Source organism: Apteryx mantelli, chromosome Z, assembly GCF_036417845.1.
Source record: "Apteryx mantelli isolate bAptMan1 chromosome Z, bAptMan1.hap1, whole genome shotgun sequence".
In the NCBI taxonomy this organism is placed as follows: domain Eukaryota; kingdom Metazoa; phylum Chordata; class Aves; order Apterygiformes; family Apterygidae; genus Apteryx; species Apteryx mantelli.
Window position 1 is genome coordinate 26792579 of NC_090020.1, and position 72089 is coordinate 26864667.

General features: G+C 40.3%; 1 protein-coding gene across 1 annotated transcript; it reads left to right on the top strand.

Moving 5' to 3' along the window:
- Positions 1 to 16024: 16024 nt before the first annotated feature.
- Positions 16025 to 51217, top strand: GDA (guanine deaminase). Its single transcript, XM_067315598.1, is given in 15 exon segments — positions 16025 to 16113; positions 16115 to 16247; positions 21734 to 21822; positions 23533 to 23704; positions 26843 to 26930; positions 28223 to 28328; positions 31190 to 31217; positions 34881 to 34988; positions 36070 to 36177; positions 38347 to 38444; positions 39220 to 39287; positions 39728 to 39874; positions 43705 to 43823; positions 44927 to 44954; positions 45748 to 51217. Coding segments are annotated over 15 exon segments (1452 nt in total). The 3' UTR covers positions 45819 to 51217.
- Positions 51218 to 72089: the final 20872 nt, after the last annotated feature.

The window sequence follows — 72089 nt, forward strand, 5'->3', positions numbered from 1 at the left end:
GTAAATCATACCCTCTGTTCATTAATAACGACAGGAACTGTGTTATTTCAAATGTATATTAACTCAAGAAATCTACCTTGTGCATAAATAAATAAGGGATTCTACTGAAGTAAACACCTATTGAGATATATAATATTTACATATGCTGTGAAACACTAAATTTTATTGGATGGCTGGAAAGTAGGAGCCAATACCAATTTTTTGTAACTCTTAAAACTAGATGGAAGATCACCTGACTCGCTTTTTTTCAATAGAAAGGTTCTTTTATTTTTGTTGCTTTTTATTCTTTCGTATGCAGGCTGTGTTGTGTGGGCTGCTGAAATACTTGCACAATGTATGAATGCTTAGGGTGAGTATTATGCAGAATGTGTCTTTTGCTACTTTCTACCCGAGTTTCCCTGGATACAATGAATGATCATTCTGCAGAATAGTCAATATGTACCATCCTAGCAGCACTAACCACTCTCATTTCCATAGTTACAGGTAGGAAAAAGCAAAGTGCTTTTCCATTATTTCTTCATGTTGAATAAGAGCTGAGAACTCATGATTCAATAAAACGCATTAGTTTGTTAAGGAAGACAAAGTAAGGATCCAAAAGGAAAGAAATGTAATGATATTTTAGGTTCTTGAATATATATGTGTCCTTTAGCATTCAGGGAATCTTTGAGATGACTGATTACAAATATAAGGCCTAGTGTTCAACTGGTGGTAGTCTGCTCAGCTCCATGAAGTACCAATCTGTAAGGCAAGGCAGCATTTGAGTGTTAGTCTAGTACATATGCAATACTGAGGGTGAAATGCAATTCTGACAGTCTCTTGATGGGAAATTCAGTATAGCCATGAAGATGATCCCTTTTTTTATAGAGCTGTTATAAGTCATAAGAGAAGGATTAACTTTCTCCATTATTAAGAACTGAAATTAAAATGTAATCATGCTTCCCAAACAGCTAGATAAACAATGCACAACTAAAATTAAGTCACAGTGAAATACAAGAATGTTATGGAAAAACTTATTACATAATCAACAACTGTAGGAGATTCCTTATTGCAGAAAGCAGTCCCTAAAATTTCAAGCACTAGATTTCAAACATAAAATCAGCCACTTGCTCAAATATCTATGTCTGCATCTGCAGAAGTCAGATGGGGAAGAATAAACAAGCAGTATTATCCAGCATTCCAGGAGAGAAAGAAGAGAATTGTATTAATATGTATAACTGTCCTTTCATTTGTTTGAGAACAGTGGATCGAATTTTCTGGAACAATACACCTAAATTGTTTATTTGGTCCTTTTTTGTTCTACTATTCTTTTCACAAATCCTACAAACACAGCCTTAATCAAACAACTCTTACTACTATGGCTGCAGATATATTTGATATATATGCAGAGCAGATGAAAGAATTGTGTCACAATCTTCATTTATGGAACTTTAATAGGAAATAAAGCATTTATTTTTTATGTGAAGGACATATAAATAGCTTTTCCTTTTCTTCCTTCCCTTCTCTTCAAGCTATTGAAAAAAACAGAAGCTTAATATATGTTCTTTCAACCCCAGACTGTTGTAATTAGGGTCTTGAAATGAAGAATGGCTTAAGGAACAGGCATGTGATCTGAAGTCAGATCTTCACATGGCAGAAATTACTGTCGCTTTTGATTCTGAGGAAACATAGTGATTATCCTTAGCTGAAAGAACAACTAATTTGGAAGGCTGCTTAGTTAAAAAGGGTAGAGTGACCTCAGTTTTGTTGCCCTTCACAGCCCTTGAACTTTCTTGCTGAGGTAAAGCTAAACTTTCAAATTCATAAGCAGAAACCTTACAAATCCTTTAACAAAATGCTGTAGAGGCAGAAGTCACAGGGAGAGTACAATAAGCTGTTTCCCTCATTCACACCAAAATCACCTTTCTGTAGCTTAACTACTTATGACTCTATCGACAATCTGCTAAGCAGAGCATTAAAACTCTTCTTTTTTAATTTTCTTTTTTAGGAGAGGTGAAAGAAAGTACCCAGTGGAAATTGGACAAGGCCAACAAAAAGAACTGTTGCTAAGTGTAACATCTAATCAAAAAATGGAAAAAAAACCCAGCCCCGAAAGCACTAATTAGACTCAAATGTACAAGCTTAGCTACGCCCTCTGTGAAATTAGATATTTCGCTAGCAGACAGACTTCCACTGTAAAAGTACATAATGTGTTATTGCTCTTTAAAGAACTCAAGACTGTATTTAAGCTGGTGCATCTGAGCATGATTTAAAGGAATGAGTTATGAACAATGCGGGTGGCTGCATGTGGGAAGTGAATGAAAGTATTTGGAGGTGAGGAGTTGTACTTGGGGTGTTGTTATTCTTGTTTGTTAAGGCAGGTGAACTGAGATTGCTATTACTGTTAATAAAATCCTCAACTGGTGAGTTGCTTAATCTTTAACCACTAGCGATTGTTAAAATGGCATCTGCCAAATCTTAAAACTAATTCAATTGACCTATTTAGCAAATGAAATACAAGTTGTCTCTTCTGCTTAGCTCCTATACAAAATCATTCACAATATAAACATTCGTCATGAGTCTTCTCTCTGGAGAAATAAATGGGTTTCTATGAGTAATAACAGATATATTTAACACACATGCAATCTCATATCTCTACGCTAGATCTACCACTGTCCATGTCAAAAGTGTAGACAAAGATATACCTTTTAAGTTTCTTTTTATGATTAAAAACATTAAAATGAACATTAATGAGCATTAAAAGATCATCAAATTGAGCATTTTCTTTCCTTTTGCAATTTGCCTGTGGCAATGTAGCCTGGCTCTTTCAGGTCAAATCTGACCATTGAGATGCAACGGCTGATGCGAGTTAGGCTCCCTGGACAGGCCAGCCTTCACTGTAAGCTGTTATTTTGTTAAACACACTTTTGCAGTTACATAGCTAAGGTAAAATCAGAAGGTATTACGATAATCAATTCAAAGTCACTACCCATTATTTTAGTTCAGTCATCTCCAGCATCCTTCAGGATTCCCAAATGTACATAGAACTTACTTTTTACGACTGAACCAGAGGGTGGAGAGAATCACCACTCACCTCAAATGTAGGAATAGCTGAGAGTTCATGGAACTCTCTGATCAGAAAGTTTGCCTGACTATTTTACATTTCTGTTTGTGACTCCTCTGAGGTGGCACACTGAAGCTGGCATTACTGAAACATGGTAATTCTTCTGTTTAATGCACTCTAGGGTTTACTACTATGCGGCTCTGGAATAGCCCAGGCACTTCTAACTTCTTCAGTGTCCTCTGGCACATTGGTTGTGCTGTGCAAACACTTCTGACACATACTACATTATGCCTAGAAAACTAGAATTTACCACAGATTTCTTGATCTCAGACCACCAAGTAGCTGATCAGTAGCTACCCGGGATGGCTGTTTCCCACTTATTACTTCTGCATGGCAAAGATGGTCCTCAATCTCATGAACCATTGCTGCAATATTGGAGTCCAGTTGTATTACGTTTTCAAAATCTCCCCAACTTTATCACAGAATCACAGAATCACTGAGGTTGGAAGGGACCTCTGGAGATCATCTAGTCCAACCCCCCTGCTCCACCAGGGTCCTGGAATTCATCTACCTGAGCCTCCACTAAAGTTCCTGGCACCTATGTGACTTTTCATTTAGCAGCTATTGCCTTGTAAGTCATATAATTGCTACACGAAGAGCTGTGAGATGTTTGTCTTGCTCTCCAGCTTTTTAGCTGGTAGTGTTTTATCTAAATCTCTTGAAAACAAACCAGTTAGTTAAAAAGCAAAAAGTAGAGTTAAGCATTTTCTCTAGCATTCATTTTGAGACCAAAACTAGAAATTGGTACTGATATCATGGGAGTTATGGAACATCTCCTGGGAATTTATGGGAGTTTCCTTTCTTCTCCTTCAATGCAGGAGGTCATTCTGCTGCACACAGGGTCTGCCTTGGGAGCTGTAGGGCAGGGAGACATCAAAAGCAGTGTAGCAGTAGAGTGTTCCTTCTCAAATGACACAGCCAGTGTAGAAACTGTATTTTTTGTTGGTGCTTGCCTGCTATTGCAGAGATCCATTTCTCTCACACAGACAAGGCCATAAGATAAAACTATTCTTCCCCAGAATGATGCATTCACAGCGAATCCATGTAGGTGCCTGTGCGGTGTTTCTGTAATTCAGACTATATGGAGGACTGAGAAACAGGAGCTCATTCTATTTGCATAAACTGACTGCCTTTTGCAAAGGTTTAGCTTTTTTTTTCCCCTCTGTGAATTCTTTGTATCATCTGACTGAAAAACTACAGAAATACAGCATTTTAACACTTGAAGTGTGTAAATGAGTGTGGCTTACCAGGGACAAAGATTCTGAAAGAAAACAAGCCACTTATGCTCTGCCTTTCTGTCACAGCTTGCTATTTAGAGCACTGTACTTATATATCAAAAGGGCCTATGAGTCACGTCAATACTTCTGAATCACAAAAACAACCTTGCTTGTGTCATGAATGAAAAAAACCCCTTAAATTGTGAATGCTAATAGGCAGCAGATAATTGGGTATATGTGTGTGCAGGGGTAAGTGTCCGAAATTGAACTTCTACACTGTCAAGCAGAAGCCTGCTCTTGCTAGCCGCAAACAGTACAGGCTGATTGTAAATTTTGATAATACCTGGATTAAACAGAAATGGCCCATCCTGAATTCTTGATTTAATAGAGAGAGAACCACCATTTACAAAGCTGATCATGTGTTATGCTTCTCATGTAGACTATTGAGACTGGGAAAGCTGGGGAGTTGGGAGCCCAGAAGGAAGCAGGTGAAGATCCTGGCTGGAAGGTCCTTCCATCCTGGAAGAGGGGGAAGATCCTGGAGATCAGGGAGCTGCATGGAGATGATTGCCAGTGGATGCTCCAGGACTCTGGGTGGTAATGCCCGAGATGGGTAACTCCAAGCAGTGGCACAGCAGGAACCAACACGACTTTCTGCCCGATCTCCCTGGACCAGTGGTGATATCCTTGCTTTGGAGGGAAGGCAAGACCTAGTGAACATAGCGCTGGTGGGGAGCAAGTGTGTGAAATAGTGGTATAAAAGTCTTCATCCCACTGATTTTTCAATAAACCCCAGCATCCAGATCCACTATGGGCTGTTGTTTACTCTGTGTCATTTGTGACAGCTTGACAGGTTGTTCCACATATTTTTTAACTGATTCTGAAGGCATTTCTGAGCTGACATTTACTAATGTGCAGATTGATGCACTCAGATGTTTTGGAGTGGAGATGCCACTGCTGTTCTCTGCAAGCATCAAAAGACATGATGAGACAGAAAAAAAAAGAAGTGAGAGAAGTCTCAATTCCCCAGTGTTTTTTGATGATTGCTTATTTTGAATTCAGAATTTTCTGCTATAGTGAAGTGGTAAAATATATATTAAAAAGAAAAACAATAACTCTTTTCAAAATATTGAAAATTCAGAAAAAAACATTACACTGAATGATTAGCAAATCTGTTTTATCAGATAAAACACAAGATGGTATACCATTCACAGTCTGCTGTTGACCACCAACTCTTATTAGAAAGCAGACAGATCTTGAGGCATACCATAAATGGGGAAGTACATTATGGTGTTTTCCTAGTAGAATTGTGCAGATGCCAGTGCTTGGCTCCACACGATTTTTATCAGCCATTTAGAAGAGAACACAAAATCGTCACTAAAATCTGCGAAAGACATGAAGGTAAAGAGAATAGTAAATAATGAAGAGTATAATTCTCTGATCTTGACAGCTTAACCGACTTGCCTCAAAGAAATAATGCATATTTCAATATAAACAAATATAATATATATGCTTAGGAAAAAAGAATGTAGGTTGTATTTATTCAGTTCACTACAGGATGTGATCACAGGACTGTGATCAATAATCAAGAGAATAGGATGTCTCAGTGCAGCAGAACAAACAAAATGGCTAATACACTAGTTTCAGATGTATAAACAGGAATGTTACATAACCTCTGCTTTTGACATTAGCATGACTGGTTCCGGCATATTGTGTCCAGTTCTCAATGTCCATGAAAGACACTAAAATCAGAGAGACTCCGGAAAAGATCAATTATGAACATTTAAGAATGGAAAAACAAGCTATACAGTGAAAGATGAGAAACACAATCATTTTAGCTTGTCAAAGAGAGAGTGAAGGGATCTGCTTGACCACAATCTAACTATAAGCATGGATTCTTCTATTTGGTACAAAAATACTGAGTGTCTGAAAATTCAAGGTAAACAGATTCAAACTACACATAAAATGCCTTCTTTCTTTTTACCTTCTTTCTTTCTTTCTTTGGCCAGGACAGATAATTAGCAATAATAATATTTGGTATAACTTATTAAGGGTCATAATGAATTCCCCATTACTTGCAAATTATACATCAAGATCTTTCCAGAGATATATCCAAGCATGCATAAACTCAGGCAGAGCCAATGATGCATATTACATAGATGATCAGACTACAGGATCACAATTACACCTTCTTCTTTACCCCTGTAAATTTAGCTGCACTTATGGATGAAGGGAACAGTATGGAAGTGTCTTATAAACTGTAATGCTGTAAGAACCTCGAGTACATTGTGTTTCAGCTTAAAATCTGAAAGAAAAAGGAAATCTCTTAATACCATGAATGTGACAAACTGAAAAATATACCTCTCTGAAAATGTGAAAATTTTAGGTAAGGTTTTAAGAAGGTCTGAAGAAACTTTGTACAAGCTATAGAAATCCCTCAATACTACAAGCCAAAAAACAACTTTGGAAATAAACCTGAGTCTTGTAGTGTTTGTAAGCAACAAAAAGACGGCAGCATAAAATCGGAGCTATGTAAAAATAGAACTGCAAGAGAGCTGCTAGTTACCATGCTAGTCAATAAATGAAGATGAAGAACTAAAGAATGCAAGCATGACAAAACCATGCTCTTGGCAGTATAGGACAATGCTTGGCTGAAAAAGACCACTGATCCAATGCCTTTTACCAGTGACACATGCCCTCCATCACATATCTCTGCATTATGACATTCTGCTCCAGGGTAGTCTGCTGTCTGCGTAAGTGTTTATAATGCCACAGTCCGTATGGTTTCTCTGCAGCTTTTCCAGGTGCATTTCCAGCATGGCTATTTTGCCTTGGTGTTGGTTTTGGGAGATGTCTTGCGATGCTTTTGTGAATTATGTCAGGATTCCCTTCTGGAGGTGTCAGTGATGGCATGGGATTCCTGTTTGTGCCTCCCAGATGTTAACTTAAGATTGCAGAGAAATAACAGCTTATATAATTGTGAACACTGTTACTGCCTTGGAAGAAAAAGGACTGCTATCTTCAGAAACAGGTAGATCCTTATGGCTTAAGGATCACAACTTACTGACCAGCATGACTCACGGGAAGAAAAGGGGTTGATTTGGTGCTATCTGTTGCGGCTCTAGGACCATATGCCTACATCATGTGTTTACCAGCAGTGGAGTTCACGCTGGTTGCTGGTCCCAGGAATGCACCATGTGTCCATACCTAGTGATTCCAGATTGAATATTTCTATACTTAATAAGTGAAGCTGGATTTTTGTACGGCCATCCCAGATTGCCTAAATATTGCCAACAGAATCCCCTGCATGTTTAGAGAGTGGACTGCTGCAGGACCTTGCAGATACATTGCAACTGGGGACCTCCTTGTGGCTCCTTCAACTCAATGTCACCATGGATTCCCTCCCACCACAAGGGAAACCATGCCAAACATGCAAGCGGTGCTCATGAACTCACACCACATGACTCCAGCCATAAACACAAAGCAAACCTGCATCTGAATTGTGTGAAGGAAATTTGCCTATCCAACACAGTAAATTGCTGATATAGACATTTTTGTTGTGTGCCAATATGTCATACACTTGTGGTGCTCTGAAGTTACACCACAGAGTGCCTGAGAATCATCAAGCAAAATAAAAATAGTATTTTTAGAAGACCCACATCAATAAAAACCTAGTGGAAAACTGAGGCAAAAAGTAGATGATAACTAGGACTAGGTGCAACAGATGTGGGAAAGACTAAGGCCTGTCAACATCTATGCCTTTGCAATCTTAGGAAATCATTAATGTTTTTTGACATGTCCACATGATCCCTACAGAGGATCCCTGCCCAGTACTCTAGGTTACATAGTACTTTCTAGCCAGTGGGCAGCAACCCCATAAAAGCCTACCAGGAGAGAGGCGAGGGTGGGAAGTCTGTGAAGCAGTGAAGATTTTCAGCAACCTTAGGTGATGAAAATTCTTAAAATTATTCTTTTTCCTACTCATTGTATAAATATGTCCTTTCTGGGTGGTGGGCTGGTGACTCTTACCAACTTCTCAGACTGAACAAGGGTAAATAATAGAGACATATCACAGTTACCATTGGTCTGTTCCTTCCTCTCTCCCTCATCTTTCCCTCCCTTTCCCCCTCTCTATGCCTCTCTAAAAGGAACTATCAGGAAGCTGGAAATGTTGTATAATTCAAATAAGAGACTGCTACTTTTAGAAGGCTTAGAAATCCTGCTCTGGATGGAAAATAAACTTTCTCCCAACAGGGCATGCAAATAAATTCCTTTTCAATTCCAAAGCTGGTAATCCATTACGCTACATACCTGTCAATAAATTAATTAGTTATTTCAGTTTATACACATCGCTGTTACCACTGGAATTCAATAACTATTCAGAGATTTTTTAAAAATTCTCATAGTACACATATATTCATGTTTTAACATCTTCTGAGAGTTAATGATAAAGTAATTATAAGGTGATACTATTCTCCCATTTCTAGTAGGCTTCTTCCAACCTGATCACAAAATCTTCCAGAATTATTTTACTACTCAACTGAATAAAATTATATATCAAGAGGTCCTTTGTACACCTTAGAAATACAACTGCTTTTTGTTAACACATTGCAATTATTAAGCAATTTTACAGTCGTAGGTTTGGATGTATGCATTGTTAATGACATTTGTAACTTAGATTACTCAGCTTGGTTTGAGGAGCACAAATCATTAGAGAAGAAAAGGAATTCCAGAGTAACTGGACACACTGGACAACTGAGCCTCTCAGGATTATCAGTCACCAGTGTCAGGCAAGGTTAGGGTTGTAAGAAGTACTCATTTGTTCCCCTTTAATTCAGGAAAGGAATTTATTTGTAGATAGCACTATAAAGAGGAAATCAATGATAACTGCACATTTCAGTTCCTTATGACAACTACTTTTTGTCTATATGCGTTAAGAGTTTTATGTTCTGCTAGCAATGCAAAGTTAGACACATGTCTAATCACATCAATAAAATGTTGAAGCATATTATTTGGTTTTACGGGTTTTGAGCATGAAAATGAGACTAACAAGAAAGGTTTTTAAAATGGTTAATTATAGTGGTTTATGATGATGTCATGACTAGAAACCAATAGATCCTGCTCTCTCTATTATGTGTGTTGCATTTGCCCTGCAACAGAATTCTCCAGATACAAGTTTTATAAATGAAAGAGATCATATAACTCTGCCTAGTTCTGCTTTCATTTATTCACAACAAACCTCTGTTACAACAGCAGACACTCACGTTCTACTCTATTCCCTCTTAATACAATCTAGCAAATCTACTGATTTGTCCTGTGTATCTTGTGGAAACTGAAAACAAGTTTGCCAACAAAATCTTTGGCATGTTTCACCCATTTGCGTATGTATTTCTAGTAAAGGATGAATGTTATTACAGAATCACAGAATGGTTGAGGCTGGAAGGCACCTCTGGAGATCATCTAGTCCAACCGCCCTGCTCATGCCGGGTCACCTAGAGCACGTTGCACAGGATCGTGTCCAGGTGGGTTTTGAATATCTCCGGAGAAGGAGACTCCACAGCCTCTCTGGGCAACCTGTTCCAGTGCTCTGCCACTCTCACAGTGAAACAGTTTTTCCTCATGTTCAGATGGAACTGTCTGTGTTTCAGTTTGTGCCTGTTGCCTCGCGTCCTGTCGCTGGGCACCACTGAAAAGAGTCTGGCTCCATCCTCTCAACTCTCTCCCTTCAGATACTTGTACACATTGATAAGATCTCCTCTCAGCCTTCTCTTCTCCAGGCTAAACAGGCCCAGCTCTCTCAGCCTTTCCTCATAAGAGAGATGATCCAGTCCCTTCATCATCTCAGTAGCCCTATGCTGGACTCTCTCCAGTAGTGCCACGTCTCTCTTGTACTGGGGAGCCCAGAACTGGACACAGTACTCCAGATGTGGCCTCACTAGGGCTCAGTAGAGGGGGAGATTCACCTCCCTCGACCTGCTGGCAACACTCTTCCTAATGCAACCCAGGAGACCATTGGCCTTCTTGGCCACAAGGGAACATTACTGGTTCACGCTCAACTTGTTGTCCACCAGGACCCCCAGGTCCTTCTCTACAGAGCTGCCTTCCAGCAGGTCAGTCCCCAGCCTGTACTGGTGCATGGCATTATTTCTCCCCAGGTGCAGGACCCTGCACTTGCCTTTGTTGAACTTCATGAGGTTCCTCTCCGCCCACCTCTCCAGCCTGTCCAGGTCTCTCTGAATGGCAGCACAGGTCTCCACTGTATCAGCCACTCCTCCCAGTTTTGTATTGTCAGCAAACTTGCTGAGGGTGCACTCTGTCCCTTCATCCAGGTCACTGATGAAGAAGTTGAACAAGACTGGACCCAGGACTGACCCCTGGGGGACACCGCTAGCTACAGGCCTCCAACTAGACTCTGTGCCACTGATCACAACCCTCTGAGCTCTGCCATTCAGCCAGTTCTCAATCCACCTCACTGTCCACTCAGCTAGCCCACACTTCCTGAGCTTATCTATAAGGATGTTATGGGAGACAGTGTCAAAAGCCTTGCTGAAGTCAAGGCAGACAACATCCACTGCTCTCCCCTCATCTACCCAGCCAGGCATTCCATCAGAGAAGGCTATCAGATTGGTTAGGCATGATTTCCCCTTGCTGAAGCCATGCTGACTACTCCTGATCACCTTCTTGTCCTCCACATGCTTGGAGATGGCCTCCAGGATGAGCTGCTCCATCACTTTCCAGGGATGCAGGTGAGGCTGACTGGCCTGTAGTTTCCCAGGTGCTCCTTCTTGCCTTTTTTGAAGACTGGGGTGACATTGGCTTTCTTCCAGTTTTCAGGCACCTCATTGATCATTTGTGTAGTATTTCCTGGCGCTCCTTAAGAACCCCTCTGACAATTCCTGTTAGAGATCAGCATTGGTAATAAACAGAAAATATTTATCAGTGTATGACAAACACAGCCAATCTGCACTTCAGATAAATATACACAGTGAACAGGTAAGATGTAATATCTTTAATCTCTAATAATAAGATATTTTATGATGGGACTGTTCCAGGACTGGCCCTTTTTGGAGGCCGAAAACATCAGAAGGCCCCTCCAGCTTCCCTTGTGGTGTCTCAGCCTGCCTAAACTGTTTTTGTAGATTGGAAATCAAAGGCTGATAGCTCTATCCTGTACTTGCATATTGAATCACCACAGTGGGAAATGAAAGGGAGCTTGTCCACGTGGTCTTCACTTCTTACCCTTTTTAAGTGGGGTAAGTTTCAGTTTTAGATGGAATTAGAAAAATAAAGCATTAGAGACAGACCTAGTGAGATAAACATATCAGGGAACAAGAAGAGCTTGAATTAGACAGTGCTGGATTAGCCTTAGCTCCCAACTTATTCTGCTTTTCTCTGTGAGTAGATATACACCATGCTGCACTTTCTTTCATTTTCTGAACAGCCTCAAGTATCTGCTACATATTTAGTGCTTTCATTTTCAGGCAAAAATCAATCAATAAAAGATAAATCAATTTTATTTTGTTTCTCCATTGATTTAGTTGCTATGTTACAACATATACACAAGGTACACTTTGGTAATCAAATGCAAATGCAAATAACAACATTAACTTCTATATCAGATCAATAATTATTGAGCCCTGATGCTCAGGCTCTGAAGACATGTATTTTAGCAGTGTCCTGAAGACAGGAGCTTCTGTTCAGTGGCATGTACCCATTGACTATTTTTTGAAAGCAGGGGATTAAAAATAAGTTCCTTTTTCTTACATTTTTCATGTATTACTGGATCAACAGAGCTGCTCCAAACCTTTGTAAACAAAGCATTGAAGTCTTGTTTTGTATAGTGTACTAAGTGAAAGAAAAGATCAAAAAGTGGGAGTGTTAATGAGAAGTTAGCATGACATTCTAATCCTGCTAAAATCTACTCTAACAGTCCTAAAAATACTTTGACTGAATTCTACTGTTGTTCAGCTTCAGAACTCAGCCTAAACCTGATTTTCACTTAATTTTCACTTAATTTCTAAAATTGAGTCAAAATTGAGTCTAAAGACTCAATGATTTAAAAGACAAAGAGAGACTGAATGGTGAAATGGAAATTTTTTTTTGAATAGCAGTAGGTCAAAGTACAATGATTGTGTGCTTTAAACTTGTTAATCAAGGCATAATGATTTCACAGAGTTTCTAAAGCTGAAATTTGTTTTAAATTGTTAGTCAGACAAAACCTTCTTATGTAATTTGTAAGAAACTAAATCTTTCACTATAGACCCTTAATCATTTAGTGAAATCAAGAGCAGGCTATTGCAATTACTCTTCAAGTTAATTAGTAAACAACAATCATAACAAACCATTAAATTTCTACCCCAGCCAAACCAAGCATATTTTTGAGCAGTCCTCTTACAGTATCTTGGAAAAATGACTCAGTTTATCACAGCTGGCTGAGGTCTCATCTCTAGCCATCCCAATATTTTGGGCATGCAGCTGTGAGCTTCACAAACTAATAATGAAAAAAAGTCTGGGAGGAGGGAAAGGGTTTTAACCATTCTTTTGTCAGCCCTCCTAAGAGTTTCACATGCTCTCTCACAGCTGGGAAAAGTGGAAGAGCACTCTAGTTCTTTTAATGGTTAAATTATATGTCTTCATAGTGCTAGGAACCCACTTATAGCAACAGATTGACAATTAACAGTTTTTATTATTCGTATTTCTTGTGAAAAGTTCTAAAGAAAGAAACTGTCAGTGTTTCTGGATCTTTTCTCATGCATAATTACTGGCTGGATTAAATCTCACTGAAACTGTTGGAATAAGTATCAACCTTTTTGTAAGGCAGTTGGAGGAAATCCCTGAGATCCCTAATGGAGGAGCATGGTTGAAACTGAAATTCTCAGAAGCAGCACACATCCCCCCCAAATGCGAACCAAGGGCTTCTCAGGAATATTGAATTAGCACGAGAGTATGAGTTCTGCTGAACATTGCTGTGGCCAGCTGAGCATGTGGGTCTGGGTAACAGTCAGCAGGAGAGCTCAGGATGAGAAGCAAAGAGCCACAGGCAGCCTGGTGTGAGTGTGAATAAAGCGCAGACACCTAGGGCAGCATACTGCAGAGGACCGCATACCCTGGGGCCTTGCCACCTACCTTGCCCTGGGAGCTCAGGCTAGCTGTGGCTACAAGGGCAGAGCCGAGCTGTGTAATGTGCAGTAGCTATTGCTGGGGAAAGTTGTCCTCATTCTCGCATTGACAGGAGGAGTGGTGAGTTTAGCTCTCCATGGCTCTCTGTCAGACTATTTCTCAACTCCACTCCCTCCACCTTTCTGTATTCAATGGCTAAAACAACCTAGCTCTCACTCCTTATCCTTAAGGCAGCAAAATACCATTTTAGTTGCCTGGGATCACAACTTGGAATACAGATAAAAAGTGGTTTCAGCTGCTGCTTTGATAAACACAGTAGTATCACCCTGAGAAATGTCTGTGTAAGAGGGCTTTTGTAAATGCTAATTCAAAAGATGCTTGGTGCTATTTTTTAGGAAACTACCCAGTGTTGTTTTATTACTCTGTTGTTCAAGGAAGCAGGAAGTATTACAATCTTGTAAGCAAACTGAATTGCAAGAAAGATCCTCATGCCAATTTCTTCTCTAAACTAGATTAACCTGTAAGACCAATATTTGTTTTATTGGCTTCTCATGTCAAAGAGATTAGAAATACAGTGAAAAATTGCGGCATTAAAAAAAAAAAAAATTACCTCATTAGCATCTTCTGGAACTATGAGACCTCTCACAAGAAATGAACAATCTCAGCATGCAGGAGTCACTTTCACCTGTCCATTTTATTCTGGACATTCTTTACAGCCTGGCTGAACTGCTAGTGAAGTCAAGGTAAGAGCTTTCAGTTGGCTTCAGTAAGTCCACTTTTTTTTTTTAAATTTACTTCACGTGAACCCTGAGGTATTCCCATTCAAAGACAGCATGACAAAGGTAGATGAGGTGCATGGGGCAGATTAAAATTACCTTTGTTCTGTGCTTTCCCATTGTGTCTTTCTCTCCTGCCACCAATGATCTGGAAAACTTAGAGAAAAGATTATTTCTTGCTATATGTTTGTATAGTGTCAGCACAGTGGGACAGCAAAAGTCTTAATGATAAACTATGTAATAATAAACTCGGTAATCCATCTTTGAAAATGACAGTGCTAGAGCCTTGAATGCCAAGTTCATTTACCACTTTTCTGTCTGATGAAGCAAGGTGACTTTTAGTGGGAGGACATTTGTAGTGTTACCCTTAATTTTGGCTTTCTCACAGTAAGAAAGGGGTCCTACTATGTCCCATGAACTCTTATCCCAATATTCTCCCTAGAAATTGTCTTAGCCCATGTTCATATAAATAACATACAATTATAAATAAACAATGCACATATAATATACTTTGACTTAGGTTGTTGGAGCAATTCTCTGAGTTAACAAATTTCATTTTTCTCTCCCTTTCGTTTTCCCAAGGCCTTTTTCTCCTTTCCTGTAGACCATCTCCACTGAATGAGGCAGTTGGCTGCTTTCTTCTGGTAGTTGAGGCATGTCAGCTGGCATCGATTTTTTGCTCTTATATCCTAAAGGATGTACAGCATGGGAGTCGAGGACCTAGGAGACGTTCTGTGGTAAGGGAGCGATTTAAGTACTGAGTACAGCAGAATAGACAAATGCAGCAGGAACTACCATCCCAAAATACACATTTAAAGATTATAGTATTTTAAAACTAGGTCTATTCTTCTGAAATTGTCCAATAACGTCTAAGGTACGGGGCAAGAGCTGCAGTTACAAGCCTAACCAAAGGCATTCGGAAATGAAGTTTTTGAAGCTGGTTGCAACCTTTGGTTTAGTTGTAAAAATTAGTCACTGGATACGCTAACTATTGTGATCTAATTGGGTCTCTTATCACTTCCTAGAAAAACTTCAAAAGTGCCCAGAAGGCACCACTGATACTGTTTCTGTAGCTGGCAGTCTTCCTAAGAACTATTTCTTGTAAACTTGCAACTCCTTATTTTGTAAATGAAACAAATCTATTAAAAACATGTTACATACAGTTTGATAAAGTCCATAGCAAGCTATCTTCTATTCTGAGAAAACATACGCAATTCACATGGACTGTGGCATGTTATAATTGTGATAATACATTATCTTTCATGAGAAGAAAATACGCAAAAGTTGTGCTTACAAGGTTACTGTTTTCCCCTTGTTATTTACCCTCTGATACTTGGTTAATTATTGCTACTTTGGCAATGCGTAGAACTAGACTGGAACATTTTGCTTCAGTAAAATCGTGTGCTAAACAAGCCACAAAAAAATTCGGGTCTTGTTTTATTCGAATCTTGGTGTTTCCAGCGGGGTCGGAAGCTTGCTTCACTTCCCACCAGGCCAGCAGACATCTGGGCTGCTGCACAGGCTCTAAGAGGAAAAAAAAAACAACCCCCCCCCCCCCAAAAAAAAAAAAAAAAAAAACAGAAAAAAAGTCATCTGCCTGGGTAACCGTGAAACCCCAAACTCATGGGGAGCGTGGCAGGGGCCGAGCCCCGGCGCCGCCCGTCCCGCACGCGCCCGCTTTGCCCGATTTCCCCCGGTTTCCGGCACTTTTGGCCCGTTTCGGCGGCAGGCCTTGGGGCGGGCGGAGCCGGGCCGCGGCGGGAGCCACCCCCCGCGGGGGAAGCCGGCGGCGGCGGGGAAGGGGTGGGGAGATGGTGACAGCTCCAGGAAGCCGCTGCCGGCGCCGAGAGGCACCGAGAGGCGGCAGCCCGCTGCGCGGCGGCTGGCAGCGCCCCCGGCCGCGGCGCCGCCATGGGCTCCCCGCAGCCCCCGCCGCTCGCCCACGTCTTCAGGGGCACCTTCGTGCACGCCCGCCGCGCCGCGCCCATGGAGGTCCTCCACGGCCACCTGCTGGGGGTGGACAACAGCGGCAAAGTGAGCCGGGGCGGCCGGCGCGGGGGGCGGCCGAGGGGCGCGAAATGGAGGCGGGAGGCGCGGGGGGGTCCCGGGGGCCGCCCCGCGGGGAGGGGCAGCGCGGCCCCCCCGCCGCGCGGGCCGTTGCGGAGGCCCCGCGCGTGGCCGCCGGGCGGGGGCAGCGCGGCGGCGGCGGCGGCCCCCAGCGCCGCTACGCCCCTGCTCCCGGCCGGAAAGCGCGTTTTCGGCCCCAAATCCGCGCCCGCCGGCGGGTGAGGGGCGGGGGGCGTCTCCTTCCCGCTCGCTGCAGCTGCTCGGGGAGGAAAGTGGCACTTCTCCTCGCCTAAAGCGCGCGGTGGCCGCAAGGGGAGAGCGGCTGTCGTGGGCTGTTAGCGGTAACGGGCGCGGCCGCGGCACCTCCCTGGCACCGCTCTGCGGAGGGCAGGAACCGCTTCCCCAAGTGCTTAAACTGTTTGCAGGGCACCGGCACGTTTGGACCATAAGCCTTTCTTTCAGTTTCGCGGGTGGATTTTTCATTCCCGGTAATAAACGTCAGAGGAGTACGAAAGATCGCTAATAATTGCGGTATACCTTCTACACTCATACGCTGCTCTCTGAGGCTTCTTTTTCTTTTTTTTTCTTTTTTTACCTCTTGTCACAAGAGAAAACATGGAGTAAGCCTGTAAGCAATTATGGAGATGAAAGGTAGCGGCTGGGCTTGTTAGTGCTTTGAGCTAAGTTTAAAGTGAGCGTTATTGCACTGGTTCTGGTGGGGAAGCTGTATCGTTCCGATAACAGTACCACAGTTTCACAAGGCACCTTGTGTAAGTCAACTGGTAATTCCCTGGAGACGCAATAATATATAGAGCTACCCCCTACACGCCCTGTATATAATCAGAAATTTCATTTTTTTTTTCTTTTTGGTGGCTAAACAGCTGTGTCAGGCTTCAGTAGCGTTTGGAAGATGCGTAAAGCACACTTTGAATTTTGGACCCCTGAAAGTGTTTGCTTTCACCGTCCATACAGGTCAGTGAGGGCCTGTTTCCGCATGGCTCATGACTCCTATGGCGCGTGAGGAACTTGGTACAAGGCATTGCAAAGTCTACGAAAAGCTTTATCTTGACTTATGGGAGGTGAATAAGATCTTACAAAGCTATGTATTGGCTGATTTTTTGGAGCTGAATGAATAAAGGGTTTGCTTTCTGTAATTCAAGTGCAGGAGGCAGAAACTCACCCTGTCCAGCTCTCTAATGGAATTTTCTGGGAAAGAATCACTGCTTTGTGCCCTTGGGAAATCAAGACCTTTAAAAGATCTTCTCGAAAAACAGACACCTTAATAGGCTGTAGCCTAGTGATTTGTGCTCTCGGTCAGCCACTTTCTCCCTTTCTCCTAGTGAACAAGGATTCACTGGATATTCTTTTCTCTGCATAAACTGGCACATTCCCACAGAGTAGTTTAAAAAATTATTTTCCAGTAAAACACTTGGCCAAAAATAAAATTCCCACCAGAAGGGAGTAACAGGGAGTTTCTTCTCTTTTTAGTACAAATTCTTGCGATTTTACTATTCCAGTGCAATGATTTTTGGTACCATTTGGCCTATTACTTGTAGCTTTACTTCATACAAAACTTCCATTAGAATCCCCAAAGAGTTGGCTGTACAGGGGACATGATGGGTAGAAAATTGCTTTACTGTCCAAATATACACCAAAACTATTTCAGTATTACTTCCAAAGAGCTAAATTTAACTAGACGGGTATTGTTCTGGTGCCTCATGTTGCTGACTCCGTCGTGGGGAAATATTGCATGGTCTCTTACAGGGTGAACAGTGAGCTTTTGTGAGTGGGCAGATGCTGTTCCCTGGTATGTGTCTTCGTCTCTCCTCAAAATTAGCGCATGGTAACACTGCACAGTGCAGCATGGGCGTATTTGGCTGGTAAAGGACTGAGACCAAAATGTTGGTCCTCTGTGCTTTGCCAGTAGTTGAAAAGGCAATTTTAGGAAAGGAAACATTGTTGTCAGGTATGACACCCCAGTTATCATAAGTTAACAAAACCTAGGTTTTGCTGAACAGTTGCAGTGTGGTACAGTTCTTGAGGAATTGGTTTTAGATAGAACAGTATTCTTCAGGGTAAAGAAAATAGAGGCAAATTCAAAGTATGAGTTATCATTGAAATGTTGGAATAATTAGCAGGGTCAAATGTTAAGTAAATGGAACAAATATTAAGATAAAAGCTGCTGTCGCTGAAGGCTTGGGAGGTGCCAGAATTGTAGAATAAGAGTTAATATTGTTAAGTATTGCCAAGCACAGGTGTTTGGCTTAAAGCCAGCTAGGATATCCAGTGACACATGTTGCACTTGGTTGCAGTTATGGCTGTACAGAGGGAGGCAGCAAGGCACCAGCATCGATGTGGTGTTCATTGCTTGGCCCTTCTCAGCAGGTTGTTGGGCCGTTCATTTGGCAGCCATGTCTAATAAATGATCCTGTCTTTCATCTAGACTCATGTTCCAGGTTGGGGAATCAGACAAGCAATGGACATCATGTCTTTAATAGCAAAATTCCTGAACATGGTAGCCTCATTAAACAGTGGCAGCAACCCAGTGAGGCCAAAAATAGGACATGTCAGGATCAGTGACAGAAGAGAGCTACATGTTACTGCTGGCAGCTAATAATTGTGTGGTTAGAGAGGGACGAGAAGGATGTGGGAGGGGAGAGAAGGATGAAGCATTTACCTGTGTTCGTTTAGGGGCCTTGTGGTAAGACACAACATAATTACAGGCACTGCTAGATCCAAAAAAGGCATGTTCCTTTGGCCAGTATCATTCATCTTCCACTCTTAGGGTAGCCAAGTTATTTACAAGGTGATGGTTGAAGGCACTCGGGTTTCACTGTAGTGGATGCATATTTGACTAGAGAGACCACAGGTTGTGGCAGGAGTTTGAGCATCTCTTGGAATAAAAAAGGGCTGAGCTGGGCACCAGGGGAGGGAGATCTCAGCTCTTCATCTTTGGATCCTTTAGCCCCATCGCATGAGTGACACTGAAGTCCACATCAGAACTGATCAAAGCATTTGAGTGCTGGTGTTAGCACCCGTCAGTCTTCCTGCTCTTTGTGATGTGCCTAGCCCCAAGTACTGGTTGTTGCCCTTGGCTTCCTCCTCCATAAGCTGAAGGTCTTAGCCTTGCTTGTGCACTTTTCTCCATCTTTGGTGATGCTGGCATAGAGTTTGCTCTTGCCTTTATAGTGTTATGGTCCAGAACTAATTTGAAGGTCTGGTTCCTAGAGCAGTAGGGTAGTTATCCTTGAATGTAGAAGCAATCGCTCAGGAAAATGTCCAAGTCTGGGACCTCAAAGACTTTGAAGCACTCAAGGTTAAAAAAGTGGCCTCCTAAAGCAATGGGGATTATCTCTTGGATGACCAAGCAGATCTATTGAGAAGAGGTTAAGAATAAACAAAACCAAGCTTGTTACGTTTGAAAAGAGTGTAGACTTCTAGCTGATTCACCCCCAGCTACGTTTGACCATAATGGAACAGGTCTCAGGTTTAGGATTTGTTTCATGTGTTCAGCTCCCCTGAAATGTATTTTCTTAATTCCTCCATGATTTAAATGTTTCATTTATTTGAGCCCTAAGAGTGTATAACATCCACTTCTTTTCCATGGCAACGTCTGTTTCCAGCTTTTGCCATCTGGTATTTCATGTTTCTCTCTCTCTCTCTCTTTTTTTTTTTTTGTTCAGCAGCTCTAACATTAGTCATTCTGCATCCATTTTGACTTCAGTATCTGAGTGACATTTTCTTTATTGCTCATCAGAAATTTCAGTAGGTTTGTATTCTAATCCTTTTGCAGGTATATAACTAACTGAACTGGCTGAAGAGTCTAAATATTCCTCTTTAAAAGAAGAGATGTACTGCTTTATGTGAAATATTAATGGACTACAGTATTTTTGCAATTATTGCTAATACGTATTAACTTGCATGGTGTGGTTTTAGTATATTTTTTTCTGACTAAAAATTTTTTAACATCTACTCCTAAGAGAATGTAATACAATTTAAAAAGCCATACCTGCACTTAAAAAACTAGGCAGCCAAAATCTTTTTATTGTCTGCATTTTAGTAAATAGCCTTTATTTATGTTCCCTTATATAAAAAAAATAGAAGGTAGAAAAGGTAGTATAATGCACATATAACGAAACAGCAGTGCAAATAGCTGCTAAATATGCTAAACAGTGCTCTTCTGTTCCTCTTGACCTGCATCCTAAGTTCCTTCCTATTGTTTTTTACAACTAGTGAATCTTGCCTTTACATGTTTTTTTTTAACTGCTGCCTTAGAAGCTGCAGTCATGAAGGTGATACAGATCCTCAATCTGGGAATTTTTATAGAAGCAGAAGGATGCCTGTATCAGTGAGATTATTCCCTTAAACTTAGAGGAACAAGGTCTTCATGACCATACTGAGGGAGTTAGAAGACCATAAGATGGTTTCAGGCAAAAATTATGGTTAGGCAAGAACTTAGAGTTTTGAAAGCCCAGAATATAATGTCTTTGGTCAGGGAGTCTTCCTCTACTCTATGAAATGTGATGGAAATTTGATCCTGCCGGAGTCTCTGGCAAGTGTTCTAATACAAATAAACAAAAGTCATAGTTGTTTGATTGTTTTTATGGTTTCTAACGATTATTCCTGCATTCTTAGACTCCCCACTCTTTGTTTCTTGAAGATTTGTCATGCCTAGTGTTGCCAGATGAGAGAAATAAAAAGTTTAGAATTCATCTGCTGAGAATCATGGTGTAGATAAAACCTCATGAAATTTAAAAATGAACAACAAGCATACTAAAATTGTAAGCTGGCAAGAGGAATTTAGCAGCTATAGAATTTATGTCCTCTAGAAGTCACATGGGGACAAATTAGGCTTTAGTATTGTAGGTTTTTGAAATAAATAAAGATCTTAGGCATGCTTCTAGTCCATTTGGTAAAGTTAAAAGATTATTTGCATTTTCTCACTAAATTTATTTCATCCTCCTAGGCAGTTAAAAAATAAAAAGCTATACTAATGACATGAATGGAAAATTAGAAAATACTTAGCTCAATGCAAGACAGTCATAGGCAAAGCAATTAATTTGACCCCTCTGTTTTTAAATACTGTAATTACATTCCATTAAGGCTATCACATACTTACATCAAGAACTCCCTTACAGCTAGCATCATGGTACTTTACAGGAATGCCAGTGGATACTGAAGGCTCCCTGTGCAGTTCTGCCGATGTATCAGTTCAAAGTTAATTAATTCTTTTTTTACAAGAAGTTGCAAAGTAGGTTGGGTTATTCACTGGTTTATAAGTAGGTATTTCACAGTTGTACTTGACAGTCAGGTAGAACAAGTATTTCAATACAAACCTAATTCTTTTGTAGTAAGTGTGTAAAATCTGGTGTAAGATGACTTATTTTGCTTTCATATAAAGCTCATGTGAGATACCTATTTAAAGTATGTAACTATTTTTTTCTTTCTTTTAGATTGTGTTTTTGGAGCAAAATGATCAGCAAGAGCAACTGGCTAAGAAGTGGGGATTCAAAACATCTGACATAAGAGAACTGAGTAATCAGTATGTGTTTGGTTTGGATTAATTTCAGCAAATGCAGTTTGTTCCCTGAGTGAAGTAATGTGAGTCTATGTGAACAAAAAAGTCACAGAACACACTACAAATCCAATCTCATGAGCAAAACTCCCTTTCAGTTCCGTGAGAACTCTTAATCCAAGATGCAAGCGTCTTGGATTAGGTGTGGAGTGTGAACAGTCCATATGCTTTTGGCGTTCCTTGGGTTGGGACCACAGCCATGAGTGAATTTTGCTGGCTGATTCATACTGCACAGAGCAAAATGCTATATTTAGTTTTCATATATGACCTCTTCTGTTCATACAAAAGTAAACAACATTCTTTCTTGAGATTACATTCTATGTCCATGTTGCTAGCAGTGGGCTGCAACAATAGGTGCTAGCTGAAAACTCTACACTTAATAAATGTGGGTAGCATTAATGTTGCAGATACAGGACTAAATAGTTTGGGCCTTGACACCCTCTCTAATAAAAACGAGTTAAAGCTAGTTAAAAAATTAGATGATTTAAATCCTCTAAAGGTAGAGCCTTTCATTTCTACTTGTACTGCAGCAAGCATATTTCTTTTTTCTTCAGCCAATGAAATCCCCCACCCTTCAGGTGAAATGAAATGTTTTTGGATTGTACCTACTGTGCTTTACACACAGTAGCACAACTGTAAGCAACTAGTGACTTAAAGTCTAGAGCTGCAATATCATTTTAGTGCTCAGTTGTTAAAATATCTGTAGGCTTTGTTGGAACACCAATCATACAGAGTATATGAATCATGAGATGTTTTCTTCTTCATTTGAAATAGCCTGGGGAAAGTGGAAGGCGCTGGGAATGTGTATCAGATTGGGAAGGATCTTTCAGCGTTTCTAGCACATTGGAAGAGGGGGATTTTTAAAAAGAAGAAATCATTGTTACCTCAGTAGCCGGGTAGAAGGCAGGAGGAGTGAGAGAAATTTAATACTGTACAGAGTTCCAGCACACAACTAAATAATTATAGTGATTTCCTGATAATGTTCATATTCTCATCCCTGTTATTGCATGAGTACTGCATGACAATGAACTATATTACAGTTTCATTGTAACTATATCTTTGCTATCAAAACACTGAACAGAGATTACTTATCAACATTTTCATTTGCATTTGTAGAAACAGTGACTCTTCTTCCATTAAACCTTGTATTTCACTGATTGATTATATATATAGAAACACATATAATGTAGAGGAAAACTGGGATGTAGAAAGTTACAGTATTGTAAATATAATCATCTGGCAGCTAAAGGCAACCAAAATATATCTATACTAGAAAGCAAGAGTGGGCCCAATTCTTCTCTTCTTCAGGCATATTCTACTGTGGAGTAATTTTGGTTATTGTGAAGTCAGCCTGGCTTTACTTATTAGTATTTACCCTTGGTAAATGTTTCAGTTAATTGGATTCATCAGGCTCCTGTATTAACTTCTAGTCCCAAATTATTTTCCTCTCTGCTAGCTACATACAAGTCTATATAAAGTTATCAGTCAGCAGCTTCATACAGTTAGAGTTTAGGGGTCAGTAGGGGTGGACGCACTGATGCTGAAAGAATGAGATTTATCAATACTGGCTATTTTCTCTGGTGATTTTCATTCAAGCATACTGTTAAAAACAAAATTATTAACTTAGAAAAGTTATTTGAAATTTTGGACTATTATGGTTTTCTTTTCTTTACCTAGTGAATTCTTCATGCCGGGATTGGTTGATACACACATTCATGCACCTCAGTATTCATTTGCTGGTACAAGAGTAGATCTACCTCTTTTGCAGTGGTTAACTACCTACACATTCCCAACAGAAGCCAAATACAAAGACAGTGATTTTGCAGAAGAAGTGTACACCAGAGTTGTTGTAAGTATTGCAAATGTCATTTACTTATTTGATTGTGTTCATATTTGTGAAATATATATATGTTTTCAGAAGGTTGGAAGAAATAGGAGAGGATGTTTTAATGTTATACAGCCACTGCTCTAATTGTCAGCTAAGACTGTCCCTTATTATTTCCCATCTTGTTCCTTGGTTGCTGATAGGACAATTCATTTAATCATATCACTAACAACTATATTGTTTATCATCTCTTCTGATATCCAAGTACATTGACTAATATTTAAGGTTGCTGTCAGAGCTAGTAAAGCTGGCTGGTACTGATAACCTCAATTCAGAAATAATCAAGTACAGTTAAAAGAAAAATCCAGAGGATATTTCCTTCTCTACACAAAAGACCTATATTATGAACACGTCTTTGGCAAAGACTATATGACAGAGAAGAGGCTTCTCCCAGTTAAGTGATTTGGGGTGTTCTGGACAAGTTGAAGAAGCAGCTTCTGCAGCTGAGGCTCTGTAGCAGGAATTCGTTTCATCACAGGGGCTTTAGCTGAAGTCTTTGAATGATATTTGTGGCGTAAGTAGAGAAGGACTGTTTTGAACTAGGCTGGTTCTAAGCAATATAAAGACTTAAAGGTCAAATTCCACTTGAAGAGCAATTAGCAGCTAGGTCAGATTGCTGAGTACTGATTCTGTCCTATAACTGAAATATATCCTTTAATAAGTAGGCTGATACGTCTTCACCAGATTAATTGACTTGGCCAGCATTACCTGTCTTGCATTTGTCTAATACTGTGACAACATGTGTTGTCAAAGTCACAACATTCTGGGTCTGAAATAACTAGTTATACTCTCCTTGCCACACAGACTTCAAAAAATGACCTTCTGCAGTCTGATGTAATAAGAACACTTACTAGCAGCTGGGTCATGAACTCTAGCAACCAACACATGTGACTGCAGTGATACAAAGCATAGAGATTATCTCACCATCCAGAAGTGTTCTTCAGCATCCTGCTACTGTCTCCATCAGTTCAGATTGGGTGAGATCAGGTGGTCAGTGCTCACTGTGACACGTATTTAATAATATCACCTGGAAAAGAGTGAGTAAAAACTGGAAATTAGTTGGAGGAGCATGAACACAATGGTTAGCTTCTTCCCCATGTGTATGAAATAGGACAATGTCAGGAAAGTGTCTTCACCCCCAGCTACTGCAGATTACTAGTAGGTCCACAACACTTCATGGCTGAGTGTGTCAGAACTGGATCTAGCAATCTAGATAGCTAATATTTTCAGCCACCTCTTTGGTGAAAAATATTCTGAAAGGCACCTTGTCAGAGTTTCTCCAGTCTTAATCAAGTTGAAAGACTGGATGACTTTAGATGTGACTTAGACGTAATTGCCATCAGTTTAGTAAAAGCTGTGCAGCTATGGTCCAAGAAAGGTAAAAGACATTTGAATGTGTAAAGGATTTCTGTAAATCAGTGCTGCAGTATTGCACTGAATATTTCCTGCAGAGCTCAAAAAGGCAGAAGGAGCTCAGAAAGCAGTGGTGATGGAAAAGGATGAAGATTAAAGGTAGGAAAAATGTAGGAAGAGAGACTGGAAAGAGCTGGTCTGTTTAGCAGGTGGTGATGGATGAGGAGGAAGATAAAAGTGTATAAAACAACTGGTCTGGGTGAGGAAGGTTAAAAGTTATACCATCTAGCTTGTGATACAGAAACAAGGTGATGGGTAGTAAATTAAAAAAAAGATAAGTAGAAGTAATCTTTCACACAATTTGGAATAGTACAGTGGATCTTGTTTTCACATAAGTTGAGGCCAAAATTGAGTAAGAGTTAAAGAGGATTAAAGAATTGCATTGGTATGAAAAATATCCTCATATATTGGAAATAAAACAGTGAATTTTTTCAGATTAATGTTTTATTTCCAATAAATTTTCTGTGCTTACTAAAAGTAAAGAATCAGTTGAAACTTGGCAGAATTTTAGCTGAAGCCTCCTGTTGTCCCTCAAATTTTGGAAAAGCCAGTGCTTTATGCTGACAAACATAAATGGAACAAAATGTTTTTAGATTTCATTTGACAAGGAAGTTACAAGTATAGAAGAAGTGAAGGCTGGCTTTTAAAAACTAAGAATGACAAAGGTAGTTTGTCTCAGTAGTGCAATTATTATTCTGAGACTCATTTTAGGCACACTTGAAGATATATTTTAATTAATGGCTTTAATTTGAACATTGTAGGGAAAAGACAGAGCTTTGCTTCATATTTATGAAGTAATTAGCTCTAGCCATTCTCAAAAATTGCATCAGATGGCCATGGGCTACTGCTGTCTCATTAAAAAGATAAATAAAATTCTCAAATTACAGTGTAACCAGGATACAAAGAAGTAATTTAAATCTTTATGGTGGATAGGTAGTCAATGAGGTATACATTGGTCCCAAGATAAAATGAAACTATAAATGACATCGTGACTTAATATAACTTAAAATGACTCTTCATGTTTTATGGGTATTTAGTGTTTTGTCTTTCAAAAGTAGTATGAACAGGTAGCAGCCACCTTTTCCTTTCAAATTGTGTAATTAAATAAATAAATAAATAAAGGTCTAAGCAATTGTTCTCAGCTTGCTTATACCTTGAATTTTGTTAAATTGCATTCGGGGGTGAAGAAGTGTTTGTGTACCTGAAAGTCTATTTTTCCTAGCCACATCAGGTGGCCAAATGAAAGTCATTACTTTTTCCCCCAAACCTTGCTTTGCTAATGTTGGATAAACAGTGCTTCACTGTGAAAATCAGAGAGTTTTTCCAAACTAGGAAGTAACTTAGATGACTGGTTGTTTGTATTTCTAAATTTAATTCAAGTTAGACATAAGTTGGAATTTGATACCAGTTTGACTGAGGGAATTAAAGACAGATTTCTATGGATTTAACCACTGTTATAAACCTGTTTGGCTTTGAAAGAGGAATTTTTGTATTTATTAATATTCACATTTTAAAAAGCTATTATAAAATTAAAAAGCTGTATTTTACCTTTCCACTTCACTGCAGCTTCTGTTGAATTTTGCAGTAATTAAATGTTCTTGCAGTTTAAAATCACTGTTGGCCTGTTCTGCATTTTGGCAGCTTGGCTACTTTTTTTTGCAGAGAGTTGAAACTGATTTCTTTTTATAGAGACGAACTCTGAAGAATGGCACGACTACAGCTTGCTACTTTGCAACAATTTACACAGATACTTCTCTTCTCCTAGCTGAAATTATAGGTAAGACTACAAGAATGAGTTTTGAAGGATGTTGTACAGACTATGTTAGTTGAAGCAAACAGAGCTTAGGCATTTTAGATTAGCTAAGGTTCTGTCCCTCTATTCATTCTTTTTATTCATTTTCTCTGTCATACCATGTCCCCAAAATCCGGTCCAGTTACCCCCATTCATTTATCTATCTTTCTCCTACTGTGTTAGCTTCCTCTCTCTCTGCTATTCTTCATTCCCAAATCAGCTGCTGACTGAACTTGAATTATGTCTACTGGAGTTGCTTTTCAGCTGCAGTTCTCTGCTCCTTCCAGCCTTTTGCAGTTTGAGGATTAAAGGGCTGAATGACAAAAGGTACAGTCAGTGCTTTAATTTCCTGCAACTCTCAAGTTTCAGTTGAGATTCAGCATCAAAAATCTCCACGCTCTCTTCAAAACCAGAACAGTGGGAGTTGCATCAGGATCTTATCCCTCCCTCCTTTCCACTGTTACAAACACCTGCTGTTTCTTTGCAAGTTTTGTGATACTTGCAGTGTATCTTAAAGCTCAGCTCCTGAAGGAGAATGATTTAATGAGAACCTCGATTTCCATCAGTAATTTTCTAGTTTGTCTGTTTTTGTAGTATACTCAACATCTCAGACATTAGAAGGGATCTAATGTAGAAACACATTTAGATGCTTAGCAATTAATATTACACGCATTCCTTTTAAATTTTACACATGAATTTTGAATCCTTTGATAGACCTCAAGAAAGGGGTTAGAAATAGCTCCGATTATTTTCTCCAGCCAAACGCACGTGGGAGGCACATTATAATCCTCCTTCCTCTGTCTTAACGAGAAGGGCTTTTTTGAGATGTTCATGCCTTTTCTCAGCTCAGGGTGCTCATCTGCTACAGTTACTGTACTTTGATGCATATGTTTCTCCCTGCCAGGAGACATTTCTCATCCTCTGCTTCCCAGTGGTTTCCTTCATATGCTACCATTATGAATTCTGGTTGTGGTTAAACAACAGTAATCCAGTCCTCAATTATAACACTTAAAAGTTGGGTCCTAATTTGGAAGAGGAGAGTTCCTATTTAAAAGGTTTTTTTCCTTTTTCCTTTTTGGCTCTAGAAGCCTCATGGATGGTCCCAACTGAAGATAAGAGTGTAAAATGTAAGATGAAGATAAGAGTGTAAATTCTGTTCATTCTTAATGAAGCTGTCTGGAGTGGAATTTGCTGTTTTGATTTCAATACCGGCTGTGTCAGAAGTTTTTGTAGAGAATGAGTGAGGCTAAGTTTTATTTTCTTATGCATCTCAACAGACAAATTTGGTCAACGAGCATTTGTTGGCAAAGTCTGTATGGATATGAATGACAGCGTTCCACAATACAAAGAGACTACTGCTGATTCTATCCAAGAGACAGAAAGGTAAGATAATTAAATTGATAGCACAGCCTTCAGAAATAAGACATTTTAATACACCTGCAAAGTGAATATGAGGCTGTTTAGGAATTTACAGGCCTAAATTTATTAGGAGCTTTCCTTTTTCTTCTTATGGCATTGATTCCTATGGTTCTGGCAGTTCATACTTACCCAGCTACTGCACAGCACATGCAGTTTCTCTCTAGCTCTTCGTGAGGATTGAGGAAGCTTCAGTTCTGGACATTAGAAGGAATATGTGTATGTTGTGGCCTCCTCTTTTCCCTTCACAGCTCTGTTTGTAGAAGCTATGTGACCTGATATGGGGGGAAGCAAGTCCTTTGCCCCCATTAACCACCGAGCTATTTCCTTCCCCCATTTAGGCTTATTCAAGTTGTGACAGTCAGCTTTCATGTACCCCATTTTAAGTGCACTGCAGTTCTTTCTTCCTCTAGCATAACATCAGTGAAATTACTGTAATTGCAACTAAGTGAATGAAAAAAACAAATAGAGAATGTACCTTGTGGATTTATTGTAGGTCAGAGGAGAAGCCAAGATTAGGGTATGGAAGCCTGCTATCTTAGGCCTCATCTTTCTTGTCTATGCTTGGAAAATGCTTAGGCAGATGTATAAATTTGCTTATGGAATATTTATATATTTGTTTAAGTGTTTCAGCTATCATGCTCAAAAAGTAAATACATGCCACCAGATATTTATATTACTGTTACCTATGTGAAATCTCTACCTTATTTTTGCAAGTTATGCTAGAAGAATGCCAGTAAAACTTATTTAAAGTTACAAAGTGTCGTGGATTAATGGCATTTATTTTTACAGCTATTTTTCAAACATTTAAAATAGGGGGTTTTTGTGCTAAGTTTTGTTTTCCCTTTGCCTAAAAGCTACTTTTTTCTTAATACAGTGAGTCCTGCTGAATAGTCCTGAAAGTGTCAGAACTTCTAGTTCTGATTTTTTTAAAAGCTTCAGAACGATCTGAATAGCTTTCCTTTAAATTTTGGTCTTGTGTCGCCACCCTATTCTCCTGTGATTATGTTAATAGCAAGTGTTCCACGGCTTTGGAAGAGAGTGTGCAACAGGTGCTCCGTGGCTATCCTAGAGAAGAGAGCTGTGCACGTAGGCAGGAGAATTCACTTCCACCCTGCCAATACATTGCAGAAGGATTAAAAAACTCTTTCTTTTCCATAAGAGGGGCACCTTTTTTTCTGTTTTTTCTTTTTTTTTTTTTAAGAACCTAAGAGATATGATCTAACACAGTGTCACAAAATTGATTACACTGATTTCAGTACTTCACAGTCAACCTATGGAAATATTTATATCTTATGTATGGAGATAATATGTAATTTCAAGTACTTTGTATATTTAATCTAAATTCAAATTAAGAATTTGAATCTACCCCTCTTCTGAGAGGAGGATCAATATAAAGTTAGATAATAGAAATCTAACATACATTATATCCTGCTTATAAGAGCAGTCATCTGGAAGGAGGAAGACCCATGTTCAGATCTGTTTTTCCCCTACAGATAGCAGTGGTTTGAACCTGAGCATCCTTCTTTTTAGAGAAGTGTGTGAACGAACAAGGTGTAGAGTACACGCCTTGTATACATATATATGTATATTGAAATAGGTCTTTCAGTTTCAAAACAATGCTGATACTTTTAATGAATGAGAAAAAGAATGAAAGTAACCAACCTGAGGTTTTGGATTATCATCTGAGAGAGCGATGCTTACGTTCTGGTTTCTGTTCCAGTGAACAGAATTAATTATTATATCAGGTGAATCATTAAGAGGAGAGACAGACGAACAGAAACCTAATTCACATTGCCTTTTGGCTTTCAAAGTTAGGCAATGGTGGGTTCAGATTCCATTGGTCATAGGCAGAAATTGAGCTTAGGTCTCTCTTTTCCAGCAGGTGATCTGGTAACAGCTTCAACATTGTGAATCTAGCATTATTTTCTTCCCACCTGAAGTTATTTAACAATGATCAGTGTTTGATTCAATATTTGTTATGACCAAAATTACATTTTTTTAAATAAAATGTGACATAAAAAAAATTCACAGAGACCCTGTCCAGAACCCTTTTCATGCTAGCTTTTGAGAGTTCTTTGTATATATGGCACATACAAGTTTTCAGGGCGTTCTTTCTCTTCAAAGTCAGAGAAAGTTTTGTTTACTCATCTGTATTACCCATATTGACTGTTTGAGAGTTTTTATAGAGAGTCTCTGGTGTAATTCCTTTTATTCAACAAAGTGTGTGAAGCTGTACTGTGTTTTCCATGAGGTAGATACTGTATGCACTAATATTAATATAAGCACTTCTAGAAAATCAAGAATTCTTTAAGTAAAGGAGGAATAGAGACCTATAAGTTTAAATCTCAACATATGCAACTACTGTAAAGGAGGTATGAAATATTGAAGCATCTTTTAAAAACAGGACTTTAAATGACAGAATGCATTTAATGCTGTGATTTAAATTCATGTACAGACAAATTAAAGTGTTTTTCTCTAATGTTGCTGCTGTAGCGTACAATTATGTTTTCAGCGAATTTAATATAACGTGTTTGGTTTCCACTGAGAACTCAGAGTAATTACCACATGTCTAAGGTTAATTATTACAAATGAAAAAAATCTGTGTATTTAGGGTCGAATTCACACCTGGCATAATTTGGTGCAGCTCTCCTAACTTCAGTGTGTTTCATCTTTTTATTTCATCTGAGAATCTGGCTCAGCTTTCTGTATAAGATTGATATATGTCTGAAATGCTTAATAAAATGCCTAAGTAAATATTTTCTGTATTTTTCTTAATTTATAACGTAAGTGACAATTATAACAGATTTTTTTCTATCCTTTTTCAGGTTTGTTAAAGAACTACTAGAAAAGAAAGTAAGTAGAGTTCTGCTTTGTGTTCACTTCTGTATTCAGAAAATGGTATGTGGATATATGGAATTACTAATCCCGCTGACAAACTTTAGTTACAAATCAATAAGTGACAAGTGGCTTAGTCACAAATCAATAAAAATAAGCCTTTCTAACAGCAATTCTCAGTCTGCACAAATTGTTCTGCTAGCCAGGTTGTTGAGAAATGGTCTTGTAGCTGTATAAATTCAGTTTTGTGTGGTCAGAACACAGCAGAGTAATGTTCTGTAAATATTCTTTATTCACTTTAAAGTGCTTGGCTTCCTACAAAGGACAATTTTCTGTTAAAGAAAGGTGGAAATCAGTACGTCACTCTGTGGTATATCTAAGTACACTAATAAAAGAAGGTCCTTTCACCAACAAAAACATATGTCTATATGATTCAGTTACTAATCCATTACCAAATTAGTATTTTGAGATGGTGGAGTTCAGGATCCTGTGAGGAGGAAGCAGGCCAATAAGTAGGATCGCAACCCTGGACTTCAGGAGAGCAAACTTTGGCCTCTTTACAGACCTACTTGGAAGAATCCTATGGATTAGGGCCCTAGAAAGAAGGGGGGTCCAAGAGAGATGGTTAATCTCTTCCTCCAAGCTCAAGAACAGTGCATCCCTATGAGTAAGAAATCAAGCAAAGGGGGCAGGAGACCTGCATGGATGAGCAAGGGGCTCCTGGCAAAACTCAAACAGAAGAAGGAAGTATACAGAAAGTGGAAAGGGGGACAGACCATTTGGGAGGAATATAGGAACGTTGTCAGAGTATGCAGGGATGTGATGAGGAAGGCTAAGGCCCGTTTGGAATTAAATCTGGCAAGGGATGTCAAGGACAACAAGAAGGGCTTCTTCAAATACATCAGTACCAAAAGGAAGACTAGGGAAAATGTGGGGCCTTTGCTGAATGGGGTGGGTGCCCTGATGACGAAGGATGCAGAGAAGGCAGAGTTACTGAATGCTGCCTTTGCTTCAGTCTTTACTTCTGAGGCCAGCCCTCAGGAACCGCAGACCCTGGAGGCAAGAGAGAAAGTCTGGAGAAAGGAAGACTTTTCCCGTGGTCGAGGAGGATTGGGTTAGAGATCATTTAAGCAAACTTGACACCCACAAATCCATGGGCCGCGATGGGATGCACCCATGAGTGCTGAGAGAGCTGGCGGATGTTATTGCTAGGCCACTCTCCATCATCTTTGAAAGGTCGTGGAGAACAGGAGAGGTGCCTGAAGACTAGAAGAAAGCCAGTGTCACCGCAGTCTTCAAAAAGGGCAAGAAGGAGGACCTGGGAAACTACAGGCCAGTCAGCCTCACCTGCATCCCTAGAAAGGTGATGGAGCAGCTCATCCTGGAGGCTATCTCCAAGCATGTGGAGGACAAGAAGGTGATCAGGAGTAGTCAGCATGGCTTCAGCGAGGGGAAATCATGCTTAACCAATCTGATAGCCTTCTCTGATGGAATGCCTGGCTGGGTAGATGAGGGGAGAGCAGTGGATGTTGTCTGCCTTGACTTCAGCAAGGCTTTTGACACTGTCTCCCATAGCATCCTCATAGACAAGCTCAGGAAGTGTGGGCTAGCTGAGTGGACAGTGAGGTGGATTGAGAACCGGCTGAATGGCAGAGCTCAGAGAGTTGTGATCAGTGGCACAGAGTCTAGTTGGAGGCCTGTAGCTAGCGGTGTCCCCCAGGGGTCAGTCCTGGGTCCAGTCTTGTTCAACTTCTTCATCAGTGACCTGGATGAAGGGACAGAGTGCACCCTCAGCAAGTTTGCTGACAATACAAAACTGGGAGGAGTGGCTGATACAGTGGAGACCTGTGCTGCCATTCAGAGAGACCTGGACAGGCTGGAGAGGTGGGCGGAGAGGAACCTCATGAAGTTCAACAAAGGCAAGTGCAGGGTCCTGCACCTGGGGAGGAATAACCCCATGCACCAGTACAGGTTGGGGGCTGACCTGCTGGAAAGCAGCTGTGCTGAGAAGGACCTGGGGGTCCTGGTGGACAACAAGTTGAGCGTGAACCAGTAATGTTCCCTTGTGGCCAAGAAGGCCAATGGTCTCCTGGGTTGCATTAGGAAGAGTGTTGCCAGCAGGTCGAGGGAGGTGAATCTCCCCCTCTACTGAGCCCTAGTGAGGCCACATCTGGAGTACTGTGTCCAGTTCTGGGCTCCCCAGTACAAGAGAGACGTGGCACTACTGGAGAGAGTCCAGCATAGGGCTACTGAGATGATGAAGGGACTGGAGCGTCTCTCTTATGAGGAAAGGCTGAGAGAGCTGGGCCTGTTCATCCTGGAGAAGAGAAGGCTGAGAGGAGATCTTATCAATGTGTACAAGTATCTGAAGGGAGAGAGTTGAGAGGATGGAGCCAGACTCTTTTCAGTGGTGCCCAGTGACAGGACACGAGGCAACGGTCACAAACTGAAACACAGACAGTTCCATCTGAACATGAGGAAAAACTGTTTCACTGTGAGGGTGGCAGAGCACTGGCACAGGTTGCCCAGAGAGGTTGTGGAGTCTCCTTCTCTGGAGATATTCAAAAGCCGCCTGGATGCAATCCTGTGCAATGTGCTCTAGGTGACCCTGCTTGAGCAGGGCGGTTGGACTAGATGATCTCCAGAGGTCCCTTCCAACCTCAACCATTCTGTGATTCTGTGGTTCTGTGATCAGCACATACATTCAAGTGTGTTTCTAAAGAAATTCTGCAGATACAGGTTGACACTCCTATATTACAAGCAGAGATTCTTTTCTTATCAGCCTTCTGTTTTCTGTGGCTTAATTTGTTAATGTTTGTATCTCAAGGTTTTCAAGAATAGAAGCCTAGATTCTAGTGCCTAAATTGGAGTAATTAGTGGAGAAATCTCCCGAAATCCTGTATCTGGGAGGTGGGATAAGAAACTGCAAATCAAGTTATCATGTACTTTCTTCTAGTAGTGCCAGATGCACAGTGACGAGAAGTATTGACTGTATGTGAGGACAGAATAATGCAATTATCTATTTTTTTATGAAAACTTGCATCCAGAAGTGCAAAGTGTAAAGTAAACAATTACAGCTCTAGTCGAGGTATCTTTTCCACTGTTTTATAGTTGCACAGCATATCTGGTCCTATATCTAATCTTCCTGTCTATGGAGTGTAAGGACAGATTGTTGTTATGGGTGGAGAAGATCAACCAAGGAAAAGGCTTTTGTTTTTACAGAATACGCAGTTTTGCATCATTTCCTCTCCTTGTGGACCCTCTCTTTGAGGCTCATGGAAGCAGGACTCAGGAAAAAGTCTGTTCATTCATCTGACTCATCTCTCTTAATGCCTACTTGACTTCATCAGCAAATTGAGAAAGCATTCAGTGTTTCTGTTGAAGTCTGGTAAAATCTCAGTGAATTAAGAAAAGAGTTCTAATAAAAAAGCTTCTTTTCTGAAAACAATTTTAACGATTTTAGTAAAAAACTTTGCTTCTCTATTCCTATGATGAAGTTTCTAATAAAAGACAGAAAATGACTGTATGGATTATTTATTCATGTCAGCAGAGGATGCAGCAAGGAATGAGCCATACAGACAAAATCTAACAGTTGTGTAGATGCTCGTCATTCATTCTTCTTTTTATAATGGTTACCGATACGTATATGCAATCTCATGCATGTCTTTTTGATATTTTCAGTATCCAAGGGTACAGCCCATAGTAACTCCTCGCTTTGGCCCTTCCTGCACAGAGGATTTGCTGCGTGCACTTGGCAATTTAGCCCAGGCTCATGATCTCCACATACAGGTAAATTCTGAAAGTTCTCTATGTAATTTACATGTTGTGCATAAAAAGCATACAGACCAGGCAGTTTTCATAATTTCAGCAAAACACTTAATCTACCTTCTTAACTTGTAAATTTCTGTCTTTTAAATTCCTCTGAAATTACTAGTTGTCCTCTGCCAGATCACTGTGACCTGCACAGGGAATGAGACAGCTTGTAGCTGGAAGGCTCCACATTTCAGCAACCACCAACATGTGGTTACTAGGAGACCAACAGCAAATATTGGAGGTTAGATCAACCTTTAGGCTGCTAAAGGTTTCTCTCCCCTATTCCAAGCTTGTTAAGTCTGTCTCTCTGCCTCCTACTGTTTCTGCATAAAGCAGATTTCAGTAGATAAAAGAATTAGGTACCTTTGTATCATATTTAACGTTGTTAACATATATGAATGATTTGCTGTGTGATAGAGTTTCTCTGGTTAAAAAAAACTTATAGGTCTGTTAAAATTTTGAGAAGTTCCTTTTTTAGTTACACAGTTCTGAGTATATACTGTACTAAACCTACCCTACATTAAGATTATTTATCATTACAAGGCAGGGCATTTTCAAAATACAGGAAGTAAATGCTCCAATGACAGCACAGGATGAGCCAGATTTTTAGATGAGACCAGGAACTACTCAGCCTATGTGAAGATATGTGGAGCAGTTACCCTTTAGGTTGCCCTGATCCTGGGGTGCAGGCTTTGGTAGGCTGATATCTTTTATCTTGCAGTTGTATGTATTTTTTTTAATTTATTATTTTAACATTTGCCAAATAGCAAGTAGGTCTTTATGTCACCATAGTATTGGGATGGACTGTCCAAGCATTCCTTTCCATGTCAATTTTAAGGGAATAAAACAGCTACTCTTTTGGATCCTGCAGATCTCTCTAATGGAAGCAGAAACATTCAAGGACTGGATCTAACTATAGATTTAATAAAGACTAATGTCTAGCCATCATTATGCATTTAGAACCAGTAGATTGCTCAGAAGGTTGTCATGTCAGGTTTATCATTATATAAAGCTAAACATAAGCGGATACTCATCACTGTATATTTTTCTATTGCAGAGTCACATAAGTGAGAATGAAGAAGAACTCAAACTTGTGGAGAATCTGTTTCCTGCCTATCAGAATTACACTGATGTGTATGATAAAAACAGACTGCTTACCAGCAAGGTAGTTGCATAGAACCTTCCACAGATTAATCCATATAGAGAATATGTTGGTGAATTGTAGTTGCCTGAGAAGTGTATTCTTTTGTCTAGGTCAGGAGACATAGTGACATCTAGGGGAAAGAAATCAGGCTTATGTTCTCCATTACATAGGTGTTGGTCATGGTATTGGAAAGGTATTGCAGCTTTAGACAAGCCCATGCTTTCCCTAAGCATTTTAGGAAAGATGAGCAGTAAAGACATTTTATGCTCCCTGATCCAATTTCCAAAGGCTCCAAAGAGGATTGGAAGCAATAGGATGAGAAAGAGGTTTGGTAAAGCTGGTAATGTTGCAGCTGGTAATTTTGGAGCAGTACCCAGTTAACCTTGTATTACAATGTTCCCGCATATTGGTGTTGCCTGAAGATATCTTATGATAGGACCAAGTTTTTTTCAGCAGTTTTCTATGGAAAAGTGGCTTATCCTATTGCATTCTGTGTGTGACAAACAGTTCACTGTTCCTATTACTCCAAAACATTCTGATCTCATTAGCTGATTTTACCAAATATTGACAGAGGCATAGTGCTCTGAAAATTTGAAATTCATTAAAGTTTTAAGCTGGCTAGATAAAAATGTGCAGATCTTATACCTGCCCACACTAAGTAGAGGTTGGAGTGTGAGGTCACACCTTATTAGATATCAGAAGGCCCATGCAAGAGAGACTTTATAAATACCTAATTACAGTCAGATTACTTAAACAGTTAAACTGATTTAAAATTTTAAGAGAGAATTTTCAGAGACACAAAGGACAGTTGGAAACTCCATGAGAATTAGATATTGAACTCCCATTTCTGCCTTTGTAAATCTACCCCTGTAAATTACATACTTATAGTCCTTTTTACTTGAGAAGTCAATACAGACTACTTAAGTATGTACATAATACTAACTTTTGTTTTCTTGCACAGTATTGTGCATGCTAAGTTGTTGCATAAATATAGTAGAGAGAACACCAGAGCTGCTAAAACACAGGTCCCAATTCTGTCAAATTTTATATCATTTTTATGGCACTAGAAATTGTCACTTAAAATCAGGGTTATCAGTGCTTTCTGATGTCAGACTCCTTGCTCTTTGAGAAAGCATTGTTTCAAAGACAAGCATAACATAACAACAGGACTCCTGCCTTATCTTCCCAAAACCTAAGACTTCAATTAAATGTTTTTAATGTTGAAATATGTTTTAATGCTGAAATACTTCCCCTTTCTTTTTTTAAAAAAAGTAGAGATCTAGAGATCTGGTTCAGCAGATAACATATGCATGTGCTTACCTTAAAATGTGACTACTGTCATTGGATTTTCAGTTGCGTTTGAGCTTGAGAGAAGGCAAGGATATAGTGCCACCAGGGGATGTTCAGTGAGAACAATCCTTGTGCAGTTCTGATTTATATCACCAGATTGCAGGGCCTAATAGAGCTCTTTCCCTGTCATACGCGTTTCTCCGAGTAGGCATTTGGCATATTAGGTAATTCAAAGTAGATTTGTCTGGGAATAATTAGTTTATGTCCTATTAAATGATACTGTCTTATCCTTCTATGTTTTGTGTATACTGCTTGTGAACTTATCTTTAAAATCAACAATGTAAGCCAAGAAGAAAAAGTTGTTAATCATTTCCATAGCAAATTAACCTGTATTAATCAGAGAATATTCCAGATGAGATCTGCATGGCGCAGAACTTTAGAGAGACTGTGAGAAACAAGCTAAGGGTATATACATCTTCTGTTGTACCTGAACGCTCCTAACCCCAATACTTAGTCTCCATAGTAGCCATAAAATACACATCATAAGGTTACTACAGTGGTATGGCAACTGAGGAATTCTTGCTCTTCTTCCTTGCAGCTTTTTTGTGACAGTCACAGTCAGGGCAAGAGTTATCTTATCTTTTTATATAAAGAGTTATCTTTTTATATAAAGAAATGAAAAAATGCAAGAGGAGTGATATGTCTCTTAAGGTCTGATTTAAGACTTACTGAAGTTAATGATTGTTTCTTCCCAGCTGATTTCCAGAGATTGCTACTGAATTCGTTTCTCTTGATGGTAACAGGTACTCTTTGGGCTGTTCAAAGCAATGCAGCAAAAATTCACAAACACTGAAGTAAATCCAGTGTTGAGTAAAATCAGTGATTTTTGTTTCTCTTTAGACAGTGATGGCCCATGCCTGTTATCTTTCTGAAGAAGAACTGAAACTTTTTAACCTTCGTGGAGCTGCAATTTCACATTGCCCCAATTCTAATTTTTCGTAAGTAAAAAAAAAAAAAAAAAAAGTGTACTGTTAGATAAAGCTGTTGTTCACATAGTACCCTCAGTCCAGCCTACAATCACAAGATTGGGTATAGGGCCGCCCATTTCACCAGAAGTAGCCTGACATATTGGATCGAGGATGACTGTTCATGTTCCACTTCTGCATGGTATGCTTTAGACTGACTAGAGATCTTTGGGCATAATAATACATATAGGAATATTTCTTCTCTAAACTTTAGTTTCTTATGACTTTTCCATCAGTGACAGATTCTGGTTGTCTCCTATTCCCCTAAAAGTATATGTATGTTTTGGGGAATTCATGTAGTCTTATGACATGACTGGATCCATTTTAAGGAATCAGTTAGGCAGGCATAAGACCAGCCAAGACAGTGTGCTAAATGTTAGCAGTGGGTTTGCCTTTAATGTAATCAATATCTGTTTGCGATGACTTACCAGAGCTTAAAAGGTTCATGAAATGAACTCCCATCTCCTGGAGTATACTTTGCATCACATTTAGATTTTCTTCCCAAATATATTAAGGCCAGTTTTTCAGCAGATAACTCTAAAACTGGGGGAATTTTCTATTATGAAATTTTGCTTTACTTTCAGTGATTAGAAACATAATTCAGGTTTATGAACACGAACATTGCATCACTGTTGTCTAATGTGTCACGTGCATTCTGAGAGCTGCTCTAAAGCCCTACTCTTACTGAATTGTAGGAATAAATTTCTACTGTATGTATCATAAAGATATGTTTCTTATTCCAATCCAGGTTGCGCAGTGGTATCTTAAATGTACAAAAGGTTCTGAAACACAATGTGAAGCTTGGCCTTGGCACAGGTTTGTAGTTTGCTATAGAACTAGTCTATTTTAGAAACAAATGGAAGATACAAAAACATACCACATGTTTGTATTTTAAAGTCAGCATGGACCCACGGACCTGATTTTCTTTTTTTTCACTACTTCAAACCTAGCGCTGGTCAAAAAATGTTAAAAAAATACAAGAATGGATGAAGAAAGTGATGTTCCTGTCATGAGAATAAGCAGGACCCAAACTGCAAATTTTCACGTTTCTATTATGCTGTGTTGCCTTTCTGTTTATGTCTCCTTGTATGTAAGAGCACCTTTATTAGGAATTATATGTTGAAAGACAGCGCTTAGCAATAAAACTTTTCATGTTTACCGCATCTGCCCCTTTGTAACATTTAACTAAAACTCATAATACTTTGATCCAGAGAATTATTCCCAAAGCTTGTTTCTAAGATTCTGATCTCTTCTAGATGTTGCCGGTGGATATTCAGCTTCCATGCTTGATGCTATCAGGAAAACGATGATGGCATGTAATGCCCTTCAAGTTAATAAAGTGAACGAAACAGGACTAACTCTTAAAGAAGCTTTTCGATTAGCAACCCTAGGAGGAAGCCAAGGTAAGAAAAAATTTCTCTAGAATGTACATAGAGAAGTACAGCTCTTTTTGATATTGTGTCCCTCTCTGTATCTTTTTAATATTGTCTTTAAAGGTGGCTGAACTCAGAGATTTTCTGATGCCAGAATTAAGTCTAATAATATATGTGCTGGGTAGAGATTTCTTTCAGTCTCTCAACAATATCAGGCTGATTTCAGAAAAGCATTCATGTTAATGCTGACAAGTTAATAATAGAATCTTAATGATTTTTCAGGGCTCTACATTTTATTTGAAAAAATCCTCAGACTTTTAGTCCTTGGTGGTTTTATGTTTATCACACCAATTGGAAAGACTTTGTTTTCTCAACAACCAACAGTTAAAGAAAAGCTGTGCAGTTACTATAAAATTATGCGTCATATTTGTCATCTCCTGCTTAATTTGTTTCTTCTTCTGAGCCCTTGATGAGGCGGCTTGTCACTGTCTTTCCAGCAGAACAAAACATGATGCAAATCACCCCTCAGACAAAAGCAGGAAGTTTAAACAGCATATGCATCATGATTATTTAAGATGCAGTTGCATCTGCAGAATATAGTCATCAAATCTGATACTCTGGTTCACTGACATGTTTTGTCATCATCAGTATTCACAAATACTTGATTTTTATACAATTAGCAAAGTTTTATTGGACTTTGTATGATTTTGCAGAAAACAAATTCACACACAGGTAAAAATTTCTAATTGTTTCAGTTAGCAGAAATGTGCCCACTACCTACTAAAGAACTGGTCCTAAGCCTTTTCAGTGTAACTTTTTTGTTGTTGTCAAAAAACACTGGTAATGGAAACTAAAAGTATTAATGGAAACTTGAAAGATGTAATGAAAATTTCATCAAGTAGCTTTTCTCAGGTGTGCAGTTGAATTTCTAGAGGGTGTAATGGGGGAACAGAGAAGACAGAAAGAAAATGGGCAGGGAACATAAAAGCAGAGATCCGTTTCCCAGAATAAATACTGTGCTAATCAAAGGTGAGAATAAGTAAATTCAGATGCAGAAAGGAAAATTTTTCAAAATCCCAAACTCATGTGTGGCTTCTTCCCCTCCCTAATACTCTTGTGTTTGTTTTATCTTGGTTCTGGAGTTTACAGTACCATCATGTATTTATTTTATATATTGATTTTGAACTATTTTATCCTTACTGAATTACTTTCAGAAAGGGGGTAGAATATAAATTACTGGTATACCCTGCCAATAGCCTGGACAAGTACCGTTTTGAGAAATTTAAATATAACAGAATTTTTGTTGGAATAATTTGCTTTGCTGAGACTTCTAAACGTTTGTCACCCTCTTGTGTTTAATCTAAAAACTGCATTCTGCTCACAACCCAAAAGAATATGAGATCATTTCAGTTGAAACTGCTAAGTTTCAACTTAGCAGGCATACCTTGTTTTATTGTGCTTCGCTTTACTGTGCTTCGCAGATATTGTGTTTTTTTTATAAATTGAAGGTTTATGGCAACCCTGCATCGAGCAAGTCTGTCAGTGCCATTTTTCCAACAGCATGTGCTCACTTCATGTCTCTGTCACATTTTGGTAATTCTCTCAATATTTCAGACTTTTTCATTATTATTCTATCTGTTATGGTGATCTGTGATCAGTGATCTTTGATGTTACTATTGTAATTGTTTTGGGGCACCACAAACCTCACCCACATCAGACGGCAAACTTAATCGATAAATGTTGTGTGTATTGTGACCGCTCCACTGACTGCTTTCTGGCTGATATGGAGAAAGTTTCAGTGGTCTGGATAGAAGATCCAACCAGCCACAACATTCCCGTAAGCCAAAGCCTCATCCAGAGCAAGGCCCTAACTCTCTTCAACTCTATGAAGGCTGAGAGAGGTGAGGAAGCTGCAGAAGAAAAGTTGGAAGCTAGCAGAGGTTGGTTCATGAAGTTTAAGGAAAGAAGCTGTCTCTATACCATAAAAGTGCCAGGTGAAGCAGCAAGTGCTGATGTAGAAGCTGCAGCAAGTTATGCAGAAGATCTAGTGAAGATAATTGCTGAAGGTGGCTACCCTAAACAACAGGTTTTCAGTGTAGATGAAACAGCATTATATTGGAAGAAGATACCATCTAGGACTTTCATAGCTGGAGAGGAGAAGTCGATGCCTGGCTTCAAAGCTTCAAAGGACAGGCTGCCTCTCTTGTTAGGGGCTAATGCAGCTGGTGACTGTAAGTTGAAGACGATGCTCATTTACCACTCTGAAAATCCTAGGGCCCTTCAGAATTCTGCTAAATCTACTCTGCCTGTGCTCTGTAAATGGAACAACAAAGCCTGGATGACAGCCCCTCTGTTTACAACATGATTTACTGAACATTTTGAGCCCACTGTTAAGACCTACTGCTCAGAAAAAGGATTCCTTTCCAAATATTACTGCTCGCTGACAATGCACCTGGTCACCCAAGAGCTCTGATGGAGATGTACAACGAGATTCATGTTGTTTTCATGCCTGCTAACACAACATCCCTTCTGTAGCCCATGGATCAAGGAGTAATTTCGACTTGCAAGTCAAGTATTATTTAAGAAATGCATTTCACAAGGCTATAGCTGCCATAGATAGTGATTCCTCTGATGTATCTGGGCAAAGTCAATTGAAAACCTTCTGGAAAGAATTCACCATTCTAGACTACAGTATAGTGTAAACATAACTTTTATATGCACTGTAGTGTGTCTCACTTTTTTGCGGTATTTGCTTTATTGTGGTGGTCTGGAACCGAACCTGCAATATCTCCAAGGTCTGCCTGTAGTCAGAGCTAGTATTTCACCATTCTGAGGAGTTTAAATATCTTTATGGCATTGTGAAGTTCCTGTCACACACAAATTTCATTTAAGACTGAAGTTCATTTGTCAGACAGGTGCAATCTAAAAGCAAGTGAACAAATTACATGCAGATATTATCCCCTTTAATAACCTAATTTAATTCCTGAGCATTGGAGATGTTGATTTCATGTTCAGATACTTTGTACAACATAAAAATATCCTAAGTTATTTCAAAGGAGTTGCAAAGGCATCTCTTTAGCTGTTCCAAGCACTTGGAAGCATCTGTTTATTTATGATGAAACTGTAGATTTTCAATGTTTGTGGACCTGACATCCAGAGGTTGTGATGAAGCCTGAAATAGTAGAGCTAAATAATAGTTTTCTACCACGAGACAAGCCTTACAGCTGGATATGGGAGCTTCAGATCTGCAGATGATTTTTTATCTCATCATATTGGTCGTTTTCTTACTAATTACCCTTAATTACGCTCTCAAGTAACAATAAACACACCTTTTTATTATTATTATATTATTATGTGTTACTATACAAACTGTTAGAGTTGCTTAAGCAACACTGTGGCCTGCCTTAGCAAGGTGAACATTATTATGTATCTTGCTGTTGCTCTGACTTCATTTCATTGGCCCTTTTGGAACTTTCACGATTTTGCAATGTAAGCAATTATTATTCTACTTTAAAAAGTTAGTAGTTTATGCATCAGATCTGCACATGACATAAAACTATGGGAGAACATTCAAAGAACAAAAATTAAGAATGGGCTTCAAATTGTTACTTAGATTTCTCTTACCCTTAGCAGATGCCCTTCATCATTTCACCAAAAGATACATATTTTTACTGAAAAGTTGCTTAAGAACTGAGATGCCAGCATATTCACTGTTATAATTATTTTCAGACTTTTCCTTGTTACAATCTAAACTCTTGTAGTTTTTCTTATGAACATCCCAAATAAGTTGCCAGATGTTTCCGTATGGTGGAAAGAGGCTTGCGCTGAAGATCTGTTCATGAGCTTATTTTGTTTCTCAGTTCTAGGACTAGAAGATGTGACTGGAAACTTTGAAGTTGGCAAAGAATTTGATGCACTGCTAATCAACACAAAGGCTTCAGACAGTCCTTTTGACTTGTTCTCTGTTGATGCTTTTGAGGTAAACAGAACAGGGTTGATGATTGAACAAATTACTGAAAATAATGTGGTAAAGGGCTGTAATACAACCAGAATTATTACAGCCTCTTCAGGGTTATCGCAGTGACAGGAATCAGGTCTATTGCACTACTGGTGTCTGTATTGCGACCCAAGAAGTACAGTACTATTGTCAGAATCATATTAGCCACAATGACAATCCTATTCCCCATGAGCAAAAATGCATATAACATTTTAATGTATGTTTTATTAGCTCAAGTTGGCAACTGGAGTCAGCTAATTGCAGTGGCAAATAGCAGCCAAAAAAAAGCAATTTAGTTTCAGTTAATATTTTGAATTCAGACCGAAGACCCTGTTCCCTGTCAAAGTCCAGGTTGCCTTGACCTCACTGCTATTGTAAATAGAAACAAAAACTCAAGATAGTTAATTTGAATTAAAAGTACAGGTTTTATGTGAATGTATAAGCACTATTGTTATTATGCAGTGGGTCACCTTCTCAAACAAAACCTTTCTATGATTAAAAAAGGTAAGGCAGGACAGTTATTTGAACTTACTGATGCAGGCCAGACTGCCTGTTGCTGCCTCTATTGTGAAAGCGATCATTCACTTAGAAATGCTAGCATAACTGGTCGGGTAATTGTTCCTTAACCTGATTCAGTCACAGTAATCTGGGTTAGATTAAGCCCTTTGAATTGTAAATGTTTTTCCTAAATGGAATTGTTCTGGAAAAAAAAAAAATCCAATATCAGTCAAAACATTTTTAGCCAAGTTAGTAGTTCTTAGGACTATAAAAATACTTACAGCTTTCTGTTATTTTTCAATATCAATAAATGAAGTAGAGAGCTCTAAACAAGAGGAGGAGGAAATACTATGTTTTAGGCATGTATTTGTTTAACTACTGTCAAAGTTGTACAATATTTTCATCCTGAGACATTTGGCCTCCTTACTGAAAATTAATTTTTGGAAAACGTGCCAATTAACTTTTGATTTTACAGTTATTAAGCATATTTAGGAAAACTATTTTTACCAACTATTTCACACTTCAGATAATTGATTTGGGATAGCAGATACTGCTTTCTGAATTTGGTTTTCTCCCATTTTTTTCAGGATACCCTCCAGAAGTTCCTGTATCTAGGTATGTTTTGATCCTCACCCCATACAAAATTCTCTTTTTGTTTAATATGTCAAAAATCTAATTTGATATGGAGATTACTTTACATTTATATATAAATACTGAGTAAGAATTAAGCAGTGCAACTTTTGTCCTTTGCCACCTAGTAAAATACTCAGTTTAACATTATCAGATGCACTAAGTTTAACTGTCAGATTTATTTTCAGAACAAAGTACTTTTGCAGACCAATTGCTGTTGTGTTTTTTACTCCCAAACAGAAAAGCCTTAAAAAAACCTCTTTAAGATATTAGATATTCTTTATAGGACATTGTTTGGACCAAGAGCTGTGCTGCACATCGTAGTGCTATGCAGAGATTTTGGAGTTAGCTCTGGCCACATTTGTGTGGTTCTCTGCTGAGGCTTTTGTTTTTTTGAGAAGTTAGCTCAGGCAAAGCAATGTCCTAACACACCTTTACTAGTCACTGGTACCTTAGTTCAGATAGCTCTGTGCAGCAATGCATTTTCTGTACAGACATCATTTCAAGTTTCGAATCTTCTAAATATATAGAAAATCCCTGACATTATTGCAAAAGCTGAATGCAGACCCATGTTTATTTCTTCAAAAAAGCATGGTTACTTTAATGTCCATTGATCTTTATGGTGGCCCTGACTGTTCCTCTCCAAATAAAGTTCCTCAGTCATAGGAAACAGTCACTGAAAATTATTTATTCCAAAACTGAGGATTGCATCATTTTCAGTAACTAGATTGGTGCATAGATTTATGTGCAAATTTCTCTTTTGACTATGTTATTTCAGGTGATGATCGGAATATTTCTGAGGTATATGTGGCTGGAAAGCAAGTGGTTCCCTTTTCAAGTTCAGTATAAATCTGTTTCCCTTCTGCAAAGCATTATGCTGATCATTCTGCATCTGATTTGGAAAAGATTGGTTAAACACAGTGCCTGATCATCAGGAATGACACCTCATTTTTTGTTTAATGTTTCAAAACTTGCAAATGTTAGAAAATTTGTTAGACCTTTAACGAATTATTTTGCCCAAATTGTCACAGTTATAAGAGGAAAAAGGCATTTAAATTCCTCTATGAAAACAGCATGTACACACTGATAAGGGATTTGGTAAATATCTTCATTAAATAGGACAACTGCTGTTCCTTTTAATAGTAGTGTTGGAAGTATTAAGATGAGCAAAGAAACTTTCATTGTCTCCTAAGCATTTTAATTTCAAAAAAAGAAACAACCCAGTACTAGTAAATCTATTCTGCAAATACTGAATGTCATGGAATAGTGCAATTTCCTTAATATTATCACTGAATATGTGATAATATAACTTAGTGGCATTTAAAACACTTTTCAGTTTTCTTTAGGTGCTTAATTTTTAAAGTAATGATTTCATTTAAAGCATTATTTTTTTAATAGAAATAAAATAAGAAGTATGTATTTATAAATAAGTAAGAGTCCTTATTCTCAGAATTAAGATTTGTCATTAGTACCCAGATGGAAAAGAACTGGTGGATGAGCCATGTAAAAAATGTGTGATTGGTCAAATAGGCTCAAGCTGGGAGAGCCGAAGGGCTGTATTGCTCTGTGATTCTATGAACTGAAACTCATATCTGCTCAGTTTTGTTCTTAAGTCTAGAAGCAGTCAACCTGATCTTGCACCAGTTTTGTTTTCATATGTCCCAGTCTCCTACAACTAACAAAATTTCTTGGCAAATACGATCTTCAGTTCTTTAATTTTGTTAAAGATTCAGGTAGCATTTTTCCTCACAATTTTTGACATGGATTTAATTGACTATATTTCACATTCCAAAACCAAAGATCTATGATACTCATGTTTTAATCCTCCCAGTTACTGTTTGAAACTATTTTTAGGAAGCTGCATGGTTTTCAGCTTTGGCTTTCCTGTTGGAATGTATTCTGGGATGGAGAAAGATTACACAGCCCTGTGTGCTATATATGTTTGTGCCACACTTTGCTTCCAGAGTTATGAATTAGATCAACACTTATATTTTAGTGGTAGTCCACATTGTGCCTGCTTTTTATTGCTTTCCTGCTTTTTTGTAGTTAAGAATGGGATTCAGCTCTTCGTAAAAGATTTGGGGGGAGGGAAGGATTGCTTTTTTGCAAACTGGGAATATAAAAAAGACTTTAACAAGCTCAGTGCTGCCTCCTGCTGGCCAGGTTACAAAGGGACTCCCTAGGATAACTGCTGCCAAAGAATTTTGTATTTGAATATTGGCTGTGTAATGAGCAGTTTGATTCCCATTAAATTCAGGCACAAGGTAGGAACTTAGCTAATTGATTTTACCTGAACTTAGGTAATTGATTTTACCTTTACTAGTATCTGGTCATTACCCAGACATAGAACTGGAGAATCAACTTTTCAAGAATCTTAGCTGGAGGAGTAGCTCTGCCTGCAGGTAGTACCATGTACTTTACACAGCACCATGCAATGCCCAAGAAAGGGAGGAGCAAGGACTAAGTTGAATATCATCACACTAAACACTGAGGTGCTTAGTGGTTCAGAAAAATAAGTCTGAATTTGATGTGAGAGGAAGCCAGTGGAGGAATTAATGCAGCCATATAACAAACAAACTGGAAGGTAATTTCAGCAGCAGCGTCTTAAATAGAATTGAATGGACCAAGACTGTAATGCCAGAAGTGGGATCCTCTGAGGTGCTCCCACAAGCTGGTTCTATGGAAGATGGCTTATGCCCAAAATTTTAAGGTTCCAGGGGATTCTTTGTGATACAGAGGTTATAGTAGCCAGACTTCTCAGAAACAATTTTGGGAAAGTCACTGAGGATCCCTCTTGGAAGTATTATTCCTTGGGACTCTCTAACTATATGTACATTGTCAAGTTATTTGGTGCAGTAGGAGTGGATCAGTAGATGAAAAAAGTTACTGCTGAGACTCGTATGCCTATCCTGTATACAGGTTCTGACTACATTAGTCCAGTTCCCTGGATATATGTCCTCACTGCATGTGTGGTTTGAAGCAGGCCAAGTAATTGGTTCAGACTCTTAATATCTCTATTAGAGACTGGAGTGCATTTGGCATGCATCTGAGCCTCCAGTGTAGTTTCCTCCAAATGAAACGAAATCCTTGTGCATCAAAACCACTCTGCAAACTGAACTAATGTTCAATAAATGAGCATGACTGGGGAATTTGCTTCAAAACAGCACTACTGCCTCAAATCAAAACGCTAATGGAGGCTAGGCCTTCCACTCTTTTCCCACCATCCTCATTGGCACAAAACCGATTAGCAGAAGACAAATCAAAGCAATCTTTTTTTCTTCCTTCCTCTTTCAAAAAAATGTGAAAACAAGACAACACTAAGGGGAGATAAGTAGAAGAAAAGATAGGGCTGATTTTCAGTCAATATAAATCGACATAGCACCATTGACTTTAGCTAAGCATCTGACCCTCAAAATACCAATGTAAGATAAAACCTCTGGAAAAATGTACACCCAACTGCTTCCAGATGTCACTCCCCATTAGTTGTCTTGCCAGATTGTGGATAGGATCTTTGTTTTTTAATGTGTCTTAGTGTTCAATGTCAGCACGCCATTCAGACAAAGGAAAAAAAAAGGTAGTTTGGGAAGCTTGCTTGTTGGGACAATATACTTAATGTGTTTTATGTTCAGACCAGCACTCATTTATTATAAATGGAATCTATTTGAATTATTTTTATATGTTGATCTCATAGTGTCACTTTAGTTTTTGATTATTAATGAAATGCTACTAAGTATCGTCTATGCATTATGCAGCATTATTTGAATTATTCATGTGTGGCAAGTGGCGTTCTGCACTTTAAAATGTTGCCTTGGCCTAATGTTTGTATTTATTCTGTGTTTTTTTGCAAACAGAAAGCTTTGTAAGGGAAAAATTAGTATATTTGTTTACCATACTGAACATTCTCATTATTACAAGTGGAATTTCTGCCAGAAGAAGAAATGTTAAAATGACCCTGTTTAAAAGTCTGTGCCTGATTATACCCTCATGGATGAAAAGTATAATGGTTTTATGAAAGCTGACATGAATAATAATGTTTTAATTAAAAAATACTTAAAGAGAGATAGGCTTTTACTTTAATCATGGTTATGCAATGCAGATTAACAAAAGCCAAATCGTTCTTGCTAAACATCTACCGTTCTGCAGAGCAAACAAGAATATAACCATTCTTGTTTATACACTAAACAAGAATACACATGTTATTTTGAAAAATAAAAAGCCTGAGATTTTTCAAAGAGTATCCCAGCTTTAAAAATAAGATATTAACAACATTGCTCAGACAAACTGTTCAAAATGTTGTTTTAAGCATTTCCAGAAATAATCCATAACAGATGACAAGGTGAATAGTTTTTAATATAATATTTGGTACTGCCCTATCTGCAGCCCTGTCTATAGTAGTGGCTGACACATCTCTAAAATGATGGTGGACAACTAGAAAACACTTCAAAAAAGTCAAGGGATTTTGAGAGTTTGAGAAGGGCCTGGAAAAAATGAGGGAGGTAGACAGGAGAAGGGTGGTAGCAGAATACAAAATAATGCAAAATAGAAAGAAGCTAGATCAGAGGAGCTCATATGAAAAAGAGGATGAAATTCTAGGTGGGAAATACAATGCTAAGGAAAAAAAGAAAAACTTTTTCAAGCAACATTCAGTTAAATCAGGGACACTGTTCCTTCTCAAAGTCATTGAGACCCAACAACTGAACAGATTTTTGAAGGGAAACAGTCATTTATATGTGTAATATCCTCTCCTGCCTTGTTCCTTGTGGTGCAGTGTTGACTGAGTCCAACACAAGAACACAGGTATCTAATGTGACTGGAGTTCCTGAAAATAAGCTGTTTTAAAAAATGGATCATTCTGAACTTCAGAAAACTGCAGAGAACACAGCACATTTTAAATTACGCGAACATATGTCTAATACTGAACTTCTGGGTACTAAGAACTTTGGTCAAAAGTTTTTTTTAAGCGCTGTACTGCACGTGCAAGGACTTCTGCTTCTCTCAACAGAGAAGCTAGCAAATGACAACTGCAAGGCTCTCCACATGCGCGCACACACACACACACACACACACACACACACATTGGGCAACGAAAAGGACATCATCTGTTGTTTGAAGTTAAAGGAAAAGTTAGTTTCCTCAAAAAGCTGAGCAGTTTTTTCAGAGGGCAGTTTCTTGGAAATTTCAGTGAAAGCTTTTTTATGGAAAATGCACTGAATCAGAGCCTGCTCTGACCAGGGGGATCCCCTCTGGCTTCAGCAGTGTCAGTGTCTTGTGGAAAAGTGAATGCAGTAGTCATACCTAGACTCGCTGGTCAGGATTCAGACTTTTGTACTCAATTTAATTCTGGCTTTAGTTCCTGATTTCTCATACTGTTCATTTTAATTTGAAAATAACAATTCTGAATGAGTACAGCTGGGAGAAAGATAAGCCTAAATTATACCTGTATATATCTTATACCCGTATATATCTTATATGGGATCTTATACCCATCCACCTAATGCTTCAACTCAAAGGATTTGTCTGCATCAAGAAGGTGCTACTGTGTTTGTGCAGTTCCTGCACTCAGTGATTTGGTTTAATGACTTGAGTCAGCCAGTAACAATTAAATTCAGGCAAGACCAGGATGTAAACTGTGAGTAGCTGACATGAACATAAAAATGTTTTATCTTGGTCTGCACTTAAGTCACCAAAGGCTTTGCTTAGCCAAGTGCTCCTAGGCGCATTTAGATACAAAAACTCTGTGGAGATGAGCCGTCAGTGGAAGGGGACTAGTGCTGGCAGCAACTGAAGGCTTCAGCCTCCATGTCTTACCTGACCTTGTGGCTTCTGAGCTGCCTTAGACATTCCTTTAAAGGCTTTACTGATGAAGCTTTTAAAAAGCAGTTGCACATATACCTTAGCTGAGGAAGGTTGTGGCAGGAACTCTGTCAGCCCTTGCTTCAAGACGACCTTCTTCCCCCAAGGGAGAATTGACGTCTCCCTGGAGTGAGCTTTATCGATTCTGGTCCTTGGTTGTCCACTTATCACCTGTTGTGTGTAGGGTCTGGTTCCTTCTTTTGTGAAGAATACCTAACTGGAGTTACATTGTGGAGTTCCTCCTTCCTGTTGTACTCGTGTATATTTTAAAGGAGGAACAATATATTTGGAATAATGGTATATGCGATTTGCTCTGTTCTGCTTGGTTTTGATTGTGCTAAATGGGAACTCATGTACTGTTGAAACAAAATAAAGAGGCCTTGTGTTTACATTAACTCTCATCTTTTTCTGTGTGTGTCTTTGAAGGAGAGAGGAAAAACATGGCAAGTTGACTAACAGATGTACAGTGAAGACCATAGCACACAGCAAAGTGTCAGAAATGCACAGAACTTACCTGTTCCCCAGGGAACCGGGGTGCAGCCATTGCAGAGATTTGTAAACACTGCTTAATATGTATGGCATTATTTTAGGGGATCTTTCTCCAGATTCAAAATTCTTGCAGCGTTCCATGTAACTTTATTACCAGATTTACTGGCTTGATAAATCAAAGCTGCTGCTTCAGTGACATTTTTATTATTTTGTGCTTAAGTAGACTATCCTGAACTGCTTGCTTCTTGTGCTTGGCTGCAAGTACACAGAGTCACATCTCCTTTAGTATGTTTTTCTTCACTTTTTAATTTTTCAAAGCTTAGGCATGAAAACGTCCCCTATCTAAGCAGCTCTGAAACACACTAGAAGTGGATTTCCTTAAAACAAAAACTCCCACAGGAGAACTACTAATTACACACTGAGGAATTGTATGCTGAAGTTTTGAGAATTATGTGCAAGTTATTACCAAATTATGCAAAATTATGTACAGATGAAATAAAGCTGTTTTGTATTTTCATCAACGAACTTATCAGCAGAAGTCAGGCAAACTAGAGAGAAACTAGAATTGAAACAAAACTTCTTTATAGACTACTGTTCTTAATAGAAGGGTCCATTTAAACTCTTCAGCATAGGAATTCTGCTACTTAACATTTTATCTTGGAAAATAGAAGTAAGAAATGCTTTTGTAACATTTTGCTAGAATACTATGTTAAAATTTTATCCAAGACCTATCCATTTAAAGCAGTACAAACTCCAGATGTGAGCGCAGTTATTAGGCTATAAAGGGTATGTAAGCCAGGCTGAAAATTTGAGAGCCTTTGGGTAAGTTGTCAGTAAATCTCAAGCTACAATTAGCTGTTTCACTACAATGAGTAGATGCAGGCACAGTGTACACAAGTGAACACAGAATTTGCGAGCTTAAAAAAACCCTACTGAATAACCATGAGCGCATTACCAGTGTAATTTTCATCAGTCTCCTCCCATGGCTATTAAAAAGAATACAAAGGCTCTTGTTGGTTTGGGATCAATTACTGAATTATTTATAACTTAGTTTAATAGGTTTATAGCTTATGAGTAAAGACCACAGTTAAAATGCAAAAAGAAGCTTGCCCTATGCTTTTCTTCTGTAATTAGCGGTCTTACTTCCAAAGTAATGAGTTTATGATTGCATTCTTGCTTTTAATCCTGATTAAAACTGTCCTTTAGGAATTACCTAAAGATATACCCTGAAATCCCATAAAATCCAGATGAAAATATTAATGGTGCCTCTTCTTCTCATATTTTGTCCTAAAGGTACCATTTTAAAACGCAATGGGTGTTTTGCTTCCTAGGACCTGTAAGTATTAAAATGGTAGCTAGAATCTGATCTCAGCCCCCAGTTAAAACAAATCAAAACCTACCACCATGCTGGCCAACGTTCATAGATGTAAGTAGCCCAAATCCTCTGATATTTGGCAAAGAATATCAATTCCGGCCAGCTGCGGGCAGTGTTAACTCTCGTTATAGTACACTACATTTCTAGGGAAATTGTCCCCTGAGCTTTTATTGTTGAGGAGGAAGGAAGAAAGAAACGACAGGACAATGTGGGGCTATAAAGACAGAACCTTGCAAAGTTTTACCATTAGATTTGCTGGGGTTGTTTTACTATATAAGATTCCTCTCAGTAATACCATTCTTCTGATCAGTATGTGGATCATGCTTATATGTGAACATCTGTGCATTCAATTTTTGACTATCATCACCTTTTGTGTGTACAGATTACAGGTCTTAGCTTTTGCACAAACAATACTTCAAATGTATACATTACAAAACCTTTGGATAAATGCCTTTGTGTGTGAAAACGTACCAGATTGCTCAGGTGGTTAATTTGATGATTTACATACACAAAATACATACACAGGCATTTGCATAAGCAAGCTTGTGAAAATATTGTGACAATTATTCATGGCTTCTGTTCATACTGTTTTCAAAAAGATTAATTTAGGAAGAGTCTTCAAACAGGCCTGTGTATGTGCAAAGCTGTCTTTTAATAAATACTCCTTTTTGAAAGCCAGTGGCTGCATCATCAGCATTTTAGTTGAGAGCAAGAGTGAGCTGTCCGAGTCTCCAGGTCATCTTCACTTTCTGCATTTTGCTTTGCATCATGGAGCAGTGTTGGAGTGCACAACTGCATTGCTTTTAAATGAAACAGAAGATGTGCTTAGGTAGTGCACGTACTACATGCAATTGATATTCAATCCATGGGACTGGAGCAGAGCTAGTCCATAATAAATGCCCAAAATGTGTAGTGTGAAGGTCAAGTCCTCAACACCATCTGTTCTGCTGTACACTCTTACTGTACAGTACGACTTGCTAATGTAGGCTGTAAAATACATTTTCACTACAGAACTTGAACATCATATAAATGCTTGTAATTGCTGAATTAGAAAGCCTGTCCCTTGAATCAATTCTCTTGTTGCAATTTATTATTGTAATTCAGTTTATGTTATTGTTCTCCTTTAAAAGATACATATTTGTTCCTCCTTCACATTCTTCTAACCAGCACATTCTTCATGATCTTAAAAAGTGAGAAATTATTGGCAGAACATAATTTATGGAGATTTGGTTAAAGACCACCTCTGAGAATGGAGATAAAGCATTGCATAAACTAAAGGAAAGTGAACCTTAGAACAGTGTGCTGTGTTCACCGTAGACTAAATAACAGATACCAGACTCTGCCGCCACCCCCTGAACAGAATGGAGCAAGTCCTATTCCCCAGCTCATCCTTTACTCACGTTTGTACATGCAAAAAGGGATGTTCTTAATGATCCCTTAGCACAGCAGAATGGTGCAAGACTCACCAACTCTTCATCTCATATGCTAATTACTCTAGATGGCCCAATGAACTTAAAATTAACTAAGGGTGGAGATGTTTAAATAGTGAGTTAGATCCCTAAAAAGGCACAGCTGTCCCCTGCTCTTACTTGAGGAACAGTTCATAGAGTAGGCAGGCGTTTGTTCTCACATTTAGCTATTCTGCAGTTGATGTTACATGGCACGAAGCAAGTCAGACTCTTCATATTTGTTAAAGTCACCCCAAGAGACATTTAGTTTAAATGGCTAAAAAAAAAAAAAAAAAAAAAAAAAAAAAAAAAAAGACTGCTTTTCTGGCATTCTTCCCGAACACATACCAGTAGTGCAATGATGGAGATTTACATTTTACCACCAAGCCTGCCCATGAGGGCCCTCTTGCTGCCCAAACATTTTCCCACCCTGGCAGGTCAACTTTTGGCACCCATCACTTTTTGCTTCGCTCTGGAAACAAGCACCCTAGGTCATATCCTACCAAGCTCACTTGTTAGTGTAAAATTTGCAAAGGATATAGAAACAAGCTTTAAGATGTGCATGTTTATTTTCAAAAGGACTCTCTAAAAGTCCAGCCCTGCCTCCCAGGGTCCGGCGTGTCAGCCCACCGGCTGGCCTAGCCTACGACTGTGATTTCCTATGTAACTCCGGGGACAGCTTTGCTGTTGGTCCAGTTGAACACATCAGGAATTTGTAAGGATAAGGCCTGCACTTTTTTTCCTTATTGCTAGTACGGACCCCATCATCTATACTGAGGCTTTGCAGAAACTCTACATGTTAAAGAAATAGTGCCACTTCTCCTGTCCTAAGGAAGGCGTGCTTTCATTTCTCAATTGAAAGCACAAACATGGATCTCAGAAGATTTTGCCATGTAGTTTTCCTTTCTTTTCAGTATATGTTAGAAGATATAATTTCTTATGTGTTCAAGCAGAAAAAAACACCATGAACAATTGCTGTTGGGGAGAGTGGCAAGTGTTGCTAGTTTTTCATTGAAGGGCACAAATAATACCTGACCCCAGTCCAAAGAGTTAATTTTTCAGTTTTGTCTTGCACTAGTAACTACATTTTCAGATTTTAACCAACAGAGTTCAGAACTGCAGTATTAAGACAAATATTCCTCCCTCCTACTGGCATTGACCCACAGGCCATCTTTCAGATACAGAAAATAGTGTCCACAGTAAATGTTAAATACATATTTCAGGAAATCACTTAGGTTCCTTTGTGTTTAATGAATCATTTAACTGCATTTTTCAAGAAGGTCGCAGTGTCTTGACTGTAGATGCCTACATCCACTCTGCCAGGGGGCTCCCCGGGGGCTGCGCTGCCTCCAAGTTACTCCTCGCCACCGCATGGTCCCTCGCTAGAGCTTCCCAGCCTCCCTGTGTGATCTGACTGCAGCTTTAGATGAAATGTAGCAGGCACCATTGTTATATTTTTATGGCCTGTGAAACTGCAAACAGATGTGCCAAATGAGATCCAAGTGTGCAGTGTGCACCAGCCAGTGCTGAAAGCTGCCTTGTACCGAGACTGAGGGGCTACATGTGTTGGTGACGTTTTCAGTACAGTTGTACAGAGATTCACACACCATCTCAGCCTACTACTGGGGCTTGTTCCCTCCAGCGTGGTGTCAGGTCAAGTCCTGGAGGTCGCTTGGACCCCTTGCCACATGGACAACATGTATGGTTAGCCCAAACTTTCCTAGGACACCTGGTGCAGAGCAAGGCACTGAGCAAATTTCCTGCACCCCTGGGCTGGTGCCCCAAACACTTGGATATCCTTGCTTCGATCCCATCTCAAACTTTCTGAATAAAATTGTATTCAAATTGCTGTACTTGCAATTCTTATGATACAAAGGTCATCTCAAGCGGTCCCTGTGCCCAACCAGCTCTGGGTGGCACCTCGGCCTGGTTCGGCAGCTGCCCCACAGTGGTTTCCACATCTGGGTCGGGGTGCTGATGTGGGCTGGAGACAAGGTAAGACAGCAAGAGCGGGGAGCACGGCATCAGCTCCAAGGGGTGGGTGGTGAGGAGCAGGAGCCGGATTTCCAGGCGGTGAGGCAATGCTGGGTTTGGACCAGATGTGGGAAGACAGAGGTTGTGATCTGGGTAGAGAGCACATGCACTCTGCCGTTGGGAGCTACTGCTAACTGTGGGAACCTTCAGTGTTGGGAAATATTAAAGAACAAAGGGTTTTTTTCGTCTTTTGAGTTTTTTTTGTTTTGGTACTTATGAAATATATATCCATGAAATCTACATGGCTGCAAGAGAAAATTATAACATGCCAATAAAACAAAGGGACAAGGCATATTGAAGAATACTACCCCATGCTCGAATGAGCTGATTTTGCCCTAGCAACACTACTTTCTTTGCAACCTTCATAAACTTCTGTGCCTCAGTTTTCCCTCTTTAAAAAGGTCAGATGTTGGTAACATCCTCCCACTCAGCTTTGTAAAACCCTTTGAGGAGTCACAGCTGCAGCCATCACCCTTATTTGCAGTAATGACAGGTTAAGGGGCGACTTTTGCCCAGGACCGCTCCAGGTAGAGAGAAGAAGGGCAGAGGCAGCGTTGTTGAGCCGTGCATGGCCCCAGTGAGGCAAATGTCAGTGCCTTTCCCTGTGTTTCAAGTTTCATTTGTGGCACCCAAGCGGCTGCTTCACCCCCCTTTCCCCTTCTTCCTTCCCAGGCACCGCAACACAACTCGGGAGGCTCCCGTTCCCCATAAGCATGTGCCTGCCTTTAATAGAAAGAAGAAACATCCTCAGCCATCTCCTGCAAGCAATAGGGTGAGCCCTGATGATTTTAACCTGGACGCGAGAGGCAGCATCAAGAAATCACAAAGTTTGGAGGCTCAGTGTCTGCTCCGGCCGAGACAGGGGCTGCCGTGAGCTGGTGGGCAGCTGTAGTTATCGTTCCATAACACTGCAGGGGGTCCCCGTGGTATTTGCTGCTACCTGACCACAATTACATTTTCTCTGACATTATTATGGTCCGGCCATAAAGCTATTCCCATTACAAAAATAAACAAGGCAATGGGGAGGTGGGGAACAAATAAACTAGTAAGTCTTTCTTTTATTTAGTTCAGACAAATTAATGACACTTCTGTTGCTCTTGCAGGCACGTTATTTATTGTTTCCCTCTAGTGGTGCTAGCAGTCCCTGAATATAAAGGGAAAATGACAAATAAAGGAGAATGTTTCCTTTCAGGAAATTTTCCTGATTACTTCGTAAAAGAAGTCAGAACAGACAGTTTAGATGATTTTCACTTTTTGAAGTTGTCTTTCATATCATTGCTACACTATTTATAGGACATGACATGTAAAGGCATGCATGTAAAGCGTGTATGTGTTTTTCATATACTAGATGTCAGTGTCTTAAGGGCAATATATGTGTCTATAAATTTTTGGTATGTATGTGAACAAGTAACTTTCATGTTAACTCGCATGTGAAGTAATAGGTAATTTCATAAGATGAACACTAAGTACACTAAATACTACTTAGAAGCCATTTAGCTTACAAATTGCACATATTTCCCATGTGAGACAAAAGCAGAACTGGTGAGTAATTATTCAGTTCTGGGGTTGAACAAAACACTAGCAAACAAATAAAAATGCCATTTCAGGTGGACTCTAAGGTTCTGTTTTTCAGAGGGTCTTTGTTCAGAGTGAAAAAAATGATTTCCTCCCCCCTCCCTTACAAGCAAAAAAGGGCCACTTTCAAGCAAAAGCATTGTTCGTAGCTAGGAGATTTCTGTTTGACTATGCAGAGAAGAAATGTTCCTATTTTCCCCCAAATATGCTTATTTAAGCTAAAAAATAGTGGGGTTTATTTTTTTTGGGGGGGGGAGGGGGCTGAAATTCGTGACCAGTTGCGGTATGAAAGCACTCGCTGTGGCGGGGGTCAGAAGAGGGGCCGGCCGGCTATTTCGGGGAAGCCGGCTGCGCAGCAGCCCCGGGGCACTTCCCCCGGGCGAGGACCGGCAGCAGGCACCGAGACCGGCCCGCAGGGCGGCACCGCCGCGGGGAGCCGGGCCGGGCCGAGCCGAGCCGAGCCGAGCCGAGCCGAGCCGAGCCGAGCCGAGCCGGGCCGAGCGGCGGCACCGCCCGCTGCTGCCACCGGGGGGCGGCGGCGCCCGGGAGCGGGGAGAGGGGCGGAGGGACGGAGGAGGGAGAGAGAAGAGAGGGAACGAAAGAAGAAAGAAGGAAAGGCAGAGGCAACGCAGAGGAAAGGCAAAGCGAATCCAAGAGAAGAGACAAGAAAAGAAAAAAGAAAAAGAAAAAGAAAAAGAAAAAGAAAAAGAAAAAGAAAAAGAAAAAGAAAAGAAAGAGAAAAGAAAAGAAAAAAGAAAAGAAAAGAGAAAAGAGAAAAAGAAAAGGAAAAGAGAAAAGAAAAGAAAGAAAAGAGAAAAAAGAAAAGAGGAAGGAAAAGAGAAAAGAAAAGAAAGAAAAGAGAAGAGAAAGAAAAGAAAAGAAAAGAAAAAAGAAAAGAAAGAAAAGAGAAAAGAAGAGAAAAGAAAGAAAAGAGAAGGAAAAGAGAAAAAAGAAAAGAAGAGAAGAAAAGAAAAAAAAAGAGAGAGAAGGAACGCACAGTCATGGGCCATGCATGCTGCTCTTTCCCCACTGTTCTGTGCAATCCCAGCGCCCAGTGCCTCCACACCTCTACCTCCCGCGTCAGATCACCTCGTGCTGGAGGCAGGGCGAGAAGGGGTCCTTCTCCATCCCCTGATCTAAACAGCTTGTCCTTGAGGTTGTGCTAGCATAGACCTACTGCCGTCCTAGCCCCCAGGTGGGCTACAGCCCCTTGAAAATGCACTGTAACAATGTCATGTACAACCACTGTTCATGACTATAACAGCACCTTCAATGCATAACTAGAGAAAAAATTGCTTGCAAGCAATGAACAGCTACTGCTCTGCATGTTTACCACCGTTTCATACCTTCTCTTTTTTTTCCCAGTGACATTCTACTAAAAATCTGAGCTACAGATTAGGAACAGCTGGAGTAATAGCTAAAATTCAGGGTAGGTAAAGAACAAGAATTTTAGGAACTGTAGTGTATAAAGCTGTAGTACTGCTTTGAACACTCCTTCGTACAGTGCTCTCTGAGATCTGCATTGTAGAAGATGCCACAACTGCCCAAAGAAACCATAGTATTTAGGCCCTGAAAATTGCATTTAGATTAAAAGAAAAAACCCAAATCCCAGTAATGTGGACCCTCCAGGATCTGGGGAGTTACACAATGGTTATTGTGCAAAGAGCAAATGCAACACGGCAGCAATGCTGAAGGCCACAGCTTGTGAAAGTGTGAAACATGCCGAACTCATGAGCGTGCAAATCACTGTACATGTGTCTTTGCAGGAGCAGTGCCACATTTGGGGGGGCTGAGCTCCTTTACAGGACACTTAGCAGTGGTCTCAGGTGTGTGTGCTTGGTGCTGACCCTCTTTACAATTTTCTACATATTTCCTGCAAAAGCACGAGTTAATTCAAGATGCCTGGAACTGGTTTGGTAATACTGATCTTTACCCACAGAGAGAGATGCTGCTGGGCAAGAAAGTAGATGTGATTTTAAGGTGATGGAAAGAGAATCAGATGGATAACAGCCTGAGGAATGGGAAAAAGCATGGTAAAGCCCATTTCTGCCTTTCTGCCTCCTCCTCTTCTTCATCTTTGTACGTCACAAGTGCATTTCACCTTTAAAACATCCTCAGGAAGTCTAATTGTGGATTATTTTTCCCTTGAAAGACTGCTTAATCATGGCTTGTGAGTTCAACGAAGCCCATTATTAGAATCACAACGGCGCTAGGCAGCCAGCAATAACTCACTCCCTGCCTCCCAAATTAGTCTCAGCAACACAGTGGATTTCTAAGAGGAAAACCAAAAATGAACCCGGACTCATGTTGCTAAGAATGTGGAAATTCTACCAGGTATAAAATTTCTTTTGAAGTGCTTTATGTATTAATTACAGCTAAAAAGAAAGTCAAACGGTGTCTGGTGGCACCGGCAGGTTTGAGGACAGAGCAGTTATTCCAGTGGGTCTGGCAGTCAGACCCATCCTCATTTCCAGCCTCTCTTTCTCTGCAAAGTTTATATCCCTTAGTCCCATAAGTGACTAAGCTGGTGCGGGCCTTAAGCGTAACTAGATCTTTTCCTTCCCGCTTACTTATCCCCTCCCTCCAGGTATTTACTGACCCGCAGCCCTTTCCCACGCCAGCCCAGCGCCAGCTGCCCCAGGGCTCAAAGACCCCTCCTGCAGCCCCTTCGTCCCACGCGGTCATCCCAGAGCCTCCATGCGGGGCCATCCTTACAGTAATATTCCTGCATTTTCACTCCCTTTTAACCCCAAACAAGAAAGAGAAAGTCAAAATGAAAAAGTGGATTACAATGGAATTTATTTAAATGTGCCTTCAGGAGCCTTTTTAATCCCCGCTTGAGTAAAGAGCATCTGTTGTTCACACGGGCAGGGGCGGCTGTTGTGTCCATACGTGGGGGTAAGCAGTAATGAAAGATGCATGTGCTCAGGCACAGCTCAGTGTGCAAAAGGGATGAAGCAAAAAATGGGCATTTGTGGAAATGAGAATGAGAAGGAAAAGATGCCACCTCAGTACCGCATGGCATCATTAAATAGATGCAGCCGAGGAGACTGTAAGGGCAGCGTATGCTCCACAGGGGAAGCGTTCAGGACATCCTTCCTGTCCGCCTCTGTGGCCCTGGCATGAGGCGGAGATGAGATCGTTGGGGATTATGGTGGGGACTTTGCTGGGGGGGACACTTCAGGAGGGGTGGTGCTGCACAAAATCGGGCCCCTTCCCCACCACACACACCGCTGGGCATCTCGAAGCACCATAAATGCAAGCAGTGGAGATAGGATACAACCCTGCAAGGGTGTCTCCTCCCTTACACAATAATTCCCAGGGCATTGCAAGCCCTGGCATATAATAATCCTTTTGACATGTCAGGAGAGTGCAGGTTCACACCTTCTGTTTTACAGCATTTCATTTAGGTGCCTGAGCTCTTGCTATAGTCAATGGGGAGCAGAGTTGGCATTTCCAGGCGACAACCTGCAGTGTGTAAACTGTATGCCTAAAGTTGGTGGTGTGAATCTCGTTCACACACACACACACACACACACACTCCTGTCATGTCACACCTCACACTACTGCTGCTGACTTTATTTTAAGGGTAATGCAACAATATGACAAACTAGGAAAGCTGAGAAATTCTGCTAATGTATTGTTTACTCTTTCAGTTTGATTTAAAACACATTTCTATTAGTATGTGCTTGTCTGAATCAGTATTATCTTATTTTCCAGATCAAAATGTATCCAGTATGGACTTCAAATGAAATAATTTGTATTTTTGAGCAAAAAGCAAGGTAAGTGCTCAGCTGAGAGATCACAGGAGCAGGGGTTTCCGGTATCCGGATTTCAGTCTGGAATCATTTTGCTAGGATGCTGAAAACAGCTGTTCCTATAATTAGCACATGGCCTGTCACTTCTAGAGTATCAGCTAAATCCAGCTTAGGCAGTCAGCAACAGAAAGTAACTGCAAGCTAATGGCTGTTTGGTGGGCTCTGCTAACCCAAAGACAACTGAACAAAGGAAAATAAAGCCCCCCCAAACCCCCAAACCCCAGACCCATTGCAAACGGAGATAATTTGCTCCTGGTGCAGGCTGCTCTGTAAATCCTGCTGGGTGTGTTCTGCTGTGGCCAGACTAAGGAGGCACCAAGGTGGCTAGAAGTGCTCTCCTGACTGTCACCACCAGTTCCCACGTGGTGCACAGGGGACTTCAGCTGCCGTGCAGGTGAGCCTGGCTCTTCCATCTGCAGGGGAATTAATGCTCGTTCTTTTAAAAAAAAAATCTATCCAAAGAAAACTGTGGCAAAGGGGAGGCAGCTCAGTAACCCAAGAGCTGTTTACAGCGCCTCCCTCTTCGTGTGGGGAATTCAGAGGCCTTCGTCAGCACGCTGACCACATCTCACCTCGCCATCCCCTCTGCTGGGGAGAGCCATGCCTACCCTAAATAACAGCGTGAGAGTGACAGAGCTGGGCCAGACCACAGGGCTGCCTAGCATGAGCATCCTCCTGTTTCTAGCGGGGTTTATAGCCATGGATGTGTAGGGAGGCAGCGGAGACACCGGCCGAGACTTCCCTGGTGACCTTGCCTGCTTCCAGCAAGCAAGTGAAGGAATTTTTAAGCCAACGTTGCAGCAGAACGGTGTGGTTTATCTATCTATCTCCACAGTTTGCCTGATTCCTTTCTGAATCCATTTACATTGTCGCTCTCTATAGCACCCTATGACAGTCAGTCTTACCTGTTCTCTGTGTGTTGGGTGACACAATACCTTCTTCTATTTGTTTTAAACCGGCTGCATAAACATGCCATTGTATGCTCCCCTGGTTCCCCTGCTGTGAGCTATAGCAAATAATTGTCACCTTTCCATTAGCGTCACTGTCCTTCAAATTGGTTAGAAGGAAAATTAGGATCTTTTGTGCTTCTTATTACTTTTGCTTGCATTTATCCCCCCCCCCCCTCAAAAAAAGGGGGGGGGGTGTTTTCATTCATTTATTTTGCAGTTTGGCCAGAGGAAGCTTGGGGCTGGACAGCTAACTAAATATGAAGTGGCCGGGGCTAGTTTCACAGAAAGCATGCGGAGTCACAGCCAGACCTAGCAGTCGCGCAGACAACACAGGCCGTTTCTGAGAGCTGGGAGCAGCAGAACATGTTGCAGGAGGTGTGCAAGGGGCCAAAGGCTTCGGCTCTGCCAGCCCCCCGGAGACTTCGGGCCTCTCCCCGCTGGGCTCGCAGACCTGTTACCAAAATCACCTATCTGGGGTTTCTCTTTCCTTCACAAACAGGGTGGGTGGGATGGGTGATGATGATGAGGAGGAGGTGGAGAGCCGCTGGGAAGAAGAGAGCTGTAGCTGTAGCAGGAGATTTCCTCCTTCCTCTCCACTGGCCCTTACTTACATAAAAACCTAATTGTTAAAAAGAGATCTTTTCTGATAGGAATACAATAAGAAAAAGATTATTTCATTCCCATAATATGGACATGAGAGGAACAGGAACCACAGCTCACTGCTGTTTTGCTCTTCACAAGTCTTTCTAGAGCTGTTTTCTGAATTCCTGCTGACGTGTGGCCCCTGAGCACTACCAAAACTTTATGTTCTGGGATGAGTTCAAAAACCTGCACAAAACCATGGCTATACTTGAGCTGTGACCCCAGCAAATTCAAAGTTAAAATGGTTTGATTGCAAATAGATGTATAGAGTGCAAAATATCTCTTTGAATCATTATTTGTACTAACTGCTGTTATTCATAGGAGCCCTCAGAAAGATTACATTTTGTTTTTTCAATTGTCCTCCAAGTACAATTAGGCAAACATGCAGATACCATGGTGACGAGCGTGGGACGCGTGGATGAATGGATAAGCAAGCTGCATGATGTTAGTATCCAGCAAGGATAAGAGTTCACCACTAGTTTTCTAGATCCAAGCTCACAATGCAACCCTGAAATTCCCACATGCACTCAAAGACCCTGAAAATTTCACCTGGACTTCTCTTGTGGAAAAAGATTGCAAACTGAGGTCCTAGGTGTTATGTAGAATTACTTTGCAGTAACCACTACAGTGCCTTAAATAAGACTTACATATCTTTTTATGTTAAATTTCAAACATTTAACTGTTTACTCTCTTTGGCCTTCTTAGGCCATGAGTTTGCAGATGAAGGTATCATGGCCCATCTTCAAAGCTGTCATGACGCAAATCAATATCATTTGTTGTTAAATAGTTTCTGGCTGAAGCTTTCTGCAGCTGTAATTTGCTGCAAAATTGGTCCACTTTTAGCCTCAATGGCATGGAAAGGTGGGGACTCTTGCTGATTCAGCAAAGGGCGCTGCACCCTGATGGCCAGGATCTCCCCCATGATCGCCTGGGGGGCTTCTGTTTGCTAAATCTCTGCTTGTTTAACTCCAAAAGTTGGAGGCTGAGCTAATGGATTTCCAAGAGATGTTTAACAAGTGGATTCCTCCTCTGCCCACACAAATGCATACTAATAATCAGGCAAAATTAAGTACGAGCATGATTTGTGTGGTGTCTCTCTCCGGGATAAACAGCTCCCCTCTGCCTTTCCCTGGTCCATTTCCCAGGCAGAGGGTCCTCAGTGCTCCTTTTCAGTACCGAAGTAACAGTGAAACATGACACCAGTGACTGAGATATCTGCACCCTGGACTTCGAGTATCATATTTTAACAGCTTTTCCTGTCATTGTAAAAATAGAGCAAATGCTATTATTTAAGCTTGCTTGCATGTCAGATTACCTTAACATGACACATAATGCCAGCTTGCAAACTTTTACAAAATCATAAGCCAGTAAAAAGAAATCCCCCCCCCCAAGAAATAGTTTCCCTTGCAGTTTCCCTGATTTTCTTGTCTTGTTCCCCTGGCAGATTGCCTGGGCAGCTGGGAAAAACCTTTACTTTAAAAATCTCACATATCAGCTCAGCAAAACTGGGCAAAATTCAATCAGGTGTCCTATAAGGGACAATGGCATATTACAGAAATTCTGCCTTCCTTGCTTTTAAAAGTAAAAGAACAATTTCAAAACAAAAATCAAAAAAATTTTTTTTCCAAAAAAATAAAGCTGGAGAAATTCAGTCTTCTCTGGAGAGGGGATGGGTGTGAAACTGCTCATGTTCGTGTGCATCCTGCTCAGGTGGTTTTGTCCTGGTGGCTGGTTCGGTCGCTTACGGGACTCCTTTTGGCCAGAGAGCTGAGCCGGGGCATGATGCAGCCGTGCTTGGCCACGTTTTGGGCACCTTGAATAACGCTGTTCTTGAGACACTGTTTTGGGCTATGAGAGGCCACTCTGCGCTCTGGTACGCAGCAGATAAGGTCGAGGCATTCAGACTTTGTGATGCTGGAGCCTTGCACTGTTGAATCAGATAAAATAAATACGCCTGCCCGAAATGTTTGCTCAGCCTTGAAACTTTGCTCAGTGAAGAGCTGATGTTCCTGAGGGTTTCTTTAAATAAACATGTGGAGCACTTTGTGCTTAGCCTGTGGCCTTGGGAAAGGGGCATCTTAAGTCACCTGTTATATATATATCTTTTATTTCAATTTCCTTGTAAAGGCAATTTCCTCGTATTGAATTTCCTTGTAAATAGGGGGAGGGTGGGGGGAAAGCTGCTAAATGAGCTGGTTTGGCTGCTGAGTCACTGGGGAGAGGCTGGCGGGGGCCGGAGGAGGCTCAGCCCTGGCGGGGCGATGGTCACAGCAGCACGGCTCAGGCTCACGTGCCCCTGCTTACTTTAAGATGCCTCCAGCTTCCAGGCTGGTTTTGTTTCTACGTCTGCAGGGTGAGAGGGGCTCTTCCCCTGAAGTAGGAAAAAAAAAAATGTATGCCACGCTTGTGGCTGCAATCCAGTCTACAGGAAAGGTTTTAGAAAAGCAAAAGCATCAAACATTTGATCTCAGGAAAAAAAAAATCAAGGATTTGATTCTTGACACAGCACTCAGACAGGTCAAGTGGGAGAGTGAGAGGAAGGGATTTTCAGACCACACTTTCATCTAGAACAGAGTCACAAATAAAGAAGATGCGTTCAAACAGCAGAGGCATCGCTCCAATGTCTACAAGACTCTTAAGAAAAAAAAACAAGTTTGGGAAAACACAGTGATTTCATACAACCCTTTTGCCTGTATTGCACTTAACAAAATTGTATTTGCTCAAAAAGATAAACGGAACTCTGTAGTTTGACTTATGATAGTGAAACATGCCCTAAAAAAAAAAAAAGGCATAGTTAGCAGAAAGAGTGGAAGTTACCCTGACTGCTTAGGATTTACAGTCAATAATGATATTCTTGTATCAGCTGTTTTTAAAAATAGCCCTCAATTTCTAGCCCAAAACAGCATACTACTTATATGCAGAAGCTGGCTGTGCATATATTAACTTTCTTTCCCTGAAACTAATAAGCTCTGCAAAGATATGTTCTTGGCATAATCTCCTACTTCAGTTAGTTAAAAAATAACCCCTGCAGCAGCTTTTCAAATCATGTGAACTGCTGTAAGCAAACCAGAGACAGGTGTGCTTCAGATGCTGCAGAACTGCTATGGGGAGGCTGAAACGAAGGAGGAAAGCAAAAGGCTGCGGGAAGCAGCCACAGGGGTGACACGTTGTGGAGCAAGGGCATTTCTGGATTGGAAGTGGATATTTGGGAGCAGAAATGTAGCAATTCCATGAGTAAGGGAATTCCTGCATATTGCTGTTTTTATTGCTTGGTGTGGATAAGACACAGAAGTTTCCTGAGCTTGAAGCTTTTTAATGGGCAGGTCGAGGACAAAGTGCACTGGAAGGGGCAGGGGGGTGAATTTCAGCCTCCATGAAAACACACAGGAGCACGCAGATATTTTGGAGCGGCGTTCACAGCAAGTGGCAACCGCACGGGTGGCCTCTCCCTCACCCGCCCTCTCCGTGATCTAGTTTAACGCTCTTTAAGACACGGCTTTTTAACTGGGACCACTTGGGCAGAACCCGGCCGGGGAGCGGCTGCACCCGCCGGGATGGAGGGGGCGCGAGAGGAGCAGCCGGGGGCAGCAACCTCGCAGCGTGGCGCAGCTGCAGCCTGCACCCTCGCCTGCCCTTCCCGGGCTTCGCCCGCGCGTCCCTTCAGCAGGCACGGCCACCCCGGCCCGCACGCCTGAAGGGCTCTGGGAAACACAGAGCAGCAGGGCTGTAAAAGCGCTGATGTTATTACTCACCGGTCTCCAGCAGGAATTTGTACGTGAGAGTGAAAGGTCTCTATTTGCTGAAGGTTGGTCTGCGCGGAGAAGTGACGCTGTGCTGACCCGTGATTCACCCCCTCCAGACGACAAACTCTTAAACGTGACAACTTTTGCTTACATTGAGTGCCCAAAGCTGAGTTAATTAACGTTTATCTCCAGGCCATTTACTAATGTAATATAATTTCCAAATTTTCTAGCGTAGAAAATGTTGCGTAGAAAATCAGATCATCTCATGCCTATTCCCACTGTTGATCATTTATTTTTTGGCAGGTACCTCCATTTAAGCGAGCTACTAATGTCGGCTAAAACCCCAACGTAAATCAAACATAAACCCCTCCTGCTCTTCTCACCAGCCTGCAGGCTGGGGGGCTCAGGCCTCAGCCAGCAAACCTTGAAGACCTGCTGTGTGCTTGAGGCGACCAGCCGGTTCGTAGCAGCACAGAGGCCGAACGCGCAATTGCACAGCAGCCGGTGCTCATCTGTGTGTGGGGGTCTCGCCTCTCCGGCTGCCCCTGCACAAGCCCAGGACTTGCTGAGCTCTTCTCAAGCTGCTGCAATGACTAAACTAGCAGAAAAACACCCAAGTTTTGGGTTAGTTTGCAGAAATGGTTCAGCCCCGGTCCGCAAAGCACAGGGGCTCTGGTAAAGGAAGAGGAGGGAGCAAGTGCTCAGGGCCGCAGGAAGGAGGAAGACCTACATTTAGCACATAAATTGGGTTAATCTTAGCCTGCCACAGACGCGCCTGCTTCACTACACAACCAGAAACTGAAGTTTTTCTCTTGATAGGGTGACATCCGCGCTTGATGGCATCATGGCCCAAATCACCACGTTGCCACCACAGGTACGTGTGGGACTAGAGCTGCAGGACTGCAGACTCTGGGCAGGTTTGTCTAGCTCATGGTCTGTGAGCAGCATGGCCAATCGAAAGGTGGGCTGCTAGCAAAAATACACAAACCAACATGGCTATTGTCCATCAGATGAGTCTGATATGTCAGTCAAAGGAACCATCTCAGTCTTCCTCTAACATTGAAGGTTGTAACCTGACTGACAGGGATCTAGATTTTTCCAGGGTCATAAACCTACTTTCCCCTCATAAATCTCATGGTACTTAAAATACAACTAAGGAGAAGCTACTTTAACTCACTCCTGTTTAAACCTAGTCTGACCTGGTCTCCCAGAAGCATTATCAAAGACCTGCGCGCAAACCATTTCACAGGCTCCTTTGGGAGCCCATTGCGTATCTCCAGTGTGCCAAACTTTCTGCTGACCTGCTAATGTAAGCCTCAGTCAGAGCTACAGAAAAAATGCTGTCCACCTAGCGTATACAGAAAGGTCAGTTCTAGAAAAAATGTGCAACCAGGTTGGGCGGGCTTAGCAATTTTTTAAGCAGCGTTAATATAAAGGTAACAGGAGTACACTGCTGTAAAGAGTGGATAAATGGGAATGAGGGACAATTGTTTTTCGTCTCCTCAGATCTGAGCTCTGATCTCAGTGATATTACAAGTGAAGATTTGCAGTGGGACTACTACTGCAAATACTGCAAAATCACCAAATAACCTGGCAAAAAAATTAGAGTGAGGTGTTACAAGTCTATGAAGATGAATGGTCTGAGCTATAGGGAGCCTCTCTCCACCTACATGTTTGTCCTGTAGCAGCTTAGTTTATGCTTATAATACCTATCTCACAAAAGAGTTCACCAACAAACTGATAAACGCTGCCACCAAAACGCTTTGAGGAAACAAAATATATTAACTACATGTACAAACCATTGCCAATAAAATCGAAAAGTAAAATCAACTAATAAAGAGGAGTCCTAATATGCATATAAAAACACATGTTGCATTTTTTAACACCTTTCAGGAGCTGGATGTACTTTTGACACAGGGCCTGAGAGTCATTATTTCTGTTGTTACAGTGGGAAAATGAAGCTGAAAAAAGAGGAATGATATGCCAAGAAAGGGGCCCCATTCTGGACTTCTGGCCTTATTTTACCCTCTAGGTCATGTTGGCCTCCATTTATATTGCTTTTGTTATTAAGCCATTAAAAAGAACTATAAGAAGAGCCTGAAAACAACCATGAGGGTGAACCAGGAGGAGAAAAGTAACTTACCATGAAGAGTTCTCACAGCCCTGTAAAACAGCAGTAACAACTGCCAGAAAACTAACAATCCTCCAAACAAAACATTTTAAAATGGTGATTTTCCCTAAGAGGAAAAGAAATCATTGCAAGACTGGCTGGCTGTGAAGGAGAGCAAAACAAGTTAAGATGCAGACACAAGTAGCTCTGGCTGGAGGGGTAGCACATGGAGTGCTAGGTATCTAAGGGGCCTTGAGTCCAATCAAGTAAGTACATTTGGCTATTACACAGTGATTCTAAGTCTTTCCTTGAATTTAAGCATTTTTCATAAGCCACCCAGCTCTGGTGGTTCATCTGGCAAACATGGCCCTGGTCTATCCCAAGGACCTCTCATATACACTGATGTTTGGGTTGGTCTTACACAGAGATGGCCACTTTTTAACTACATTAGATTACATTGTAAGTGTCAGGCTTATGTCCAGTTGAATGCTTCGAGATATGGGATATTAACTGGAAGAAAAAATAAAAAAGACCAAGGAACTTTGTACTTTATAAATAAAATATATTAAATTTCTTGATACACACAAACGCATGTAGAGATTGAAAAAAAATACACTCACGTCAGTTACAAAAGCATACAGAAAACAGACAAAATATGAGCTTGCCCTAGGGCAATGTGAAATATTGTCATCTATGTATGGATTAAAAATAGCATTGTACTCAGAGGCTAGTCATTTAATATGAGAATCATTCAGACCAGAATCCAGAGCCTACAGGACATGCTTTAGAGAGAGAAGATATCAAAATGTTTTGCATTGGCACAGGTTTTGGGTAACCTCACCTGAAATGCAGGCAGAGAGGAAGGGACTTGACTCCAGCAGAGCCCTTTTGGGTGCCTGTAAACTAATACAAGCTAATACAAGACTTAATCTGCCTTGGGTCAGCACTGATTACACAGTTCAACCCTGCATGCCTGTACTCAGACAGAAGCCTGGATACAATTATACTACTTACTTTTGATTTTCTCTCTATACTAAATAAACCTCAATTTGTGATAATGTGGCTTACTGCTACTCCAAAATTAACGCTACAAGCTGATTCTAGAGACAACGAGAAGGTAACTGGGAGTACAAAGTAGTTTAATAAAGATGTCCTACTTAGGGGGCTTGGGCCAAAAGGAGCATTGACATGAGAAGCCTAACTACTAGCATTACTGCAATACTGGCCACAAGCCTCTGAGGAATAGACAAATACACTGAAAAGAAAATAGCATTAAAAAGAATTCTCTATTTCGTTTATATCTTATTGTATAGCACAAAAGACAAGCGTGAGACACAGCTTCTTCAAGAAACTATGACTCCAGTCATTTTAACAAATTTTTTTTTTTTTTTTTTAAGCTGGTACAGATTTGTATCTACAGCAAATAAGCACTCAAACCACAGTGTTTTAGTAGGTGTTGATTCTTGCTTTTATTTTCATAGTGCCATCTTACATCAGTTTTTCACCTCTATTTTTGTTTCATTTAAATTAAAAGCTGCTGCTATTCAGCTGTTTTGCATCCTATATGTCAATGTGTGTTTCTTCCACCAAATTCAGTTCTTCATCAGAGTCAAGAATCTGGTCCTCAGTTCTGTTTCCTCATGTTGATCTGTCCTTTGATAGGTTTGCTCTCAACTTTAAGCACAAACTGTCTCAGTATTTTCTTCAATCAGATGTAGCAAATAAAAATAAAACCTGTTTCTTTTCCGGCCATTGCTAAGTTAATATTAGCATGGGCAATTTAAAGACTAAAGTACATTTTGCTGAGTGTTTATGGTAGACTGAGTGGAAACCCCAAGCCTTGAAACCGCATTTAAAACTTTCTTCTGTTGGACATTGACCTCACTGTTCCAATAACTACTCCCTACTGCACTCAGAGAGAACTTTGCTCTTGGACTATGGTTTAACATTTCTGCATGCAGTCGTTCTCTTTCTCCAGCTCAGGTTTTCTTATAGGCTGTTTCCCTCGGTTAACTGTTCAGATTTGTCATTTATTAATTCCAGTACCATCCAGCTACTTTCAGAAGTACTACCGGAGCCCTTTGTGTGCCATGAATGTGACAGCATAGTCCAGGGTATTTAAGTTTAACTACAAAGAACATATATGGAATTGCAATAGGTTATTTGTGAGAAAATACATCATTTGGCTGGTTGAGAAAGTAAAACTAATATTAAAATCACATCTATACAGACAGCAAAACTATTTTTCTTACTGAATCATTGCTACTTAACGCACTTGGATACTTGAAACAAATCAATTTCCTTATTTGGTGCATGTTTCCTCCTTCAAGCACATGCATCAGGTTGATACTGTAGAGCTGCTTAGGAATGCTGAACAACTGACACACATTTTGCTCATTAATGACAAAGGACAAAAGTCTAATTTATATTAAGTAACCTTGGACTGATGGAGACTAACAGACATGACAAATACAGGCAAGTGTGTAAGACATGTCCTTACACTTGTGAATAAACCACCTTCCCCAACTTATCACATCATATCAGCACATAATCCGCAACTACCCAACAAAAGTTGAGTCCATTTGTAGTGTTTTGTGCCATCAAGCAACAAGAATGCAGATTTTGGAGCAAGGATCCTATAGTACTATTAAAAGCATCTTAAATGGGCAAATTTCAGCTCAAATATGATCCAAAGCTGAAGTAAAACCCTGATCAGGTTTGGGTCATTACATTGTACCAGACTGCTAAGTTACACATGCACAGAATCTGGAAGTATTCAGTTTGGATGGTCTGCTTTGTGCCAGCTTTCCAAATATAGTTAGTTATGAGCATCCCTTATGCCTGGATTTTGAATTCTCTAATATGATCTCTTGTCCTGGTGAACATTCATAAAATTCCTTCTGTCCAGTATGAGCAGCAGAACATAAGACATATTGCACTACCTACTTGATGCAGCATCACAAATGAAAATCTGCAGCTAAAAAGATTAAAAAGTTGATACTGCACAGGAAGGTTAGCATATGGCCTCATTCCTTCAGACCAACTTGTGCAACTGTGCTGATTTCAGTAAGATCCCATCAGCA